At 41.4% G+C, this 72089-nt stretch overlaps 5 protein-coding genes across 5 annotated transcripts; 1 reads left to right on the top strand and 4 right to left on the bottom strand.

The window, feature by feature from the left end:
- Positions 1–17558: 17558 nt before the first annotated feature.
- Positions 17559–21593, bottom strand: LOC127761744 (probable beta-1,3-galactosyltransferase 12). Its single transcript, XM_052286074.1, has 6 exons — positions 21582–21593; positions 18975–19051; positions 18797–18879; positions 18625–18724; positions 18052–18165; positions 17559–17727 (listed from the first exon to the last, which is right to left on the bottom strand). Exons 1-6 carry the CDS (start codon positions 21591–21593, stop codon positions 17559–17561), a joined length of 555 nt encoding a protein of 184 aa, XP_052142034.1.
- A 218-nt stretch (positions 21594–21811) lies between these two features.
- LOC127761743 (ribulose bisphosphate carboxylase large chain-like) lies at positions 21812–42006 on the top strand. Its single transcript, XM_052286073.1, has 3 exons — positions 21812–22089; positions 40632–41320; positions 41690–42006. The coding sequence occupies exons 1-3, from the start codon at positions 21812–21814 to the stop codon at positions 42004–42006; spliced, it is 1284 nt and encodes a 427-aa protein (XP_052142033.1).
- A 1938-nt stretch (positions 42007–43944) lies between these two features.
- On the bottom strand, positions 43945–45142 carry LOC127762730 (photosystem II protein D1-like). The gene is given in 1 exon segment (XM_052287202.1): positions 43945–45142. A coding segment is annotated over 1 exon segment (1062 nt). The 5' UTR covers positions 45053–45142; the 3' UTR covers positions 43945–43990.
- A 954-nt stretch (positions 45143–46096) lies between these two features.
- Positions 46097–48045, bottom strand: LOC127762731 (maturase K-like). Its single transcript, XM_052287203.1, has one exon. It carries the CDS (start codon positions 47180–47182, stop codon positions 46433–46435), a length of 750 nt encoding a protein of 249 aa, XP_052143163.1. The 5' UTR covers positions 47183–48045; the 3' UTR covers positions 46097–46432.
- Positions 48046–48327: 282 nt separating this feature from the next.
- Positions 48328–56947, bottom strand: LOC127761737 (ATP synthase subunit beta, chloroplastic-like). The gene is made up of 3 exons (XM_052286067.1): positions 56716–56947; positions 49237–49998; positions 48328–49048 (listed from the first exon to the last, which is right to left on the bottom strand). Exons 1-3 carry the CDS (start codon positions 56945–56947, stop codon positions 48465–48467), a joined length of 1578 nt encoding a protein of 525 aa, XP_052142027.1. The 3' UTR covers positions 48328–48464.
- Between the last annotated feature and the right edge of the window lie 15142 nt (positions 56948–72089).

Here is a 72089-nt window from a genome sequence, read left to right as displayed (position 1 = left end):
AAATCGAACATAGCACGAAAAGGTCGAACTAAATACACTGTAGGAATTGAATCATAAGTGTATATCGATATCTTGATAGGAGTCGAATACAACTGAGTGGGAGAGAGGAAGTAGGGGGCTAAGATTCTCTTCACATGCATGTGGGTCCCGCGGGTCACACAAATCGATTTGTACACGGTATAGATCGCGTTGGACTGAACTAGTCGATGCTAGCAGCCTAACACTAAGAGGCCCTAATTAAGAGGCGTGAGTAAGGGTGAAAACGATTGGAAACGGTCGAAATCGGCAGTATCTCTTAGGAAACGATGCTCGATCAGTCGGTAATTGATTATATTTATCATTTAAGCTACTCAATATCGACATTATAATACGAAGCAGAAAGAAATTAGAATTTTTTTAAGAAAAAAATAGCAAAAAAGGGTACGGTCGGAAATGGTACCCTTTAAATGAAAACGGCGTCCGGTCGATCGGTAATTTTCATGACCGTTTTCACCTCTAGGCGTGAGTGCGTGACCTCATAGTTTTGCTAAATTTAATCATAAATTTGACTATGTTTTATTCATTTTTTTAAAAAAAACAATGGAGTTAGTATTGCATGTAGGGGTGGGCCACATTCAGGATTAAAAATCTGAAGAGGTTCAGCGAAAATCGAAGACTTTAGCGCTATACTATATTAGGACATGTATAATGATTATCAGTAAGGATTTCTTAGCTTTACTAATTAGGAATATTTGATGATATAGAAGAGAAAGAAACGAGGAGAGGCAACCATCATTGCTATGATTAACAACTGCTTAGCAATGGCTCTTAACCTATATAAAATAAAACTTTACTGTAAGAGGGTGTGAACAAATTAAGTAAAGAATAGTAATAAAAAATATTTTTTGTGAATTAATGGTTTAGAGCTTTGATATCTCCACCGTTGTAAAGGTATAGTCTCTAATCAAACATGCATTGTTTAAGAGTCTATTTAGTCTAAACATGCCTTTAGTGCGTACGATGTGGCGCCGCTGTCGCTGAGTTGTTTCTTTTGTACTTTCTATGTATGAAAGTACGAAATAAGACCTAGCGCGCCCACGTACGATGACTTTCTTTTGTCAATGAGGAGCAACTTCTTAAAAAAAAACGCGTCCATAGAAACGGAACCAACGGAAAACCCGTGATCACTCAAAGATGCGGAACATGAAATTGAAAGTCCTTTATATGTAATACTTAGAACGATTTGAGACATATATACACTGTAAAATAAATTATGTACTAGCATGTACGTTCTTTAAAAGAAAATATATAATTGTGGTGACAGTGAATATAGCATTATCGATGCTGTTTTCCCTTAAAAAAATATAGCATTATCGAAGATATTCATAATACTGCAAATTTTGAGATATACAGTGTCAACGCTGGGATTATATGGAAAGCGAGACTGTTCCGTACGTGCAAATAATTCTAGGGAGTAGCTATAGAATATTCGACAACTTTTTTTATTAAAAACTTTCAGATATAACTATTATTTCCTCCATCTCAAAATAAGTGCAGCCATGTTTTTCCGCGTCCAACTTTGACCGTTCGTCTTATTTAAAAATTTTTTTAAAAAAATTAAAAACATAAGTCACGAGTAAAGTATTATTCATTTTTTATCATCTCATAACAATAAAAATGCTAATTATAAAAAAATTTCAAATAAGACAGACGATCAAAATTAAGCGCGAAAACTCATGGCTGCACTTATTCTGGAACGGAGGTAGTATGTAATTGTAATACAGTTACATTGTAACAACTATATAACTACTACAGATCTGTAAATCAAATGTAACTTTGAAAAATTACGATGGAGCAGTTGGTTAGTTGAACGTATCGGACTGTTTTAACATTCGAAAGTTTTCAACCCTGTTAACTGTCGATATTAGGATAGCAAAACCGTAATTCTAATTAATGTTTATCTTTGCACAAGTTATCGGCGATGGTGGCTGATCAGCTGCCTATGGGTTGGGTGTGGGGCAAATTTGGCACCGGCGCGTAAATGGACGGATTATCTGTTAGAATAAATGGGCTAGGCCTGATTTTTCTATTAAATCTTAAGGGCCCATAATAAATGTTAAGGATAATAATATCACCCTGGAAATTAAAAGAGCAGTATCTCAACTTAAATAGGAAGTTATTGGAGGCTCCCTGTTGACCGGTTGAGGTGGGGATCGGAAAGCCACATGCGCACGCGCCGGGCCGGGGGGCGAGGCGTGGCGTGCGTTGCGTCTCTCTCTCTCTCTCTCCTTTTTGCAACGGACCGGATTCCAATCCCGCGAGATTGACTCTATAACGGACAACCGATTCAATGCGATTGATAGCGTCGTTACTGCGGCAACGGGCGGATTTCTCTCCTGCGCTATTAGGAAACAGAGAACCCCTTCCTCCTAGCGCCGCCTGTGCTGCTTCTGTTTTCCCCGATTCTGATCGCTTGCGCGCACGAGAGATCGGAACGAGCATAGCCTCCGGAAACCACACCTTCGCCTGAGATCTGCACCGGGTAGGCGGGTGATCAGGTTTTCGGGGAGTGCTTCCGCACGACTGCTCTTCTTCTGTTCGTCGTCGTCCGTTCGTCTGCTCCACCATGTCTGGAGTTGGCGCACCTGGAGATGGCGCACCGGGAGCGGGAGCCAGAGCTAGTGCACCGGGAGCGGGAGCTGGCGCACCGATCGACAACACCAACGGAGGCAGTTCTGCCTCACAATCCAGCGGAGGGACTTTCACAGGGTATAACTCTCTACCGCTATTTTGGTTTTTGTTATTTCTGTTAGTCGCAATGCTATTGCGTTCTATACATGATGATGATGCTTATTCTATCTTAAGCATGCTCCTGGTTATGTTTGATTTTATCACTAGATCACCTCACATTGTTCATGCCATAACTATTGTCTTAATATTTTGGATTAAAATATGCCGATATATGAATATATTTCCAACAATCCAAAAACCTGATCGGTCATTTTCCGTAGTTGGTTTTGCTGCTGCACTGAAACCACATGCTTTTGATGGTTCTAATTATAAGATATGGAAAGCACATGCACTACTGTGGTTGACAGCGATGCAATGTTTCTATGTTTCACGGGAGAAACAAAGTGAACCACCTCTCTCTCCTAAGGAAGAGGTTAAGTTCGAGGCTTCGGATTGCCTGTTCCATGGAGCATTGATCAGTGTATTCGTTGACAATATAGTGAACATGTATATGCACATGCCTTCAGGGAAGGACATGTGGGATGTACTTGAGGCCAAATTCGGAGTTTCCGACGCCGGCAGTGAGCTGTATGTCATGGAGCAGTTCTATGACTACAAGATGGTCGATGGCCGTTCTGTAGTGAAACAAGCTCATGAGATTCAGATGCTGGCTAAGGAACTTGAGAACAATAATTGTGAGTTGCCGGACAAGTTTGTGGCGGGAGGCATTATTGCCAAATTGCCACCTTCTTGGTCGGACTTTGCCACTTCTCTAAAGCACAAGAGACAAGAGTTTAGTGTTTCTGATCTCATTGGCTCTTTGGGTGTTGAGGAGAATGCGAGGGCAAAGGACAACCGGGGCAAAAAGGTCGAGGGAGGTTCTAGTGCCAATATGGTGTAGAAGAAGAACCCTCATGCATCTCACAACAACAAGAAAGTCAAGCCTGATGTCAAACCCAAGGCTACAACCAATTTTAAGAAGAAAGGCAAGGGAAAGGCAAAGGGAGACTGCTTTGTGTGTGGCAAGTCTGGGCATTGGGCCAAGGACCGTCCTGAGCGCAAAGACAAGAAGTCTGCCAACATGGTCATTAGCGAGGGCGGAGGAACATCGGGGTACGGTAAAATTTTACCTATAGTTCTCTCTGTTTTTCATTCACCTGATTGGTGGGTTGATACTGGTGCTAATATTCATGTATGTGCTGATATTTCCCTGTTTTCTTCTTATCAGGTCAGGAGAGGTTCCTCCTTGTTGATGGGAAACGAGTCACTTGCGCCTGTTCATGGTGTTGGTACGGTCGATCTGAAGTTTACTTTGGGAAAGACCGTGCAGCATGTTCCTTCAATAAAGAAGAATCTAGTTAGCGGCTCTCTACTGTGTAGAGAAGGTTTTAGACTTGTGTTTGAATCCAATAAATGTGTCGTATCTAAATATGGAACTTTTATTGGAAAAGGTTATGACAGCGGAGGTTTGTTCTGCTTTTCTTTGGATGACATGTGTAATAATAATAATGTTGTGAACCATATTAGCGAGAATGATGTGTCCAATGTGTGGCATTCACGACTCTGTCATGTGAATTTCGGTTGTATGATGCGCTTGGCTAACATGAGTTTAATCCAAAATTTACTTTGGTCAAAGGTTCCAAGTGCCATATTTGTATTCAATCGAAATAACCTCGCAAGCCTCACAAGGCATCTGAGGTGAGGGATTTGGCACCTCTAGAACTTGTTCATTCCGATCTGTGTGAAATGAACGGTGTGTTGACTAAAGGAGGAAAGAAATACTTCATGACACTGATAAATGATTGCACTAGATTCCGTTATGTGTATCTATTGAAAACAAAGGATGAAGCATTGCATTACTTTAAGATCTATAAAGCTGAAGTAGAAAACCAATTTGAAAGGAAAATCAAACGGTTAAGGTCTGATAGGGGTGGAAAGTATTTTTCCAATGAGTTTACATCCTTTTGCGAAGAGTTTGGAATTATTCATGAGAGGACGCTTCCCTATTCACCCCAATCAAATGTGGTAGTCGAAAGAAAGAACCGTACTCTAACTGAGATGGTGAATGCCATGTTAGATACTGCGGGACTTTCCAAGGAATGGTGGGGTGAGGCAGTTTTGACTGCTTGTCATGTCCTGAATAAAATTCCAGTGAAGCATAAGGAATTAACACCATTTGAGGAATGGGAAAGAAAGAAATTAAATCTCTCATACCTACGAACATGGGGCTGTTTGGCCAAGGTAAATGTACCTATAGCCAAAAAGCGTAAACTTGGACCGAATATTGTTGATTGAGTGTTCCTTGGTTATGCTATTCACAACGTGGGTTATAGATTCTTAATAGTAAACTCTGGAGTACCCGACATGCAAGTTGGTACAATTATTGAGTTCAGAGATGCTACATTCTTTGAGAATGAATTTCCCATGAAAAATACACCTAGCACTTCTAGTCAAGAAACTGTCATACCTATGAGCACTTTGCACCGATAGAACACAATGATCAAACGCCTGAGGGAAATCCTGAGGGGGATAACATTGTAGATACTCGTAAGAGTAAGAGACAAAGGGTTGCAAAATCCTTTGGAGATGACTACATTGTATACCTCGTGGATGACACTCCAAGAACCATAGAAGAGGCATATTCATCTCCTGATGCTGACTACTGGAAGGAAGCAGTACGCAGTGAGATGGACTCAATTATGTCTAATGGTACTTGGGAAATTGTTGAGCGTCTATATGGGTGCAAGCCTGTAGGATGCAAATGGGTTTTCAAGAAAAAGCTTAGGCCTGATGGTACAATTGAAAATTACAAGGCAAGACTTGTGGCCAAGGGTTATACCAAAAAAGAAGACGAGGATTTTTTCGACACCTACTCACCAATTGCCCGCTTGACCACGATTCGAGTACTACTTGCTCTGGCAGCCTCTCATGGTCTTCTCGTCCATCAGATGGACGTTAAGACAGCTTTCCTTCACGGAGAGTTGGAGGAGGAGATCTATATGGATCAACCAGACGGGTATGTACTAGAAGGTCAGGAGGGAATGGTGTGTAAATTGTTGAAATCTTTGTATAGCCTTAAGCAAGCACCTAAGCAATGGCATGAGAAGTTTGACACCACACTTACATCTGCTTGCTTTGTTGTGAACGAAGCTGACAAATGTGTGTACTATCGCTGTGGTGGGGGAGAAGGAGTGATCTTGTGTTTATATGTCGATGACATATTGATCTTTGGGACCAGCGTCAATGTGATTGAGGAAGTCAAGGACTTTCTGTCTAAGAGTTTTGAAATGAAGGATTTGGGAGAGGCTGATGTTATTGTTAATATTAAGCTACTTAGAGGAGATGAGGGTGGGATTACACTTGTGCAATCCCACTATGTGGACAAGGTTTTAAGTCGCTTTGGATACAGTGACTGCAAGCTAGCTCCTACTCCTTATGATCCTGGCGTGCTATTAAGGAAAAACCAAAGAATAGCAAGGGATCAACTAAGATACTCCCAAATCATTGGTTCATTGATGTACTTGGCTAGTGCAACATGGCCTGATATCTCATTTGCTGTAAGCAAGCTGAGCCGGTTTGTCTTAAATCCGGGAGATGATCATTGGCAGGCTCTGGAAAGAGTAATGCGCTATCTAAAGGGCACTATGAGCTATGGAATTCACTATACCGGGTACCCAAAAGTACTGGAAGGGTATAGTGACTTAAACTGGATATCTCATGCTAATGAGATAAAGGCCACAAGTGGATATGTGTTCACATTTGGAGGTGGCGCTGTTTCCTGGAAGTCTTGCAAGCAGACCATCTTAACGAGGTCAACAATGGAAGTAGAACTTACAGCACTAGATACTACGACAGTTGAGGCCGAGTGGCTTCGTGAACTCCTGATGGATTTGCCGGTGGTTGAAAAACAGTGCCAGTTATCCTAATGAAGTGTGATAATCAAACAGTGATTATTAAAGTGAACAATTCAAAGGACAACATGAAGTCATCTAGGCATATCAAAAGAAGACTGAAATCTGTCAGAAAGCAGAAAAACTCCGGAGTGATAGCATTGGACTATGTCCAAACGGCTAAAAATCTGGCAGATCAGTTTACCAAGGGGCTACCACGTAATGTGATAGACAGTGCATCGAGGGAAATGGGCTTGATACCCACCTATGGTCGCACAATAGTGGAAACCTGTCCATTGTGATCGGAGATCCTGTGAATTTGGATGGCGAAATAAACTATTGTGTGGTTGAGAGAAGAGACCCTTGAAAATGGCTCATTTTCATGATGTACTTCTCTTCTATTCTGCATGGTAGGATGGCTTATGCCTTAATGTGGTCCAAGTGGCTTTTCTAAGTAGAGATGTTGACCTGCAGAACATCTCAGAAGGAACACACCTATATGAGTTCGACTGCTAGTCACAGTCTATGAGATTTGGGCGATCTCTAGATTGTCATGAAAGGGCCTGGAGTTTGACTTATATGCTCCAAATAGAGGTGATGCAAACGGCAGCCCAGTACCAGTCAAGGATTTGAGTAAAACCTGATCATACAAGACTGACAATTCAAGGCATAGTCCATTGTTCAGTTGTGTTATGATGTAGCTCATTTCCTAGGTGGAAGTTCAATTTAACAATCTCTACCAAAACACTGGTATATCAAACAGGCACAACTTTGAGAACATTTCTTATGAGCCATGAAATTTGGTGGGGATTGTTAGAATAAATGGGCTAGGCCCGATTTTTCTATTAAATCTTAAGGGCCCATAATAAATGTTAAGGATAATAATACCACCTTGGGAATTAAAATAGGAGTATCTCAACTTAAATAGGGAGTTATTGGAGGCTCCCTGTTGACTGGTTGAGGTGGAGATCGGAAAGCCACACGTGCGCGCGCGCACGCCGAGCCGGCCGGTCGGGCCGAGGCGTGGCGTGCGTCTTTCTCTCTCTCCTTTTTGCAACAGACCGGAATCCAATCCCGCGAGATTGCCTCTGTAACGGACAACAGATTCTTGGCTTAGTTTCCAAACATTGGTTCTTTCTCCTTGTGCCGCCTATGCTGCTTCTGTTTTTCCCGGTTCTAATCGCTTGCGCGCACGAGAGATCGGAACGAGCAGGGCCTCCGGAATCACACCTTCGCCTGAGATCTGCACCGGGTAGGCGGGTGATCAGGTTTTTGGGGAGTACTTCCGCACGACTGCTCTTCTTCTGTTCGTCGTCGTCCGTTCGTCTGCATCACCATGTCTAGAGTTGGTGCACCTGGAGATGGCGCACCGGGAGCGGGAGCTGGCACACCGATCGACAACACCAACTGAGGCAGTTCTGCCTTACAATCCAGCGGAGGGACTTTCAAAGGGTATAACTCTCTACCGCTATTTCGGTTTTTGTTATTTCTGTTAGTCGCAATGCTAGTGCGTTCTATACATGATGATGATGCTTATTCTATCTTAAGCATGCTCCTGGTTATGTTTAATTTTATCACTAGATCACCTCACATTGTTCATGCCATGATTATTGTCTTAATATTTTGGATTAAAATATGCCGATATATGATTATATTTCCAACATTATCCCAGCGATTAGTTCAAATAACTTTTGTCTATAACTTATCCTATATATTCGTATAAAGTTCTTCTCCACTAATTATACTCCCTCCGTCCCATAATATAGCAACATAGTAAGAGATATGACATTTTATATTACAATGAATCTAGAAACCCTCATGTCCAGATTCAGTGCGTTCAATCCGGTACTAGGTTGCTATATTATGGGACGGAGGGAGTATTTAGCATTGGATCTATCGTGTAAATTGCATTTATTCTCATGAGCCATGACTTCATATCACCACCGTAGTTTCTAGCTTGATATTACTTATACCTAGCATCGATCTTTTACTATATCACCACCGTAATTTCTAGCTTTCTTTTTTTTTTCATAAAGCTACATTAATTATCTTATTAATATTTAATTTCTAGCATTAAATGAACTATGAAGGGGCAAATTAATTACTCCATCCGTTTCATAATGTAAGTCATTCTAGCATTTTCCACATTCATATAGATGATAGTGAATCTGGACATAAGTATGCTAGAATAACTTACATTATGAAACGGAGGGAGTACGTACTACTCCTATAAAGCATTTAAAGTCAAACCGTCTAGAAAATGGTTCATCCGCCGTGTCCATACATTAATCTTACTCCATATACGCATAATCTTCGCTGATACATCGCGGAATCATAACTACTCTCGGTAAGCATAAGTAAATTCGCGAAAAGAAAAGTATACGCATAAGTAATTTTGCCTGGCTTCCAGTGTTAACAACTCGGGAAAGGGACATAGAAGTGGATGAACTCGAGAGATGGAATCGGAAAATACAGACGATCCAACATGATCATCAAGCCGCCGCCGCCGCCGCCGCCGCCGCCAACACCACCACCGTATTTCCGTTCATGTCCTCTCCTTAATTTGTTCTTGCCCTGTTTATATTACAAACCAATAGCCTAGCGACACACGCTAGCCATTACATTGGGCAGTCACTTGGCCCATATCGGTCAAGTAACTTGCAAGCTCGGAACTTATCACGCAGTCCACGGCCCAGCTGATCTCCCGCGCCAACACGCTGCTGTAGCTTGTCCAGCTCGTTGCCGTCGCAGTGCCCATCTTCAATATATTCAGACAACAACGCCATAGTCTTGTGCGCCATCTGCCGCCTTGGCCTGACATCCACCGAAGGTCGTCAGAGCCAACACCGGCAAATGCACTTCAAATCTGGTCAGGGGCGGAGCTAGGCCTGTTCGTCTGGGTCGGACGACCCCGACGAAATTCCTAAAATCTCTACTAAAACACTATTTCGATCCATGTTTTTCTATACTATGTAATGGAGATGACCCCGACGACATTTTTAGCTGGCTTCGCCTCTGAATCTGGTCATGATCGTTATGACACAAGTTTTCCGTAGTAACGCACAGAGTTTCCTCAGGACTTGTTTGGTTAAGAGGGAATTAAAGAGGATTAGAGAGGATTGAGGGGGAATAATTCCACACCACAATAGGTGTGGAATATATAAATCCCCTTCAATCCTCCCTCATAAGGATTAACTAAAGAAGGCTTTAGTGTAAAAAAAATAACGCCATGTTTACGTAAGCTAATAGTAACTACAGTTTGTCCTATATAAATTATCTAACTTTTTATCTGGCTACTTTCTAATAATCAGAAAACTTACATGATCCAGAAAATTAATTAAAACCTAGAAGCTAAAAAGAAAATACATTTTCAGATTTTTACCGGCTGTCACTCAGAATTTTAACACTATTCCAACGAGGGGTTAAGTTCGACATAACCGAGTGATGAAGAAATTAAAGTACTGCCGTCCAAACCAAAAACATAACCGAGTAAGACGAAGAAATTAAAGTACAGCCGTCCAAACCAAAAAGTCTGCAATGGTTATATATTAGTCCTTTTAAGGGCATGTCCAATGGTTGTCAACGGTGATCTCTTATCGTTGCTAATTAGGAATACTTATTGACATGGAAGAAAGAGAAAAAAGAGAGACAAAACATCGTTGTTATGCATGACAACGGCTTAACAACGACTTTTAATCACTATAATATGGAAATATGGTTGCATGAGGGTAAAAGAATGAAAAGAATGTTAACAAAAGGAATATTTTTGAATTAATGATTAGAGCCAATGTCGTCTCAACTATTGTACAGACACGACCTCTAAATAATATTGTATTGTTTAAAAGACCATACTCATTTTTACCATTGAACATGCCCTAAGTAACTAATTCTAAATAAACCTCGATATAACTTATTTGATGAATGGATCCAGAGTACATTGCCATGATCATTAACACCGGCATGTCGGCACTAATTAAGAAGGCTGCTGTCGACTGCCGACCTCTCTTCACACTATCGACAACAAGATCATTAGCCTTTTTTTTAGAAAAAAGAGAACATCATTAGCGCCGAAAGGGTTCGATGCAATCCTAATCGTATGCTGGTGTCGGTTAATCAGCCGCAACGAAAATTTAAAATTTTCAAAGAGTTATTTTCTGGATTTTTAATTATATTATATTTTTTAAGCCTCGGCCATAGAGTATTGAGTGAAGTATTGTCACATGTTATCTATTTAATAATAGATATAAATTAAATAATTTTAAATAAACTAAATAAACAACTTATGGCAAGTTATTTAGCAATACATTACAATAGTTTTTGAGAAAATATATTTTTTAACCGTAGAGAAAATCCGTTTCAGTAGTCAGAAAAATAATATGTAAAATATGGCCTCGTTTTACTAATAATATAGTAGATATAATTTTTTTTAGGTTGCTTATACTATATTTTCTACGATTCATCAACCATGATTTAACCGATCAGGGCCACTGTACGCCGCCCTCCAAACACATCAGTGGCCATGGTTAGGGTACCACATCCAACGGGCAACGGTGTATGCAGTACGACTTATAGAAATATTAGCGTATTACCCATGTGTTGCAACAGAATTTTAATTAATAAAAATTATCATGAACCAATTATTAGTACCATTTTCTATATGCATCATCATCTAATTTCTACATATATTTTTTACTAATACGTGAATTATCTGATCCCACAATATATTTTTTCCTTTCCACAAAAGGTATAGAGTTAATGGCCATAATATACGTTTTCCTTTTTACAGAAGGTATAGAGTTGATGATAGGGTAGTTGACATGTGGGTTATCTGGTCCCACATTTCCTTTTTCTATTTCGAAAAGTTAAGGAGTTGGTGATGGGGGTGGTGACAAAATCATCTATCATCACCATACCTACCTTCTTGTTTTTTTTTTTTGAAGAATTATAGATACCATTGATTATCTGCCACAACAAGGAAGTAGGCCATTGAGGCTGTGTTTAGTTCAGCGCAAAGTTTGGATTTTGGTTAAAATTGGAGATGATGTGACTGAAAAGTTGTGTGTGTATGACAAGTTGATGTGATGGAAAAGGACTGAAGTTTGGATTTAAACACAGCCTGAGAAACATTCTTCTTCATTACATGTTTTTGAAAAACATGCTGTATTTAGTTTCCTTCAAACTTCCAACTTTTCCGTCACATTAAATGTTTGGACACATGCATGAAGTATTAAATATGGACGGAAAAAACCAATTGCACAGTTTACATGTAAATTGCGAGACGAATCTTTTGAGTCTAATTACGCCATAATTTGAAAATGTGGTGCTACAGTAAACATTTACTAATGACGGATTAATTAGGCTTAATAGATTTGTCTCGCGGTTTACATACGAAATCTGTAATTTGTTTTGTTAATAGTCTACGTTTAATACTTCAAATGTGTGTCCGTATACTTAATAAAAATTTTGAAAAGGAACTAAACGCGGCCAGAGATATAATGTCTTCATGTTTCATCAATCCACGGTACAATAGAACAATCTAAGATGAGAAGGCTTAAAACTGAAGATTGAAAAGAAGAGTACAGATGCACAATTCTACAAGACCTAATCGACTAATCACTAGTCAATACTCAATAATCACCTGCCCCTTGCTTCCTTGGAGCTTGCCTGCTGCATACACGCCGCCGTGCCGGTTGCCACACCCCACTGCCAGCCACCCTTGCCCCTTGCTACCTTGCCATCGGCACTCAATGTCTCTATCTCGCCGGAGGCCAGGGACATACAAAGGAGGCAAGGAACAACAGGAGCCCACCAACCCGGATCAGTTGGCGCTATGCACGCCGGCACGCGCACGGTCGACCGTGCGAGGTAGAAAGCAGAGTTGCGGAGAGGGAGCGTAATTCCACTTCGCTTAACGCTTCCACTTGACCTGACCTGGGCATTGGCCATCATTTTTCTTTACGGGAAAACAGTGGGGGAAGCCCCACGGTAATTTTCATTTAAAGAACAGAGCAAAATCTGTATAAGAGACCTTAATTACAAATTATTAACGTATGATTGAAGAAAAGGTCTATCAACAATTTTAAGTCTAAGTAAATATAGACTCAATTCCTCTTTCAAGAGGATCTTCCATATAGGGAGAGAAGGGCATTTGGCCGTCATTTTTTTTTGTGGTCCAGGCCTCCGGGAACCCATACAGATCATCGTGTAGATCTGCCGGTGCCCACGGGTGTCACGAGGTGACGCCAACCTTCTTGGCGATGGCTGTGATTCATTCTAATCTTCCTAAAAAGAGTTTGGTGATAGTTCAATTATAAAATATACTTCTAAGGTCGGGCGGCACGTGTGAAACCTAGACCGTGTCATAGGCATTGGGCCATAAGGTCAAGGCCCATAGGCAGCCCATACAAGTTAAGTTAGAGATAAGATTATTATTAGTTAGTTAAAGATTAGACCAATTGATATTCATTGCTTAATTGATAATAGATACAATCCCATCCGGCTGTCTTCCCGGCAGTGTTTATTCCGCCATGGCCTCGGGTATGACAACTGTGTCATCATTGTACTCTCCCCCTCTCTTCTTGCCACCACTGGAGTGTGTCGCCAGGCCTACGAGGTCACGTGGTACGTGTCGGTGAGGCCTCTACTTCTTCGTCTCGTCTTCCTCATTTCTACCTTTTGTTTGGGTGCCTATGGAGATGTCACTGTGGCAGCGACCTATCTGAGGACTATTGAGGAGGCCCAACGACAAGACAACGAGGAGTTGCTTTGTGCAGGAGGCAGTGCCAGCGTAACGGTGAGGCACAACGGGCCTCTCGAAGCACTCCTAATGGCCTAGGTTGGTCCTTGGTCAGATCCAACGTTCGCGTGGCTAGATCCTTCAGGATTTGATAGAGGCGAATGGTAGCCATGATAGGAAAAGACGGCATTATTAGGGCGAGCTAGTGCCATAGGAGGTGCAAGTGGTGAGCTACATGGGCGACAGCGATGAGGGTGGTGACTCCAGTGGTGGCTATGGTGGGCATGGCCCATGGGAGGATGTGGCAGTTGGTGGCGCACTAGGAGCGCCAGAATGGAGTGTTGGGCCAACGCGACAACGAAAGAGGCATGTGGCATGCGATAACGGTGTGGTTGGTTTATTTGGGAAAAGACGATCTTCACGCTTCGGAGTCACGCTAGAACCCCAACAACTGCTGCGGCTAGGACAACAGTGGTAGGGGTGGTGGTGTGACGGATGGTTGGCTCGATGATTACCTAGCTTTAATTTGGTGGTGTGTAGGAGCACCGGCAGTGGCAGACTCACATTCACTGGGCAGGGTGGGTTAACTGGTGTAACTACCATGCATCTGTGTCACCCCCACACCCCAAACCTCATAAGTCTTGTTTCTATCATATTAGTCATTAGCCCACTATTAAATAATTAGATAAATTAAGTATTTTAAGTAAGGATAAAAAAATTTATGAATATTCGCAACCGGATATGTATTATTTTTGTATAAGTAGTACCATTTTAACCATTTCTGAATTTGGCCATACATAAAATTTATTTTTTTTTCTATTTTTTTAGCACATATTACAGTCTACAGTAAATATATAAACAAATCCACTTTGCTCCCTAAAACTACTCTGGCGAAGCACTTAACCCCCTCCCCCCCCACCCTAAAAAAAACAATAATTTTCCATCTCGTTTTATACCCCGAACTACTGAAAGCGGTACTCCTTACTACCTAATAACATTTCTCTGTTTTTTTATCTCTCGACATATAAGTCAAATATAAGTCATATTTGCACATAAATTTGCTAGGATTGATAGATCCATTATAACCTACGTCTAAACATTTTGTTATTAATTTTATCACTATTTACATATGTTTTGAAGCACTTGTTTTGAAAATATTTTGATACTGTGATAATGGTGTGATTTATGGCTTAGCAAAGTTCTGCTTAAAATATGATTCGCATAAACAGAAACAAAAGAAGAGAAATGTTATTAAGCAGCAAAGTTAACCATTTTCAATAGTTTAAGACTAAAATGAGCAAAATATATTTTAGGGGTTAAGATCCAATGAAATGAAATGTATAGTTCGGGGGAGTGAAATGGATATTTTTAAATATGAATATTCCCAAATACCTATAAATTTATTTTTAAATAAATGATTTTGTGTTCAATCATTTTTGTCCCTAATTCCTGGCATGAGGTATCCATCATCTCTCATCTTCATGACTACGCCTGCTATGTCGCTTATCTGACTCTGATTTTTGTTCGACTACTAATCTTCGTAGTTAACTTGCTCAATGTTCATGTGGTGCGTTGCCACCTGTGCCATGAGTCGACCACTATGGTTTATGGGTTATGTGTGTTGTGTCATTATCTAATTAGGGTTAGCTCCTTGGTAGATACGGTCCCATCTGTAGCAGTTTAGGCACGTGAGGAATTGGTGAGTTACCTGGCAGCATCCCGTGGAGGTACACTAAAGACTGAGCAGTCAAGCGGAGTGGACTACTCTTCCTTCCCACTTGCCTGCAGCTGGTTTTGGAGTTGGCATGTAACATTACAGCTGATAGGCGTGTTGACAATGGATCAGGACCCTTTGCAGTCAAAGTCACGTGACTTGTCACTGGCATGTAGGCTCGATGATCCCTAGGCCTATATATCAGTGGTAGGCACAGTGCATTTGACTGCAGAGGACCTCAATACGTTGACAACAAAGCGGAAGAGATCCACATGGACGTTGTGGGTGTACGATAGGGTGCGCTAGCTCCTTCTTTTCCCACTCCACAACCAAACTGCTACAGTAGAAGCAGAGGTTGAGAGATAGCGCGCGGCGGTGGCACAAGGCGGACTTCAGGTAAGGCCTTTGGAAGGCTACGGGCCTCATCTTTTCGTTTATGTTTATACTTATCAGGCAAAATTTGAATTTTTAACATTAAATTTGGAGTTAATTTTGAGGTTTTTTTTGTCGAAATTTATTTTTCAGTCTTTGCTTTTAGATCGCTAAGAACCCGTATATAAAAGTTTTATTTACAAATTATTTTTTTTTCAAATATATCGTTTCAATACGCGAAACGATGACTCACGCAATTTTTAACGAATTTTCGACTTGGCTACTTTCTTACTTATCAGGAGCATGTTTCCTAAAATCGTCTCATTCCACGTGTCACTGAAAATCTAAGAAAAAAATATTGAGTACTACAGTTTTTTAAGATGACGTTACATATACGTAAAAAAATTCTAGCTCAAATTTCCAGATCCTCGGGTACCACAGAGCCTGACCCAGCGCATGACTTAACGTTCGTTTGGCCCATATTCCACGCAAAGAAAAAGCTCGCAAACGAACATACTCATCCATTCCACGAAAAAATCATTCTAGAATTCGATAATATATAATCATTCGTGTCCACATTTATTGCGGTACGTTATATTCCCTCCAATCTTAGTTTGTCTTTTTATATCTTAGTTTGTCTTTTATGGAGGAAGTACACCCTTCAAATTGAAATATAAAACACAACTATATTCTCTTGTGAATTTATTTATTTACCTGATAAAAATACTACCAGGTCTATAAAAAAATAAACCCTTGCTATAAATCTAAATATACATGATTTATAGTTAGAATCAGATTTTTTTAAGATAAAGAGATATATCATTCGATTTTAGGTTACTGTATTACAATTTACGACTGAGAGAGTAGGATGGAAAGTCAAAGTCGACCGCGTTTTCTCCCAAACCTGCTCCTACGCGGAAGTTTCTTGCGCGACATCGAGGAAAAGACAATGACAAAAAAAATGCTCGCTGTCGGGGAAGACTTTGACCCGCGGCAGCCAAATCACTTTCTCAATCACACTGAATCGAACTACCAGAGAACAAGCTTCAAAAAAAAAAAAAAAAAGAAAAGAAAAGAAAAGAAAAAAAAAAGAAGGACCTGACTACACAGCCAGTGGAACCAGCTACCACTTTATCTATGATAGACACTATCCACCTATACTTCAAATACAATTTTTTCTTAAACTACTCATCCGATTTACGATCCGATTACACCGTTGTGTTCGTAACAATTAAATCTTTATAACAAGATCTCACATCATTATATTTTGATAAAAAAATATAAATTACTTTTATAATATATCTAAATTACTTTTAGATTTCACTAAGTTACTTTTTAGACATATTATAAAAGTAATTTAATAAAGCCTAAAAGTAAATTTAAAGTAACTTATAAAAAAAGAAAGTAACTTTTATAATATATGTTAATTACTTTAAAACTTTATTGAACTTACTTTTATATGTTTAAGAAGTAACTTAGTGAAATCTAAAAGTAATTTAGATATATTATAAAAGTAATTTGTGATTTTTTATTAAAATATAATTATGTGAGATCTTGTTATAAAGATTTAATTGTTATGAACAGAACGGTGTAATCGGATTGTAAATTGGATGAGTAATTTAAGAAAAAAATTATTTGAAGCATAGATGGTAGGAATACTTTTTCTAATTGCTTGATCAATTAGTACTATAGTAAAGTAAGATTCTTCAAGACACATATCTGGACAATGGTTGATCTTATCTGCACAATGGTTGATAGCGTCGCTCATTATGACTAAATCGAGAGCGCTCTCGATTTAGATTTTGCGAAAAAAGAAATACTCCCCATCCACAAAATTAAGTTACACCTATTTTACATTTGAGTTTTTTCAAATAAGTTATTCATATTTGTAGTCTTTATACATTCAAAACTTAAATGAAGAGATAAATTAAATGTTTTATTAGAACCCAAAGAGTCATCTAAATACTCATTGTTTACATGCTTGTATTCAGTACTTGATGAACATCCAAGGTGATTTAGTTTCTCTTTGGTCTTGGTGTCAAATGTAATATATGTAACTTTTGTGGATGGAGGGAGTAATGGACAATTCATTTTGGTCCCATTTAAAAGCCCCATTCTGACTATTTTATCACTACGATCAGAAAACACAGTTTGCCAACATACTTGAACATTTCTTGCTGTCCCATACAGCAATGGAGGTGGGAGTGCACGCCGAATCGCACATTGCACGGTTGTCTTCATGCTTTACATTCATGGCAAGCATCCATGATCCAACAGTAACATCTTCGTAATCAAACATCCTTAAACTGAGAGTTGCATGAAGAAACAGATAATGATTACATGAAAAATACACAAAACAAACAGAAAATCAAGGATGGATTAAATTATTATTTTTTTTGTTGGTAGACTAGTCTATAATATGAATCAAATATGGAATTTCAAGTGTGGCCTGAATCTTGTATTCCTGTAAATGGAAATATACAGGATAAGGAGAAACTACACGATGTTTTGGATGCGCAGAACTGTTGCAATTTTGCTTTATTATGTTTTAAGAGACAAGAATGGTCAACTAAATTGTTCCAGTGTTTTCACTCTATATGGCATGGATAGGAAAAAGATGACTGGCCAACCTATCATTATTTGTAGCAGCTAGAGATCCAACCACCTCCGAAGAAAGAGCATATAGTAAACCAGATGCATGACTGAAGTACTCATTGCCTAATAATTCCCATGAACTTTTGTACCTGAAATAAAGCACTCGTGTCATGAAACAATAGCATGATCATTGAACAGGGAAACTGGAAATCAATTTGTCTGAGATACCAATACACGCGAGAGGTGTTGGTGTGCATTGTACAAGCGAATCTAATCACCATTAAAAAAATTAGAGGTATGTATAGAAAAGAGAAGTACTCCCTCCGTTCCGAAATATAAGCATTTCTAGATTGTTTAGCAGCGATTAAGGACAAGGGGATTCCCTTTCAGCCACCTCAGTGGTCAGATTTCGAATTTGAATTGTTTAGATTGACCTCCTAAGCACCCGATTGGATGAAAACGCTTCGATTACCATGCATTGGAATCAGTGTCCTAGAAATGTTTATATTGTGTACAAAATTTGAATCCTAGAAATGCTTATATTTGGGAACCGAGGGAATATGTAAATAAACTTAAAACCAATGTATGCATCAAAATTTTGAACTAACCACTTCATATTTGGGTCGTTGACAACTGGACCCTTTTTCATGCAACCAATGTATGTCCGCTGATGAAGCCTGTCCTTTGCAAGAAGAGCAGCGAGTATATCTGGCTTAAGAGCATGATCGAGTCATATAACAGACCTAACCATCTTTTTGTACATCAGGTCACAAACTTTACCTGGGCGCAGATAGATAGCATCATCAGCTTTGACATAGAAATCTGCCTCGAACATGTCATAAGCTGCTTTGAAAAATGCTAACCTATCACATGGGCAACAAGAGGGGGTTTTAAGATTAATCACGTGTATGTAAAAAGGTACAAACATAAGAGGAGAGAGAGTTTACATGAGGTTTACATTTTCTGTGGGGGCTTTGTATCTTCTTCAGCATTGGGTACTAGGGACCTGGTACCTGAATTAATGTTGAACGATACCTGTTGGTATTAGGCCTAGTATCAGATATTAGCTTTAGTATCAGATATCAACTCACATGTCACGTCACATGCATGCATGCATGCAACTAGCAACACAACCACGTCATATGCATGCATGTAGCTAGCAACACAGCCACGAGTAATAAGTAGAACGCTACCTGAGAGGAAGCAGGTGGTGGGGTCCCCTAGCGACGCGGAAGGGTATCTCGTTTCCACGGGATCCCGTGGTCTAGCTATCCTCTTTTTTTGGCACCGCTTAATTTACCTTTCAATTTTAGTAAGTTTATACACTTTAAGTTTATACACATCAAGTTTACACATATAAAGCTTATACACCTAAAGTTTATAAACTTAAAATTGGTAGACCTAAAGTTTATAAATCAAAAGTTTATATACCAAATTCAAAATCATCTTTAAATGTGTTTGAATTCGAATTTAAATTTAAATCGGTATGTAAACTTTTGATCTATAAATTTTAGATATGTAAAACCTAGATATATAAATTTTAGGTATATAAACTTAAAAAATACTATATGGTAAAAAAGGAAAAGCGGTGAAAAAACGATCACCCAAGGCGATTGATCGCTAATTAGCGATACACATGTCGAAAGTCCTATCACGCGAGTGATCGCCCGGGGCGATCAGGACGTGATTCCCCCCACCTCCACGTGGTTTCCTTTTTTGGTACCGCATTACTTTCCTATTTTAGTAAATTTATGCATCTAAAGTTTGTACACCTTAAGTTTACACATCTAAAATTTATACACCTAAAGTTTAGAGACCTAAAGTTTATAAGTCAAAAGTTTATATATCCGATTCAAATTTGAATTTGAATTCAAATATTTTTTATATATAGGATTTCTATACATCTAAAGTTTATACACCTAAAGTTTATAGACCCAAAGTTTATAAGTCGAAAGTTTATATACCCGATTCAAATTTAAATTTGAATTATATTCGATTCAAATTTGAACTTGAATTCAAATATTTTTTATATATAGTATTTCTATATATCTAAAGTTTATACACCTAAGGTTTATAGACCCAAAGTTTATAAGTCAAAAGTTTACATACCCGATTCAAATTTGAATTTGAATTCAAAATATTAGTTTATAGACCAAAAGTTTATAAGTCAAAAGTTTACATACCATTTTAAATTTGAATTTGAATTCAAATATTTTTCATATATAGTATTTTCTATACATAAATTTTTACAACTTTGTTTTTTTATTTTTTTTAAAATTTATGGTGTAGTAGGAAGAGAAGAAGAGGAGGAGGAAGGGATAGACTAGCATACAGGGGGTTGGGGGGTGATCGCCCGGGGCGATCACTCGCCCATTAGCATCCCCCTTAAGACGCTTTTTTTTTTATTATTCGAAACTCCTTCCTTATCAAAAACTTCCCAAGTTGGTAACAACATTCATTATGGATAAAGTTGCATATATCTCGTTGTATGTTCTCAATGGAGTTATCAACCAACTCCCAGTCACGCTTAGGGATTTTAGGAAGCTGCATGGAGATCATGCATGGTGAGGAGATTATTAGCACAACTTCTACTTTGGATATAAAATAAAACAAATCCAATGGTCGCTATACAAAATAAGTAAAATGTTTTGTTGGTCGAGTCATTATGTAGTTGTTGACGCAAAAATTGGACCAATTTTACTCTAGTGCAGGTTCTAAAAATCAGGTTCAGAAATGTGCATTTTACACCCTCGAACACTTATATTTGGGATAAGTCGATTTTACACCCTCGAACTCTTCATTTTGTCTAAAATACACCCAAAACTCTAAAACCAGATATTTCAAACCCTCCAACTTTCAATACCATTCACTTTACACCCTCGAGTGGTTTTTTAGCTGGTTTTCGCCTACGTGGCATTGATGTGGAAGTCCAGTCAACAAAAAATAAAAAAAATTAGGCACCTCTTCTTCCTCCCCCATCTCTTCTTTCCTTTCTCTCTCTATCCTTCTTCATCCCAGACCAGGAGAGCAGCGATGGTGGCATTCTTGAGCGCTGACGGAGCTCAAGCATATCCCCAGCCTTCCCTTCCGCGCCGACCGCCAGCGAACACGAGCTCAAGGTCCGCCTCTCCTGCCACTTCTAGGAGCTCCATCTTCACCAAGAAATCGATCTCGCCGGCAGAGCTCGAGCTGCTTGGGGACGTATAGTTCGGCGGAGGTGATGGGGCTTGGGGGCGAGTAATGCAAGCTCGACTAGGCGGCGGCGGATGTGGAGCTTGAGCTCGATCTCATCCTCGACCAAGCGGTGGCAGCGCTCCATAGGGATGAATCCTCCCCGCGTATGGCTGCAGTGAGGTCCGCCTCTTCCGCACGGAGCAGCAAGCTCGTGATTCTTGAGGGAGGCGACGACGACCTGTCAGAGTGGTTTATTCTGCCTCCCACACTCTTTTCAACTCCCTCCCTCATAGAGCTTGAGGCAGCCATGGAGATCTCGCCGTTCTTGAGAGAAGGGGAAGGTTGGTCGCAACCACGCCAAGGTTGGTGGTGACATTGATGCAGAGCCCACCATCTTGGCCATGCTCGGGAGAAGAGGGAGGTTGGTGTCGAGCTCGACGTGGAGCCCGCCTTCTTGGCCGAGGTCGAAGAAGAGGGGGTTGGCTGCAAGTTCGGAAAAGGGAGGTCGCCAGCAAGATCCGGCGAGGGTTGATGGATGCAGATCCGCCCCCTCCCCTCCCCCTTATTGCGGTCGAAGAAGTCGGGTGCCGGCAGCGCGGCCTCGAGTCCGCAACGAGCTTGATGGAGGAGCCGATGCTGCTGGGCCTCTACCACCACGAGTTTGTCGTCGCCGCGCTGTCTGCCATGAGCTTGCTTGGAGGCGCCCGCGCTGTCTCCGCCGCCAACTCGAGCTTGTTGGGTGGTGTTACCACCGGCGGCGACGGAAGGGTGTGGAGCTCCGAGCGGGGAGGAGGGGGCGCTCCACAGATGGAGCTCACCGGCCACTTCGGCTGCTCCAGGAATGGAGGGGAGAGTGAGGTAGAGGGAAAGGAAGAAGAAGAGTTGAATGGAACTGACAAGTGGGACCCTCCTCTTTGCTGATCTAACGTGGCATCCAACTGTACCAAAACCAGCCTAAAACCGCTAAAGGGTGTAAAATGTCCGGTTTTGATAGTTTGAGGGTGTTAGATATCTGGTTTTATAGTTCGAGGACATGTTTTAGACAAAGCAAAGAGTTGAGGGATGTAAAATGGACTTATCCCCTTATATTTATACCCTTAACCTAGCAGAATCCGACTCGAACACGATTCGATTGGCTCGGGAGTCTATCTCCTACAAACTAAGAAAACTTGTTTCTCTTATGGAAGCTCATTCAAAATGAATCTAAAACTAACCAAACTTATCGGATACACTTTCCAACCGAACCAAACCGAATCAAGCTAGAATCACGACGTCAATTCATCCCTTTCACTTGTTCGGACTAACAACAATTGCCAAATTTTGCCGTTAAAACAATAGTAGATTTGAAATATATATCATACTAGAATTTAATCTTATTATTGTTATATGGTTTAGTTAAGATGGAATTCACTATGGGAGTCCGCTTGGATATATATATTTTTAGAAAATCATCAGCTGCAGTTAGGAGTCCGATCGTCTCAAGTTAGCATGCGAGTTTTTTTTAAACAGATTTCTTATATGATTTATTATGTATTACCAAAAGTGCACGATCTTAAAAACCGGCTTAAATACGGATATGTATTTCCAAAAGCAAATGAACTTAAAAACTGACTCATACACGGATGACGTATTAAATTACCGGTAAAAACTTCTTCAATTTTTATAATAGTAGAGATAGAGATAGAGAAGATATGTAGATTAAACCAAAACATAAAATTAAACGGACTCAAACACGGATAACGAACTGCAGAAACATCTTCAATTTTTATAACCGACTATAACACGGATGACGGACCGCGAAAATATCTTCAATATTTATAATAGTAGAGACTTACCTAAAGTTATAAAGTTATAAGGGGGGCATAGATGCATCTTTTTTCTTGCATGGAGTGCATCGCCCGACCTATGTATGGGGCCTCTGACATTTTATCGTTAGGCCTTTACGCTACGTAGGTAACTGTCACGCCCGGAATTTCTATCCAAAATTCCAAACGCTTACATGTGTGTGAACCCTCGTCCAGGAATCAGCCGAGGCACACAATAACAAATTGATAATAGAGTACAATTATTACTCTAATTAATAAGCGAATAAAATGTCATTACAGAGGTAGATAGTTCCTCTCAATCAATAAAGATCTAAGCAGCGGAAAAAAAAAAGATAAACGGCGCAGACGACTCCACTCCACAGGCAGCTTGACCAGGGCTACACCTAATCCTCCACACCATCAGCATCACTGTAGAACTCCTCCTCTGATGAATGATTGCAAGGTGAGTATATGACATACTCAGCAAGCCACGCAGCAATTATGCAAGTGCACAGGATAACAAAGGATGGTATAGTAGGGTTTCATTTGCATAAACAGCATTTAATAAACATTTCAGAATTTAATAAAATAGTTAAGTAATAGTTAAACAGTATTAATCCAACGCTATACAACATACCCTGTTGCATAGGCCCAACCATTCTGAACAACCAATCCCGGCTGCACAGTTCTATCTCCAAACCAGGAATATACCATTCCAAACTAGGAGCTAACCAAATTATTACCAGTCATAGTATCTTTTATTATGATGAGAGGTGTGAGACTAATCACGAAAGACATTGTTTGACCCGCCCATAACCGCGGGCACGGCTATTCGAATAGTTTTACTCTGACCAGAGGTGTACCACTGTACCCACAAGACACAGCCCCACGACATGTCACCATGCGCCTTGATACCACCACGGTACCTCGGAAAGGAGCTGTGACAGTACCCCTCGCACAACACAATCCACCACAGCGCACCGTTCCTGGATCATAATCACCCCCTTATAAACAAGGCATGGACTCCCCAACGACCCCCGTGGGCTTATCTCCGCCACTTCTCAGTCTGGTGCCCCGCAATGAACTATGCTATACAAAAGGTAAAGCCGTTGCCCACGCTGGCTTGTGGTTGGCACGGTTAATGTTTCACAACCGAAACTCGTGAACCGGTCCTTAATTGTCATGAGCACGACCATCAAAACCATGTGCTCACAACCCACCGTTATCAGGTTTTAGTTGGCAAATTAATTAATTAACCAATCATGATTAACCATCATGAGTCTTCATTAAGCCATCATTAAATAATAGTGAGTCATAAGTTATCCCAATAGTGTGCTAAAGTTTCTAAGCATGGCTAAGCAATCACATCTAATATCTAGCTGAACCAATATATAAAGCTCAACTAGTCAATTTATAATAACCCAAGGTAATCAAGAAATAAGGTAATCAATGCAAATTGGCCATAACAAAGAAACAGGTTCACACCACCCGGTGACATTCAAAATTAAATGCACAGTTGAAATAAATAGAGAATTTAAATATAGGATCAACATGCTCAAAGGAATTGTGTTTGGGATCTGTGTGACTTGCCTTGCTGGCCTTGGAACTTTTCAAATTCTTCTCCTGCGAAAACGGACTCTCCGGAAACGTCGGAATCTAAACAGAAAAGAGCAAAACACCAAAACAGCACATAAACAAGCATGAACAGTACATGTGGATATTTCTAACATGTAGATCTCAATTTTAGAAAAATTTAGAGACTTGAACCAACTAAATCCGAGCTAAGATGAATTAGTTATGAATTTTTAAAGATTAAATCGGATTAAAACACTTATATGGATTTTAATTGAATTATGACGCAATAATGAATTATTTTTGAAAAGGAAAAGAGGATTTATTGCGTCAGCGGCTAGGGTTAGCGGTGGACCGGGTGCACGGCGACGGTTCACAAGATTGGACGGCCGAGATCGATCCATCCAAAACGAACGGCCGAGATCGACCGGTCCACGGCCGGACCACGGCGGACGGCATCGATGACGTCGGCGATGACGTCATCCCCGGCGGCGACCGAACCGCGCGAGCTCGCCGGCGAACGACGGCGTGGCGGCGCGAACGGAGAGCACCTACGGGTAGCGGACGGCACGGCGAACTCACCGGCGACCAAAGCGACGGGGGACGATGACCGGACGACGTCGGCGACGAGGAAGAAGCGGTGGCAACCTTTGGCTTGACGACGGCGACGGAGTTCCGGCGGTCGACAGCAACGACGGAGGGGCGGACGAGGACGGCGACGCGACGGCGACCACGACGGCGGCCTCCCCGAGTGACGGCGACGACTGGAGCGATGGCGGCGCACGGCTGGAGCGGCGGCGACGACGGCGGCGCGAGGACTCACGGCGCTAGGGCCCTACGGACGACGAGAGGCGAAGGCGAGGGTGGCGACGGGTAGCGGAGACACCGAGGGTCCTTTTATAGGGGCAAGAACACGGCGGCGAAGGCCCACGGCGGCCGGCGACGAGAAGGAAAGTCTAGGGTTCGGAGGAGAGAGACCGATCCGATTCGAGATCGAATCCACGGATTTCCAAAGCAATTTAGACGAGGATTCCAAAAGAGAAAAGATAGAGGAGATCGAGAAGATCATTTCCCCTCTATCGATTTCATCGGAAATGGAAAGGATCGGCCGGATTTGGAAGGAGACGGCGGCGGCGCGACGCTAGGGTTTCGGGCGGCAGCGGCGCGAGGAAGACGACGACCCTGACAGGCGGGCCCCACCTGTCAGCGGGCGGATGCGCGCGCGAGCGGCGGTTGCGGACTGGGCCGACTTGGGCCGAGGAGGAGAGAGAGGGTTTTGGGCCGACTTTCGGCCCAAAGCCAAAAGATACTTTTTAAAACTTTTTCCAATTTAAATTATTCATGAAATGCAATTCCATTTATTAAAAATACTTCCTTAGCTCAAATAAATCCCAGAAAAATCTAGGAATTATAGAATTAAGCAAAGTATTTAATAAAATTTTATCTGGCCCCATTTTATATTGGAATTTATTATTTAAAAATTAGATCTTCTCTTCTAAGCTTTTAAAATCAATTCTAATAATTCCAATTAAACAACAATTTATATATTTGAAATTTTTAGGGTGTGACAAACCTACCCACCTTAAACAGAATCTCGTCCACGAGATTCGGAAGAACTGGCGAACAGATGCGGATGAGCTGACTTCAATTCATCTTCTCGTTCCCAAGTTGATTCTTCTTCCGAGTGATTACTCCACTGAACTTTACAAAAACGGATCACTCGATTCCTGGTTCTTCTCTCATCTGTTTCCAAGATACGGATTGGTTTCTCAATATAGGTCAGATCCTCTTGGACTTCTATCTGTTCAAGATTAGCTTCTTCGGTAGGTACCCTTAAACACTTTTTCAATTGCGACACATGGAACACATTATGGACTCCTGTTAAAGATTGAGGTAACTCCAACTGATAAGCGACCTCTCCTCTTCTACTGACAATCTTGTAAGGTCCCACGAAACGCGGTGCCAATTTTCCTTTAGTGTGGAAGCGATGAACCCCTCGAAGAGGCGTGACACGAAGGTACACATAATCTCCTTCGTCAAAACTTAGATCTCTACGACGACTGTCGGCATAACTCTTATGACGAGACTGGGCCACACGCAATCTTTCTTGAATGATCTTTACCTTTTCTTCTGCTTCCCTTAGGATATCAGTCCCAAAAACCTGACGTTCTCCCGTTTGATCCCATAAAAGCGGAGTGCGGCACTTCCGACCATACAGTGCTTCGTAAGGAGCCATTTGGATACTAGCTTGATAACTGTTATTGTACGAGAATTCCGCATAAGGTAAATTCTTATCCCAACTTCCACCGAAGTCTAAAGCACAAGCTCTCAACATGTCCTCCAAAATCTGATTTACCCTTTCGGTTTGTCCGTCTGTCTGAGGATGATAAGCAGTACTGAAGTTCAGCTTAGAACCCATCTCTTCTTGAAGTTTCTTCCAAAATTTTGAAGTGAACTGACTTCCCCGATCAGACACTATTTTCTTAGGGACGCCATGCAAACACACAATCCTTGCCATATACAATTCCGCCAACCGACTTCCGGAATATGTTGTCTTTACTGGAATGAAATGAGCCACTTTGGTAAGTCTGTCGACTATCACCCAAATAGAGTCATGTCCTGATGACGTCCTGGGTAGACCGGTGATGAAATCCATACCGATTTCCTCCCACTTCCATTCAAGAATCTTCAAAGGCTGCAGCAAACCTGCGGGCTTCTGATGTTCTACCTTGACTCGCTGACAAACATCACATACTGCTACGTATTCTGCGATTTCACGCTTCATACTTGTCCACCAAAATCTTTCCTTGAGATCCTGGTACATTTTGGTACTACCAGGGTGAATGGAGTACAAAGTATCATGAGCTTCCTTCAGGATTGCATCTTTTAAATCTTTGCTGTCTGGGACGCAGATTCTCTTGCCCAACCATTCAGTTCCTTGCTCATCTTCCAAGAAACCGATAGCTTTTCCTCTTCTCATATTCTTCTTAATTTCTTGAATATCGGGGTCATTAATTTGGGCTTCTCTAACCTGATCGATTAGCGTGGGCTTTGCTTCTAAGGCTACAACAAAACCTCTACTAACAATTCCCAAATTTAATCTTTCAAAATCCTTACATAACTCCAATGGCAACTGTCGTCCTTCCGTAGCATTGCAATAGCCTTTCCTGCTAAGAGCATCTGCTACAACATTAGCCTTTCCCGGGTGATAATGAATTCCCATATCATAATCCTTAATTAATTCCAACCATCTCCGTTGTCTCATGTTCAGATCTGGCTGAGTAAAGATATACTTTAAACTCTTGTGATCGGTGTACACCTCTGTACGAGTACCGAAAAGATAATGACGCCAAATTTTCAACGCATGAACCACTGCAGCCAACTCAAGATCATGAGTAGGGTAGTTCTTCTCATGCGGGCGTAACTGACGAGATGCATAGGCAACCACCTTCCCATCTTGCATCAGAACACAACCTAAACCAAGCTTAGATGCATCGCAATACACTTGGAAACCCTTCTTTGGATCAGGTAAAATTAAAATAGGAGCTGATGTTAAGCGATTCTTCAACTCTTGAAAACTCTGCTCACATTGTTCTGACCACTTGTACTTTACATCCTTTTGAAGCAGTCGTGTCATGGGCTTAGCAATCTTGGAGAAATTCTCTATGAACCTCTGGTAATAACCTGCAAGACCCAGGAAACTGCGAATCTCTGAAACTGTCTTCGGTTGTTCCCAGTTGGTTACGGATTCCACATTACTAGGATCAACGGCAACTCCTCCGGCTGAGATGACGTGACCAAGGAACTTCACTTCAGACAACCAAAATTCACATTTGCTAAACTTGGCATACAACTGATGTTCTCGCAGCTTCTCTAGTGCAAGACGAAGATGTTCTTCATGCTCTTCTTTTGTTTGGGAGTAGATAAAAATGTCATCAATAAAGACCACCACGAACTTGTCTAGGTATTCCATAAACACCTTATTCATTAAGTTCATGAAGAAAGCGGGGGCATTGGTAAGTCCAAAAGACATAACAGTACATTCGAACAATCCATACCTAGTGGTAAAAGCCGTCTTAGGTATATCCTCTTCTTTAATCCTCAACTGGTGATACCCTGATCGAAGATCTATCTTGGAGAAAACGGTGGCACCTTTAAGCTGATCAAACAAATCATCAATTCTGGGCAGCGAGTACTTATTCTTGATAGTCACATCATTTAATGCACGATAGTCCACACACATCCTCTGGGTATGATCTTTCTTCTCCACAAAAATAACTCGAGCTCCCCATGGAGATGAACTCGGTCTGATGTATCCCTTTTGAAGCAAATCGTCGACTTGCCTTTTGACTTCTGCCAACTCATTGGCTGCCATTCTGTAAGGTCTCTTATGGATCGGAGTTGTTCCGGGTATCAGATCTATTCTGAATTCAATATCTCTCTTAGGCAGCATACCAGGTAAATCGTCCGGGAACACGTCCGGGTATTCCTGTACTACGGGAATCTCTTCCAAAGCTATTTGGTTCAGACTTGACCTTAAAGACTCAGAAGACAGTGCATGAACTGTTACAACTCGACCATCATTGCTGGTGAGAGTTACTTTTCTGTTGGCACAGTCTATCACACCTTTATACCTGACTAACCAGTCCATCCCTAGGATGACATCAAGATCTTTGGATTCTAACAAGATAAGATTGGCCAGAAATGGCACTTCTTGAATTTCTATCCTGACAGAGGGGCTACGTTGCAAAGAGAGCGCTTGATTACTCGGGGTACTAACCATCAAAGGACGTCTAAGATCTTCTACTTCCATCCCATGATTTCCCGCAAAACTCATAGATAAAAATGAATGTGTAGCACCAGAATCAAAAAGCACTGTTACAGGAACTGAGTTAATAAGGAACATACCCAAAATCACATCTGGAGCACCTTGAGCTTCTGCAGCAGCAACATGATTGACACGAGCCTTTGGCGTAGGTGCGATAAAGTTACTCTGGGTAGGGACAATCTTCGCGCGTCGGGGCTTCGGACACTTGTCAGAGTAATGTCCTGGTTCACCACAGTTGAAGCATACTCCGGGCTTGCTGCCTTGCTCCTTCTTGGCAGGCTGTTGTTGTGTTGGAGCTGCCACAGGACGTGGAGCTTGATTTCGGATGTTGTTGCCAGCATTGTTGTTGAAGAACTGACGCTGCGGACAAACAACGGACGAAGAACCTCCTTGTGGCATGGATTGGGGTCCTAAAGTAAGACGTGGCCTCTGACTATTCCCCTGTTGTGCCTTGAAGTGAGCAATCCGGCGTTTCTTCTGCTCCATGCGGTTGTACTTGTCCTCCTGACGAATAGCCTTATCCACTAACTTCTGGAAATCATGGTAATCCCCAGTCATGAGTGGGTAAGAAAGCTCATCATTAAGTCCTTCCTAGAACCTCTCCTGGCGCTCTTCATCAGTGCGCACATCTTCTGGAGCATAACGAGCCAGACGATTGAACTCGTGCAGATACTCGGTGACCGTGCGAGATCCTTGGGTGAGCGACCTAAATTCTTTCTTCTTGAGAGACACCACTCCCGATGGTATATGCGTCTTCCGAAAAGCAGCGTGAATTCAAGCCAAGTGATAGGTTCAGCAGTAGTCCTGTTAAGGCGGAAGTGATCCCACCACTCAGAGGCAGGGCCATGCAGTTGGTGTGATGCAAATGAGACCTTCTCCTGATCGGTGCACTGAAGCAAATCCAACTTCTTCTCTATGGCGTGCAGCCAATCACCAGCTTCAACAGGATTAGTGGTGCTAGAGAAAGTGGGTGGCCTCACACGAAGAAATTCTGCTAACTTGTTCTGGGGAGGTGCGTGGTTATTTCCCTGATTCTGCTGGTTCTGGAGTTGCTGCATCATCATGTTCATAAGCTGTGCCTGTTGAGCCAGGACTTGAGCAAGTGTGGGGTTCTCTCCATTGTTGTTGTTGTTGTTGTTGTTGTTGGGGCCATTCCCATTGCTGCGAGTGAGCACCATCTGGCACGGGCAAGAGCACAAGAAGAGAAACCGGGGAAAAACTACTTAGGACAGAATTAATTTTTCCACTAACTTAACTTTTATTGATCTTAACTGAGTTTCATTATTACAAAACTGAAGACTCTCTCACACCACTAAACTCACCAACTACCTAACACTCGAAAGCAAACAAACGCATGCACTTACATCCCACCACTGATGTAAACCACATGCAGGACCCACACACACAACCAAACTTAAAACAAACAAACTAACACAACGATCTAGGACAACGGCTTGACAAGGAACTCTAGGTCTTCCGGGCATCGGAGTTGATTGAAGGCTCGTTCGGCTCGTCTTCATCATCTTGAGTGGCTCCCCACTCGACCTTTGAATGGGTGCGCTTCGGTTCTTCTCCTTCATCATCACTTATATTGACGACCGGAAGATCTGCTAGGGCTGGGGTAACTTTTTTCTCCACCACACGGACCTTTGGCGCCAATTGGTAGCGAGGGACGAATAGAGCTCTCTTCCTTGCGGTAAGACGAACCCTGGCCTTCTGCGGCGGTGCTTCCCCCTTCAATGCGGCTAGTTCCTTCTCCAAACGATCCACCTTGTCTTCTAGCTTGCAAATCTTTCCACGATTCCGGTCTTCACGATCTTGAGCTGCTAGTACAACCTCCGCGCGGGTCTCATCCATAGCCCACAGCATCTCAACCAGATGCCTTGTGGTAGCATCATTCTCAATCCCCTCAGTCTCAAGGTAGCTGCTACGGTCACTTCCCTGGGGTTGGCGAGGATGGTAGCGATACTCAGTGTCAGCCAACTGATCACTGTAGCGATCGCGGAGCTCTCCTATGGCGATCCTTGCCACCTCCTGACATGCATGAATATAATTTCCTCCTCCAGCTTCGAACATCACTAATGGGATATCTTCACTATTACTGTTCAAGGTGACTTTGACTCGACACTTCTCTTCATCCCGATCATGAGGAATCTGGGCATACATAGGGGCAGTCCCAAATCCTATGGCAAAGGACATCGTACGCAACTCCTGGACAAATCCCTCAACACCAAACAAGTACTCAGGCTTGTAGTGCGGCATCTAAAGACAAGTGAAAGGAGGGAGTTAAGACGTTTGTCCAATTAAAAGCACAAGTTTTTGGATTAATTTGAATAAATTTAGAAAATCAAAGTAAAAGATAAGTAAATAAAGTAAACCAAGCTTGCAAGGTAAGTTGAAACAGTTGGAAACAGGATCACAAATTTTGCACTTTTGAACAACAGGTTTCAAAATAAAAGAAAAGTTATAAAATCAACCTGCTAAATTTATTTCATTGTAACAAGATAAAACAATGTTGTAAAACTTTTGCTGGTAAATGAGTCATTAGTACAGTAATAGATGTACGGTACTAATAACACAGGAATAATAATAAATAAATTTTTAAATGAGAACAATTAAAGGAATTATAAACTGCATGTGCCATTTGTTTGGTTTAATTAAAAGAGAAAGAGAGGAGAACAGTTCTATTTTTCCAATATTTTTAGAGGGCTTCTATGGGTAACCATTTGGCATAACCTAGGGTCAAGGTGGCTCTGATACCAACTTGTCACGCCCGGAATTTCTATCCAAAATTCCAAACGCTTACATGTGTGTAAACCCTCGTCCAGGAATCAGCCGAGGCACACAATAACAAATTGATAATAGAGTACAATTATTACTCTAATTAATAAGCGAATAAAATGTCATTACAGAGGTAGATAGTTCCTCTCAATCAATAAAGATCTAAGCAGCGGAAAAAAAAAAGATAAACGGCGCAGACGACTCCACTCCACAGGCAGCTTGACCAGGGCTACACCTAATCCTCCACACCATCAGCATCACTGTAGAACTCCTCCTCTGATGAATGATTGCAAGGTGAGTATATGACATACTCAGCAAGCCACGCAGCAATTATGCAAGTGCACAGGATAACAAAGGATGGTATAGAGGGTTTCATTTGCATAAACAGCATTTAATAAACATTTCAAAATTTAATAAAACAGTTAAGTAATAGTTAAACAGTATTAATCCAACGCTATACAACATACCCTGTTGCATAGGCCCAACCATTCTGAACAACCAATCCCAGCTGCACAGTTCTATCTCCAAACCAGGAATATACCATTCCAAACTAGGAGCTAACCAAATTATTACCAGTCATAGTATCTTTTATTATGATGAGAGGTGTGAGACTAATCACGAAAGACATTGTTTGACCCGCCCATAACCGCGGGCACGGCTATTCGAATAGTTTTACTCTGACCAGAGGTGTACCACTGTACCCACAAGACACAGCCCCACGACATGTCACCATGCGCCTTGATACCACCACGGTACCTCAGAAAGGAGCTGTGACAGTACCCCTCGCACAACACAATCCACCACAGCGCACCGTTCCTGGATCATAATCACCCCCTTATAAACAAGGCATGGACTCCCCAGTGACCCCCGTGGGCTTATCTCCGCCACTTCTCAGTCTGGTGCCCCGCAATGAACTATGCTATACAAAAGGTAAAGCCGTTGCCCACGCTGGCTTGTGGTTGGCACGGTTAATGTTTCACAACCGAAACTCGTGAACCGGTCCTTAATTGTCATGAGCACGACCATCAAAACCATGTGCTCACAGCCCACCATTATCAGGTTTTAGTTGGCAAATTAATTAATTAACCAATCATGATTAACCATCATGAGTCTTCATTAAGCCATCATTAAATAATAGTGAGTCATAAGTTATCCCAATAGTGTGCTAAAGTTTCTAAGCATGGCTAAGCAATCACATCTAATATCTAGCTGAACCAATATATAAAGCTCAACTAGTCAATTTATAATAACCCAAGGTAATCAAGAAATAAGGTAATCAATACAAATTGGCCATAACAAAGAAACAGGTTCACACCACCCGGTGACATTCAAAATTAAATGCACAGTTGAAATAAATAGAGAATTTAAATATAGGATCAACATGCTCAAAGGAATTGTGTTTGGGATCTGTGTGACTTACCTTGCTGGCCTTGGAACTCTTCAAATTCTTCTCCTGCGAAAACGGACTCTCCGGAAACGTCGGAATCTAAACAGAAAAGAGCAAAACACCAAAACAGCACATAAACAAGCATGAACAGTACATGTGGATATTTTTAACATGTAGATCTCAATTTTAGAAAAATTTAGAGACTTGAACCAACTAAATCCGAGCTAAGATGAATTAGTTATGAATTTTTAAAGATTAAATCGGATTAAAACACTTATATGGATTTTAATTGAATTATGACGCAATAATGAATTATTTTTGAAAAGGAAAAGAGGATTTATTGCGTCAGCGGCTAGGGTTAGCGGTGGACCGGGTGCACGGCGACGGTTCACAAGATTGGACGGCCGAGATCGATCCATCCAAAACGAACGGCCGAGATCGACCGGTCCACGGCCGGACCACGGCGGACGGCATCGATGACGTCGGCGATGACGTCATCCCCGGCGGCGACCGAACCGCGCGAGCTCGCCGGCGAACGACGGCGTGGCGGCGCGAACGGAGAGCACCTACGGGTAGCGGACGGCACGGCGAACTCACCGGCGACCAAAGCGACGGCGGACGATGACCGGACGACGTCGGCGACGAGGAAGAAGCGGCGGCAACCTTTGGCTTGACGACGGCGACGGAGTTCCGGCGGTCGACAGCGACGACGGAGGGGCGGACGAGGACGGCGACGCGACGGCGACCACGACGGCGGCCTCCCTGAGCGACGGCGACGACTGGAGCGACGGCGGCGCACGGCTGGAGCGGCGGCGACGACGGCGGCGCGAGGACTCACGGCGCTAGGGCCCTACGGACGACGAGAGGCGAAGGCGAGGGTGGCGACGGGTAGCGGAGACACCGAGGGTCCTTTTATAGGGGCAAGAACACGGCGGCGAAGGCCCACGGCGGCCGACGACGAGAAGGAAAGTCTAGGGTTCGGAGGAGAGAGACCGATCCGATTCGAGATCGAATCCACGGATTTCCAAAGCGATTTAGACGAGGATTCCAAAAGAGAAAAGATAGAGGAGATCGAGAAGATCATTTCCCCTCTATCGATTTCATCGGAAACGGAAAGGATCGGCCAGATTTGGAAGGAGACGGCGGCGGCGCGACGCTAGGGTTTCGGGCGGCAGCGGCGCGAGGAAGACGACGACCCTGATAGGCGGGCCCCACCTGTCAGCGGGCGGACGCGCGCGCGAGCGGCGGCTGCGGACTGGGCCGACTTGGGCCGAGGAGGAGAGAGAGGGTCTTTCGGCCCAAAGCCAAAAGAGACTTTTTAAAACTTTTTCCAATTTAAATTATTCATGAAATGCAATTCCATTTATTAAAAATACTTCCTTAGCTCAAATAAATCCCAGAAAAATTTAGGAATTATAGAATTAAGCAAAGTATTTAATAAAATTTTATCTGGCCCCATTTTATATTGGAATTTATTATTTAAAAATTAGATCTTCTCTTCTAAGTTTTTAAAATCAATTCTAATAATTCCAATTAAACAACAATTTATATATTTGAAATTTTTAGGGTGTGACAGTAACCCTCTCTTTGGGAGTCATTGTCTCGAGCTCAGTAGTAAGATTTTTTTTTCATATCCATTTTTAAGGTGTGGTTCGGCTCGCTTAGTGCAAGTTTAATAGGATAGTCCACTACTATCTCCAATTTATTTATAGCCAATCTAATAGCCAATTCATACATTAGTTGCTTACTATACTATTAATATATGATCCCACTTATCATACACACAATGCGTCTTGGAGTCCGTGCTACAGCTGGCTACAGATCTGTAGCCCGCTTCTCTTCTCTTCTCTGTCATCTTTTATCTCATTAAAATATGTTTATAGCTGGCTAATAATCTGCTATTTTACCTTCTCTTATTTGACTAGGGTTTACGTGTCAGACTTCACCCATTTGTTCTGGCTTGACATAATAAATCCTTAAAAAAATGGATGTTGAAATTGGTATAACGTATAGGTAATCTTGTCAAACAGAATGCAGCACTCGTGCACTTACCAACACCACACGTCGATCAAACTTGCGTCGAGCTTCCCCAATGGTAGAAGGCATGCATATCCTTGAAAACAATGTAGAATTGGCATTGGCCGCTCACTAAAACATCCACCGCACGTCAATGCTTATTTCTCTAAGCCCTTTGCGGCTTGCAAGCATGTACTTCATGCCATCTTTTTAGTTACCAAGGATCCTCTCCTAATTTTTAGAGGGGTAGGAATGCTTTGCCATTCTTAAACTGTTCTAGCACATCATCGATGGGCATGAAATCCTAATATTTGTCCAAGCTTATTTTTCAGGTCCTCAGCATTTTTTTTTATCATCATCAATCTTGTTCTTCCCCTTATCCTCCTCCTATCTCTGCCTGAAAATGTCCTTACCATAAACATATTTTTATCTGCATCTCTTATCTTTGTTGGCACTACGTCGCCCCATCTTCACTTGTGTCGCAGGCTGTTCTGATTGCGTCGCAGGCTCGCAACATGTTCTGGTAGTGGCACTTGCTATTCTATTGATTGGTCTGGTTGTGTAGCAGCCTGTTCTGTACGTTGTTCTGTTAGAAGGAGGTTAGTTCCAGAATTTGGCAACAACTAGGCTAACAACACCTCTCGAGCTCCAAGATTTGTACGAACTTCTCTCTGATAGTAGGGTTATTAGTATCCTTCGGTAGGCCCGGTCCTGTACATTTGCTTTGTGTTCTGCATACCCACTACTTAAAAAAATCATTTTCGCTAACGGCTAGAGGTGCCATCAGCAAACAAAGGCCAATGAAAATAATGCATTTTCACGGCGGCCACCCGGCCACCAGTGAAAATCAAGTTTCGCAAGTGGGCATGCTGAGACAACCACTAGCAAAACTACCATTTTCGCTGGCGGCAAGCTAAAGAGGACCGCCAGTGAAAAATATTATTTGGGATAAAAAATAATTTGAAAATCAGCGCCACCGGCTGCCACAACGCCTCCCGTGCCACCGCCGAGCCCAGCCACCGTGGGTCCCCGATGCCGGATCCGTTGCCCGGGCGAGTCCCCAACGCCGAGCCCAACCGTCGCCTGCGCCGTTGTCGCTGAGCCTGTATGTCGTTGTCACCGCCGAGCTCGGTCCCTGTCGCTGGATCCGTTGCTCATGGGAGTCCCCGCCACCGAATTCGTAGCCTCCACCATCGTCGTCACCGAACCCAACGCCGTCACGGGATCCATCGCCTACACCGTTGTCGCCGAGCCCGGCCGCCGTTGTCACTGCCGAGCTCGGTCCTCGCCGCTAGATCCGTTGCTCACAAGAGTCCCTGCCACCGGATCCATCGCCTGCGTCGTCGTCGCCACCGAGCCCAACCATCTCCGTGGGATCCGTTGCTTGCGCCGTTGTCGTTGAGCCTGTCTGCCGTCGTCACCTCCGAGCTCGGTCCCCGCCGCCGGATCTTTTGCTCACGGGAGTCCCCGCCACCAGATCCATTGCCTGCGTCGTCGTTGTTGTTGCCGAGCCCAACCGCCGCCGCGGGATCCGTCGCCCACACCGTCATCGTCGCCGAGCTCAGTCGCCACCGTTGGATCCATCGCCCGCGGGAGTCCGCACTGCCGGATTCGTCGCCCGCACCATGCCCACCGCCGAGCCCAGTGGGAGCGAGGAGATGGGTGTGTCGTCGGTGGGGAGGGAGCATAGAAGAATCTGGAGAGGAGAGGAGAGAAGAGAATTATGAGAAGTGTGCAAGCGATGGGTGGGTGGGTGTTTTTTTTTAAAAAAATATGGCGGTTGTTTTTTCAAGGTGGTTCTCTTTAGTGCCTATCAATTAAGAGGTCCGTTTGTAAAAATACTAGTGAAAAATAATTTTCGCTAGTGGTTGGTAACCGGAATACTTCTTAATTATTTTCAGAAGCATATGTTCATCAAACCCACTAGTAAAAATAATTGGGTAATGCTATGAAAAATGAGTTTTGTAGTAGTGACCAGAGCACCCCTAGTCACACGAAGTTCACCCAGAACCCCTGGTTGATCAAGAACTCGTGTTTTTCCATGTCTACCAGGGTTCATCCCTACGACACTTATATTTAGGAAAGGATGAATTTCCGTCTATCATAATCCCTCTGTGCACAAATATAAAGGTTCCTTTGAAATGAAGGATTGACAAATGATTTGTTTTAATTCAATTTCTTAGGATTTGTTTTCCTATTGTTACTTTGATTCCTAGCAAGAAGATAAATTTTTTTTCATAGAATTGCATTCTTATGGTTAACTCCATGAGAAAATAAGCACGTGATCGCCTATTGGATTTTTTTTTCATAGAATTGCATTCTTACGGTCAACTCCATGAGAAAATAAGCAAGTGGTCACGTATTGGAGACTTTCCTTTAGTATAATTTTTCATATGGTGTGATCAAAAGGGAAGTCTTTCTATTTCCTACACTTTTAGTTATGTAGGACCGGAAAAATAACTATTCCTCAATTTGTTGTGTTTGTCGTGTCCTTTGTTTCAAAAGGCCTAAGGGATTTGGGGTCCTCTCTAAGAGATTAAGTATAAAAGAAAAGAATTGGATGCCCCCTCTTTAAATGAGGTGTGGTGGTGGTGGTGGTGGGAAAGTGGTTGAGGATAACATGATAAGAAATTAAAATAAAATGTGATTGATGGGAAAGTAATACTCTAGAATTACTTATATTTTTATTTATGGAAAACGAAGAGAATCAAAATCCCAAACGGAGGGAACAGTGCTGCATCTTTTACATTTTAGCTCTTTTAGAATTAATTTAATAAAATAACTTATCCTAAAAATTTATTTACTTTGTTTTCGTTGGAACCAACCGAACCCGATTGAAGTTATAGACTTGATAAAGGTGCTTTCCATTACGACTAATTATTATTTCAATGATTGAAGATGTATCCGACAACAACGTGATGCACATGATTAAAATATACAGGCCTAGTTTATATAGATCCACCAGCACACATATATATCATATATATAGTTGTAACACTTTACCTCAGAGTATTCCTGGGGTATCATATCTAAGAATGAGATTCTATCCAAGAACAACAACCGATGATAGAATAGGCTAGAGCGGAATCCTATGGATTTAACTAGCTAACTTAAGTTAAAAGTAACATTCTATCGAATGCTTCGGACACTGGCCCTCCACTGATCTGCTGGGCTGAGTCTGGCCTTAAGCTATATAATGTACCCCAAACGTGAAGGGATACAAAGGACGAACATGGCCATCACCATATGCCGCTTACCTCATTTTCCATGGAACACACTACAAACAAAGTAAACTGCTAATCTAGACACAACGTCTACTTTGTTGTGTGTTGTGAGTGAAGTCCATTTCCTCCTTTTATAGAGCCCAATAACGGTTGATAGGTCGGTGCTTAAGTCGGTAACTGTCAGGGTTACGGATACCACATACCTAATAGTAGTTGACTAAACTCGGCAAGGCCCACCATATACCATGTCTTATACCGAATCAAACCTCGTATATAGAAGGAATTCCGTATAAGAAAGGACAAATAGAGTTCTATATGGAAACGACAAGTACTACCCAGATTGTATCTATATTGGTCTCCCTAGTTTTACTTGGACAAGGGGTTATCTATGGGTATAAATACAAGCCCCTCTAAGAGGAGAGGGGACACACCCCTAACCGTCATTGGCATCCAACCAGGGAGCTCCCCGTGGTGGGTGGAGGCAAGGGGCGCCACGGCCTGTTTTCGGCCGAACTGGTGGTTGGTTCGAACTTTTAGCCCACCTCCCCGCACTTCTTCGACTAGGAGGCTCCCTGGTGGGCCCCTCAATATGTTGTACCTTAGTTGGGCTCAATTCTAGGTTGTTTTGCTTGACATGTGGGGCCTCCAATCTATGTAAGTGTGTCCGATTATCCGGATGTGTATTTTATCGTATGACGGGTGGTTTTCGTACACAATTCACCTGCATACTAATATTCATCAAGAGTAGAAATGATTAGTAATACTCACTATCTGTAAGTTTGGTATTCCAATTTATATTAATTCATTTTCTTTTACGCAAGAATTGATGGTTACATTCGTTACTTAACAACCGTCACCAAAGTGCTCAACTGCTCATAAGAGTACGGTACGCGTGTGTATTTATAGAATAAGTGTGCGTATATTATGAGTATCTACGTTTTACCTTATTTCAAAATAATATTGCTGCTGCCTGGAACGAAAGAAATTAAACGACCGACCCAGGAACCGAACACTAAAAGCGTAAAAATAAACCCAGGAACCGACAAATAGGATGCTCCAAGCCAGATTCGAACCTCGAACCCAGATTAGATCTAAAATCATTAAGATATGAAAATAATTGCAGAAATACTTACAGTATATCAGAACCAAGGGAGTAAGCTTTTAAATGGGACCAAAATGAATTGCCCATTACTCCCTCCATCCACAAAAGTTACATATATTACATTTGACACCAAGACCAAAGAGAAATTAAATCACCTTGAATGTTCATCAAGTAATGAATACAAGCATGTAAACAATGAGTATAATGACTCTTTGGGTTCTAATAAAACATTTAATTTATCTCTTCATTTAAGTTTTGAATGCATAAAGACTACAAATATGAACAACTTATTTGAAAAAACTCAAATGTAAAATAGGTGTAACTTAATTTTGTGGATGGGGAGTATTTCTTTTTTCGCAAAATCTAAATCGAGAGCGCTCTCGATTTAGTCATAATGAGTGACGCTATCAGCCATTGTGCAGATAAGATCAGCCATTGTCCAAATATGTGTCTTGAAGAATCTTACTTTACTATAGTACTAATTGATCAAGCAATTAGAAAAAGTATTCCTACCATCTATGCTTCAAATAATTTTTTTCTTAAATTACTCATCTAATTTACAATCCGATTACACCGTTGTGTTCATAACAATTAAATCTTTACAACAAGATCTCACATGATTATATTTTAATAAAAAATCACAAATTACTTTTATAATATATCTAAATTACTTTTAGATTTCACTAAGTTACTTCTTAAACATATTATAAAAGTAATTTAATAAAGCCTAAAAGTAACATATTATAAGACTTACTACACCCCGGAGTACGAAACCAAGGACACTGATATCTTGGCAGCATTCCGAGTAACTCCTCAGCTGGGGGTTCCGCCCGAAGAAGCAGGGGCTGCAGTAGCTGCCGAATCTTCTACTGGTACATGGACAATTGTTTGGACTGATGGACTTACCAGTCTTGATCGTTACAAAGGCCGATGCTATCACATCGAGCCCATTGTTGGGGAGGATAATCAATATATCTCTTATGTAGCTTATCCATTAGACCTATTTGAAGAGGGTTCTGTTACTAACATGTTTACTTCCATTGTGGGTAACGTATTTGGTTTCAAAGCCCTACACGCTCTACGTCTGGAGGATCTGCGAATTCCCCCTACTTATTCAAAAACTTTCCAAGGTCCGCCTCATGGTATCCAAGTTGAAAGGGATAAGTTGAACAAATACGGTCGTCCTTTATTGGGATGTACTATTAAACCAAAATTGGGATTATCTGCAAAAAATTATGGTAGAGCATGTTATGAGTGTCTACGCGGTGGACTTGATTTTACCAAAGATGATGAAAACGTAAACTCACAACCATTTATGTGTTGGAGGGACCGTTTTGTCTTTTGTGCCGAAGCTATTTATAAATCACAGTCCGAAACCGGTGAAATTAAGGGGCATTACTTGAATGCGACTGCAGGTACATGCGAAGAAATGATTAAAAGAGCTGTATTTGCGAGGAAATTAGGGGTTCCTATTGTAATGCATGACTACTTAACCGGGGGATTCACCGCAAATACTAGTTTGGCTCATTATTGCCGCGACAACGGCCTACTTCTTCACATTCACCGAGCAATGCATGCAGTTATTGATAGACAGAAAAATCATGTATTAGCTAAAGCATTGCGTATGTCTGGGGGAGATCATATCCACGCTGGTACAGTAGTAGGTAAGTTAGAAGGGGAATGCGAAATGACTTTAGGTTTTATTGATTTATTGCGCGATGATTTTATTGAAAAAGATCGTGCTCGCGGTATCTTTTTCACTCATGACTGGGTATCCATGCTAGGTGTTATACCGGTGGCTTCAGGGGGTATTCATGTTTGGCATATGCCAGCTCTGACCAAAATCTTTGGAGATGATTCTGTATTGCAATTTGGTGGAGGAACTTTAGGACATCCTTGGGGTAATGCACCTGGTGCAGCAGCTAATCGGGTGGCTTTAGAAGCCTGTGTACAAGCTCGTAACGAAGGGCGCGATCTTGCTCATGAAGGTAATGAAATTATCCGATCAGCTTGCAAATGGAGTCCTGAACTAGCCGCAGCTTGTGAAATATGGAAAGCGATCAAATTCGAGTTCGAGCCGGTAGATAAATTAGATAGCTAGACTAAGTGGATAAAATTAGATTGAAAAAAGGTCTAAATAAAAAAGAAGAGAAATAGAAAGATCAAAAATCAGTTACGAAAATGCAGTAATTCTTCTTTTTTCTTCTAATTGATTGCAATTAAACTCGGCTCAATCTGAAAAAAGATTGAGCCGAGTTTAAATAGATTTTGATACGATCATGAGACTTGACAAATCGGGATTCCTCTATTCTATATATTTAGAAGATATAAAGGTATAATACAATAAATAAACAAATATAGTATTATCATATGATAATGGAATCAAATGCGCAGTATTTACAGAAAAAGTTTTCATTTATTGGGAAAGAATCAATGACATACAATGCATTACAGACGTATGATCATTACCCTTTAACCGGGTTATTCTATTCCACTTCTAGATAGAGAAAAAAACTAAAGGAGAATGAATGAAAAAAGACAGAGTTTGGAAGTTAGACCCCTTTCTAAGACTCTCTTTCAAAAAAGAGGACATTTTGGAACTTTTAACAGGCACAATCGTGAGTCAACAAGTGACTCGAAATGCTCGTAAGAAAAGAGAATTGATTTTCAAAATGGTAGAACTAGATGACGAAGTTTTCTATAACCTTGATGAAGAGGTAGTTTTAGTTTACGACTCCGATCAAGAGTGAGAAGTCTTTCATTTCAGATTGGACTGCTATAGAATCTGGACCCATCGTAGAGACGTTCAAAAGGCTCCTAATGATAAGAATCATACTTTCGTGGAACTCCATGAGGCTATGGGCTTCAACGCGGTAGACGTTTTGTTCCAAATTTTTCTGGAGCAAACCTCCGACCCAACGATACAATGAATTTTTTCTATTCACAAAGAAAAAAGATTCGGAATCGCAATGCTACTATAATATGTTACACATATTATATTATTTAAGAATCTACTTCAACCGATATGCCCTTAGGCACGGCCATACATAACATAGAAATCACACGTGGAAGGGGTGGGCAATTAGCTAGAGCAGCAGGTGCTGTAGCGAAACTGATTGCAAAAGAAGGTAAATCGGCCACTTTAAGATTACCATCTGGGGAGGTCCGTTTGGTATCCCAAAACTGCTTAGCAACAGTCGGACAAGTGGGTAATGTTGGGGTGAACCAAAAAAGTTTGGGTAGAGCCGGGTCTAAATGTTGGCTAGGTAAACGCCCCGTAGTAAGAGGGGTAGTTATGAACCCTGTGGACCACCCCCATGGGGGCGGTGAAGGGAAAGCCCCCATTGGTAGAAAAAAACCCACAACCCCTTGGGGTTATCCTGCGCTTGGAAGAAGAACTAGGAAAAGGAAAAAATATAGTGATAGTTTTATTCTTCGTCGCCGTAAGTAAATACGTAACTAGGAATATGGAAAATTGCATTTTTGGAATTTGCAATAATGGGATGGGCGAACGACGGGAATTGAACCCACGCATGGTGGATTCACAATCCACTGCCTTGATCCACTTGGCTACATCCGCCCCTTATCCAGCTAAAGGATTTTCTCTTTTTTCCATTCATCATTATTCTATTTATTCTGACCTCCATCCTTCAATCGAGATATTGGACATCGAATGCCACTCTTTAAAATGGAAAAAAAGGAGTAATCAGCTGTGACACGAAAAAAAACGAATCCTTTTGTAGCTCATCATTTATTGGCAAAAATAGAAAAAGGTCAATATGAAGGAGGAGAAAGAAACAATAGTAACGTGGTCCCGGGCATCTAGCATTCTACCCGCAATGGTTGGCCATACAATTGCGATTCATAATGGAAAGGAACATATACCTATTTACATAACAAATCCTATGGTAGGTCGCAAATTGGGGGAATTCGTACCAACTCGGCATTTCACGAGTTATGAAAGTGCAAGAAAGGATACTAAATCTCGTCGTTAACTGAATTCAGAATAGAAAGATTCAAAATAAACAAAAAAGAAATACCAGCTTTCCTTTCTTCAAAAATTGCTATATGTTAGCAGAAAAGCCTTATCCATTAAGAGATGGAACTTCAAGAGCAGCTAGGTCTAGAGGGAAGTTGTGAGCATTACGTTCGTGCATTACTTCCATACCAAGATTAGCACGGTTGATGATATCAGCCCAAGTATTAATAACGCGACCTTGGCTATCAACTACAGATTGGTTGAAATTGAATCCGTTTAGATTGAAAGCCATAGTACTAATACCTAAAGCAGTGAACCAAATCCCTACTATAGGCCAAGCAGCCAAGAAGAAGTGTAAAGAACGAGAGTTGTTAAAACTAGCATATTGGAAGATTAATCGGCCAAAATAACCATGAGCGGCCACAATATTATAAGTCTCTTCTTCTTGACCAAATCTGTAACCCTCATTAGCATATTCGTTTTCAGTGGTTTCCCTGATCAAACTAGAGGTTACCAAGGAACCATGCATAGCACTGAATAGGGAACCACCGAATACACCAGCTACACCTAACATGTGAAATGGATGCATAAGGATGTTATGCTCTGCCTGGAATACAATCATAAAGTTGAAAGTACCAGATATTCCTAAAGGCATACCATCAGAGAAACTTCCTTGACCAATAGGGTAAATCAAGAAAACAGCAGTAGCAGCTACAACAGGAGCTGAATATGCAACAGCAATTCAAGAACGCATACCCAGACGGAAACTCAGTTCCCACGCACGACCCATATAACAAGCTACACCAAGTAAGAAGTGTAGAACAATTAGCTCATAAGGACCGCCATTGTATAACCACTCATCAACAGATGCAGCTTCCCAAATTGGGTAAATGTGCAATCCGATCACCGCAGAAGTAGGAATAATGGCACCAGAGATAATATTGTTTCCGTAAAGTAAAGAACTAGAAACAGGCTCACGAATACCATCAATATCTACTGGAGGGGCAGCGATGAAGGTGATAATAAATACAGAAGTTGCGGTCAATAAGGTAGGGATCATCAAAACACCGAACCATCCGATGTAAAGACGGTTTTCGGTGCTAGTTATCCAGTTGCAGAAGAGACCCCACAGGCTTGTACTTTCGCGTCTCTCTAAAATTGCAGTCATGGTAAGATCTTGGTTTATTCAAATTGCAAGGACTCCCAAGCACACGTATTAACTAGAAAGATAATAGAATGCTTGTTATTTAACAGTATAATATAGACTATATACCAATGTCAACCAAGCCAGCCCCGACAGTTGTATATCCATACAACAAAATTTACCAAACCAAAAAATTTTGTAAATGAAGTGAGTGAAAAATCAAAACTCAGATTGCTCCTTTCTAGTTTCCATATGGGTTGCCCGGGACTCGAACCCGGAACTAGTCGGATGGAGTAGATAATTATTCCTTGTTACAATAGAGAAAAAACCTCTCCCCAAATCGTGCTTGCATTTTTCATTGCACACGACTTTCCCTATGTAGAAATAGGCTATTTCTATTCCGAAGAGGAAGTCTACTAATTTTTTTAGTAGTAAGTTGATTCACTTACTATTTATTATAGTACAGAGAACATTTCAGAATGGAAACAGTGAATGTTTTACCTTGATCATTTATCAATCATTTCTAGTTTATTAGTTTTGTTTAATGATTAATTAAGAGGATTCACCAGATCATTGATACGGAGAATATCCAAATACCAAATACACTCACTGTGCGATCCACGGAAAGAAAAGTAAGTTGTTTTGGCGAACATCAAAGAAAAAACTTGCTCTTCTTCCATAAAAAATTCTTCTAAAAATACCGAACCCAACCATTGCATAAAAGCTCGTACCGTGCTTTTATGTTTACGAGCTAAAGTTCTAGCGCATGAAAGTCGAAGTATATACTTTAGTCGATACAAAGTCTTCTTTTTTGAAGATCCACATATCCGACCAAACCGATCAAGAATATCCCAATCCGATAAATCGGTCCAAATTGGTTTACTAATAGGATGCCCCGTTCCAGTACAAAATTAGGCTTTTGCAAAAGATCCAATGATAGGAGCAACAGGGACTTTGGTATCGAATTTTTTCATTTGAGTATCTATTAGAAATGAATTCTCCAGCATTTGATTCCTTACTAACAAATAATTTATTGGTACACTTGAAAAGTACCCCAGAAAATTGAAGCAAGAGTTTGCTAATTGGTTTAGATGGATCCTTTGCGGTTGAGTCCAAAAAGAGAAAGAATATTGCCACAAACGGACAAGGTAACATTTCCATTTCTTCTTCAAAAGAAGAGTTCCTTTTGATGCAAGAATTGCCTTTCCTTGATATCGAACATAATGCATAAGGGGATCCATAACGAACCACATGGTTTTCCGAAAAAAAAGCAGGGTACATTAACCCAAAATGTTCCATCTTACTAGAAAAGATGATTCGTTCCAGAAAGGTTCCGGAAGAAGTTAATCGCAAGCAAGAAGATTGTTTACGAAGAAACAACAAGAAAAATTCATATTCTGATACTTAAGAGTTATATAGGAACCGAAATAGTATTTTATTTTCTTTTTTCAAAATAAAAATGGATTTCATTGAAGTAATGAAACTATTCCAATTCGAGTAGTAGTTGAGAAAGAATCGCAATAAATGCAAGGATGGAACATCTTGGATCCGGTATTGAAGGAGTTGAAGCAAGATATCCAAATGGATAGGATAGGGTATTTCTATATGTGCTAGATAATGTAAGTGCAAAAATTTGTCTTCTAAAAAAGGAAATATTGAATGAATAGATCGTAAATTCTGAAACTTTGGTATTTCTTTTTCTTCCGGACAAGACTGTTCTCGTAGCGAGAATGGGATTTCTACAACGATCGCAAACCCCTCAGATAGAATCTGAGAATAAAACTCAGAATAAAAAAAATTGTTGTAATCCAATAATCGATCTTGGTTAGGATGATTAACCAAATTAATCCAAAAATTCTGCTGATACATTCGAATCATTAACCGTTTCACAAGTAGTGAACTAAATTTCTTGTTATTAGAACCAATAATTTCGACAAGTTCGGAACCATTTAATCCATAATCATGGGCAAACACATAGATGTACTCCTGAAAGAGTAGTGGGTAGACGAAATATTGTCTAGGAAATTTAAGTTTTTCTGAATAACCCTTGAATTTTTCCATTTGTATTTCTACTTGAATCAGAGAGAGAGAAATATTTCTCGGTTTATCAAATGGTGATACATAGTACAATATGGTCAGAACAGGGTGTTGCATTTTTTAATGCAAACCCCTGGGGAAGAAAAGGAGTCTAATCCACGGATCTTTTTCCGCTCCTTTTCTATCCAATTTGTTTATGTTTGTTCTAATTACAAAAGAGAACAAATCCTTTATTTTTGCAGGCCAATTGCTCTTTTGACTTTGGGATACAGTCTCTTTATCAATATACTGCTTCTTTTACACATTCAATCCATAACATCCTTTTCAATCCAAAATCAAGAATAATTAGGATTTCGAAAAAAAAAAGAAAAAATCAAAGGTCTACTCATAGGAAAACCAGCTTTTCCCTACATCAGGCACTAATCTATTTTTAACGTCTAATTAGATCAGGGAGTTCTTCCAATTAAGAAGTTAAGCTCGTTGCTTTTTGTTTTACCAGAATTGGAGCCAGGCTCTATCCATTTATTCATTAGACCCAGAAAATCAGAATTTTTTTATTCCATTCCAAAAATCCAAAATAAGAAATTGATTTTATTACGACATGCTATTTTTTCCATTCATTACCCTTGAGGATCAGTCACAGTCTTATAGACTCTACCAAGAGTCTGGACGAATTTTTTGCTTCATCCAAATGTGTAAAAGATCATAGTCGCACTTAAAAGCCGAGTACTCTACCATTGAGTTAGCAACCCAGATAAACTAGGATCTTAGATACGATCGAAATCCAAAAATCAATGGAATTACACCGCACACCCCTGTCAAAATCTTAAAATAGCAAGACATTAAAAGAAAGATTTTATCACCATTGAAAACACTCAGATACCAAAAGGAACGGGTCTGGTTAAATTTCACTAAGGTTAAAAGTGGCACCAATCACGATCGTAAAATTGTCATTTTTTTAGCATTTCTACTAAAATAAATAAATAAATCTTGTATAAGAGTACATACAAGAGGGACAACCCTACCATTTGAGCAAAGTGTAGGCAAAAAACCTAATAGGGAGTGAGGATAAAGAGACTTATCCATCTACAAATTCTAGATGTTCAATGGACCTTTGTCAATGGAAATACAATGGTAAGAAAAAAATTAGATAGAAAAACTCAAAAAAATAAAGGCTTATGTTGGATTGGCACGACATAAATCCAGTCAAAAATAGGATTAAGAAAGAGGCAAATTATTTCTAAATAGTTAGACAACAAGGGACCCATATCTACAGCTGTGTTAATGGGGGCGTGGTTTGGTAATACGCCAATTTGGCCACTATTAGTAGATAAAATGATTTCTTTCACTTCACAATCCCAAATAATTTGCTTAGGATTCAGTACATAAAGATTTAATTTCATTTCTTCAATTTGTTCTCCTCTTCTAAGTTTATAGCTTTCGTGCTAGCTTCATCGATGTTACCCACCAAATAAAAAGCCTGTTCGGGTAGGCCGTCTAATTCTCCGGAAAGGATTAGTTGAAATCCCCTAATAGTTTTTGCAAGACCAACATACTTTCCTGGAGAACCGGTAAAAACTTCTACCACAAAAAATGGTTGTGATAAGAAGCGCTCAATTTTTCGTGCTCTTGCTACAATTAAACGATCCTCCTCCGATAATTCATCCAACCCAAGAATTGTGATAATGTCCTGAAGTTCTTTGTAATGTTGTAAAGTTTGCTTAACTCTTTGCGTAGTTTCATAGTGTTCGTTGCCAACGATCCGAGGTTGTAACATAGTTGAGGTTGAATCTAAAGGATCTACTGCAGGATAAATCCCTTTGGAAGCTAATCCTCTGGAAAGTACGGTAGTAGCATCCAAATGTGCAAATGTTGTAGCAGGAGCAGGGTCGGTCAAATCGTCCGCAGGTACATAAACCGCTTGGATCGAAGTTATAGATCCCTTTTTAGTAGAAGTAATTCTTTCTTGCAAAGAACCCATTTCTGTACTAAGAGTACTGCAGGATAAATCCCTTTGGAAGCTAATCCTCTGGAAAGTACGGTAGTAGCATCCAAATGTGCAAATGTTGTAGCAGGAGCAGGGTCGGTCAAATCGTCCGCAGGTACATAAACCGCTTGGATCGAAGTTATAGATCCCTTTTTAGTAGAAGTAATTCTTTCTTGCAAAGAACCCATTTCTGTACTAAGAGTAGGTTGATAACCCACTGCAGAGGGCATTCTCCCTAATAAGGTAGATACCTCCGATCCTGCTTGAACAAAACGAAAGATATTATCGATGAATAGAAGCACGTCTTGCTTATTAACATCTCGGAAATATTCTGCCATAGTTAGGGCAGTCAAACCAACTCTCATACGAGCTCCTGGCGGTTCATTCATTTGGCCATAGACTAGAGCTACCTTTGATTCCTCAAGATTTTTTTCATTAATTACTCCAGATTCCTTCATTTCCATATAAAGATCATTTCCTTCACAAGTCTGTTCCCCTACTCCGCCAAATACGGATACGCCCCCATGAGCTTTAGCAATATTGTTGATTAATTCCATGATGAGTACTGTTGTACCTACTCCAGCTCCCCCAAATAGTCCGATTTTTCCTCCATGCCGATAAGGAGCTAAAAGATCCACCACCTTAATACCAGTTTCAAAGATGGATAATTTCGTATCTAACTCGATAAAGGCGGGCGCGGATCTATGAATAGGGAATGTTGCACTAGTATCTACAGGACCCAAATTGTCAACAGGCTCCCTAAGAACATTGAAAATTCGTCCAAGAGTAGCTCCACCGACAGGGACACTGAGAGCAGCTCCCGTGTCAATCACTTCCATTCCTCTCATCAACCCATCTGTAGCACTCATAGCTACAGCTCTAACTCGATTATTTCCTAATAATTGTTGTACCTCACAAGTTACATTAGTTATAGTATAACCCCCGGCTGAGGAGTTACTCGGAATGCTGCCAAGATATCAGTGTCCTTGGTTTCGTACTCCGGGGTGTAGTAAGTTTTATAATATTACTTTTAGGCTTTATTAAATTACTTTTATAATATGTTTAAGAAGTAACTTAGTGAAATCTAAAAATAATTTAGATATATTATAAAAGTAATTTATGATTTTTTATTAAAATATAATCATGTGAGATCTTGTTGTAAAGATTTAATTGTTAAGAACACAACGGTGTAATCGGATTGTAAATTGGATGAGTAATTTAAGAAAAAAATTATTTGAAGCATAGATGGTAGGAATACTTTTTCTAATTGCTTGATCAATTAGTACTATAGTAAAGTAAGATTCTTCAAGACACATATCTAGACAATGGCTGATCTTATCTGCACAATGGCTGATAGCGTCGCTCATTATGACTAAATCGAGAGCGCTCTCGATTTAGATTTTGCGAAAAAAGAAATACTCCCCATCCACAAAATTAAGTTACACCTATTTTACATTTGAGTTTTTTCAAATAAGTTGTTCATATTTATAGTCTTTATGCATTCAAAACTTAAATGAAGAGATAAATTAAATGTTTTATTAGAACCCAAAGAGTCATCATACTCATTGTTTACATGCTTGTATTCAGTACTTGATGAACATCCAAGGTGATTTAATTACTCTTTGGTCTTGGTGTCAAATGTAATATATGTAACTTTTGTGGATGGAGGGAGTAATGAGCAATTCATTTTGGTCCCATTTAAAAGCTTACTCCCTCGGTTCTGATATACTGTAAGTATTTCTGCAATTATTTTCATATTTTAATGATTTTAGATCTAATCTGGGTTCGAGGTTCGAATCTGGCTTGGAGCATCCTATTTGTCGGTTCCTGGGTTTATTTTTACGCTTTTAGTGTTCGGTTCCTGGGTCGGTCGTTTAATTTCTTTCGTTCCAGGCAGCAGCAATATTATTTTGAAATAAGGTAAAACGTAGATACTCATAATATACGCACACTCATTCTATAAATACACACGCGTACCGTACTCTTATGAGCAGTTGAGCACTTTGGTGACGGTTGTTAAGTAACGAATGTAACCATCAATTCTTGCGTAAAAGAAAATGAATTAATATAAATTGGAATACCAAACTTACAGATAGTGAGTATTACTAATCATTTCTACTCTTGATGAATATTAGTATGCAGGTGAATTGTGTACGAAAACCACCCGTCATACGATAAAATACACATCCGGATAATCGGACACACTTACATAGATTGGAGGCCCCACATGTCAAGCAAAACAACCTAGAATTGAGCCCAACTAAGGTACAACATATTGAGGGGCCCACCAGGGAGCCTCCTAGTCGAAGAAGTGCGGGGAGGTGGGCTAAAAGTTCGAACCAACCACCAGTTCGGCCGAAAACAGGCCGTGGCGCCCCTTGCCTCCACCCACCACGGGGAGCTCCCTGGTTGGATGCCAATGACGGTTAGGGGTGTGTCCCCTCTCCTCTTAGAGGGGCTTGTATTTATACCCATAGATAACCCCTTGTCCAAGTAAAACTAGGGAGACCAATATGGATACAATCTGGGTAGTACTTGTCGTTTCCATATAGAACTCTATTTGTCCTTTCTTATACGGAATTCCTTCTATATATGAGGTTTGATTCGGTATAAGACATGGTATATGGTGGGCCTTGCCGAGTTTAGTCAACTACTATTAGGTATGTGGTATCCGTAACCCTGACAGTTACCGACTTAAGCACCGACCTATCAACCGTTATTGGGCTCTATAAAAGGAGGAAATGGACTTCACTCACAACACACAACAAAGTAGACGTTGTGTCTAGATTAGCAGTTTACTTTGTTTGTAGTGTGTTCCATGGAAAATGAGGTAAGCGGCATATGGTGATGGCCATGTTCGTCCTTTGTATCCCTTCACGTTTGGGGTACATTATATAGCTTAAGGCCAGACTCAGCCCAGCAGATCAGTGGAGGGCCAGTGTCCGAAGCATTCGATAGAATGTTACTTTTAACTTAAGTTAGCTAGTTAAATCCATAGGATTCCGCTCTAGCCTATTCTATCATCGGTTGTTGTTCTTGGATAGAATCTCATTCTTAGATATGATACCCCAGGAATACTCTGAGGTAAAGTGTTACAACTATATATATGATATATATGTGTGCTGGTGGATCTATATAAACTAGGCCTGTATATTTTAATCATGTGCATCACGTTGTTGTCGGATACATCTTCAATCATTGAAATAATAATTAGTCGTAATGGAAAGCACCTTTATCAAGTCTATAACTTCAATCGGGTTCGGTTGGTTCCAACGAAAACAAAGTAAATAAATTTTTAGGATAAGTTATTTTATTAAATTAATTCTAAAAGAGCTAAAATGTAAAAGATGCAGCACTGTTCCCTCCGTTTGGGATTTTGATTCTCTTCGTTTTCCATAAATAAAAATATAAGTAATTCTAGAGTATTACTTTCCCATCAATCACATTTTATTTTAATTTCTTATCATGTTATCCTCAACCACTTTCCCACCACCACCACCACCACACCTCATTTAAAGAGGGGGCATCCAATTCTTTTCTTTTATACTTAATCTCTTAGAGAGGACCCCAAATCCCTTAGGCCTTTTGAAACAAAGGACACGACAAACACAACAAATTGAGGAATAGTTATTTTTCCGGTCCTACATAACTAAAAGTGTAGGAAATAGAAAGACTTCCCTTTTGATCACACCATATGAAAAATTATACTAAAGGAAAGTCTCCAATACGTGACCACTTGCTTATTTTCTCATGGAGTTGACCGTAAGAATGCAATTCTATGAAAAAAAAAATCCAATAGGCGATCACGTGCTTATTTTCTCATGGAGTTAACCATAAGAATGCAATTCTATGAAAAAAAATTTATCTTCTTGCTAGGAATCAAAGTAACAATAGGAAAACAAATCCTAAGAAATTGAATTAAAACAAATCATTTGTCAATCCTTCATTTCAAAGGAACCTTTATATTTGTGCACAGAGGGATTATGATAGACGGAAATTCATCCTTTCCTAAATATAAGTGTCGTAGGGATGAACCCTGGTAGACATGGAAAAACACGAGTTCTTGATCAACCAGGGGTTCTGGGTGAACTTCGTGTGACTAGGGGTGCTCTGGTCACTACTACAAAACTCATTTTTCATAGCATTACCCAATTATTTTTACTAGTGGGTTTGATGAACATATGCTTCTGAAAATAATTAAGAAGTATTCCGGTTACCAACCACTAGCGAAAATTATTTTTCACTAGTATTTTTACAAACGGACCTCTTAATTGATAGGCACTAAAGAGAACCACCTTGAAAAAACAACCGCCATATTTTTTTAAAAAAAACACCCACCCACCCATCGCTTGCACACTTCTCATAATTCTCTTCTCTCCTCTCCTCTCCAGATTCTTCTATGCTCCCTCCCCACCGACGACACACCCATCTCCTCGCTCCCACTGGGCTCGGCGGTGGGCATGGTGCGGGCGACGAATCCGGCAGTGCGGACTCCCGCGGGCGATGGATCCAACGGTGGCGACTGAGCTCGGCGACGATGACGGTGTGGGCGACGGATCCCGCGGCGGCGGTTGGGCTCGGCAACAACAACGACGACGCAGGCAATGGATCTGGTGGCGGGGACTCCCGTGAGCAAAAGATCCGGCGGCGGGGACCGAGCTCGGAGGTGACGACGGCAGACAGGCTCAACGACAACGGCGCAAGCAACGGATCCCACGGAGATGGTTGGGCTCGGTGGCGACGACGACGCAGGCGATGGATCCGGTGGCAGGGACTCTTGTGAGCAACGGATCTAGCGGCGAGGACCGAGCTCGGCAGTGACAACGGCGGCCGGGCTCGGCGACAACGGTGTAGGCGATGGATCCCGTGACGGCGTTGGGTTCGGTGACGACGATGGTGGAGGCTACGAATTCGGTGGCGGGGACTCCCATGAGCAACGGATCCAGCGACAGGGACCGAGCTCGGCGGTGACAACGACATACAGGCTCAGCGACAACGGCGCAGGCGACGGTTGGGCTCGGCGTTGGGGACTCGCCCGGGCAACGGATCCGGCATCGGGGACCCACGGTGGCTGGGCTCGGCGGTGGCACGGGAGGCGTTGTGGCAGCCGGTGGCGCTGATTTTCAAATTATTTTTTATCCCAAATAATATTTTTCACTGGCGGTCCTCTTTAGCTTGCCGCCAGCGAAAATGGTAGTTTTGCTAGTGGTTGTCTCAGCATGCCCACTTGCGAAACTTGATTTTCACTGGTGGCCGGGTGGCCGCCGTGAAAATGCATTATTTTCATTGGCCTTTGTTTGCTGATGGCACCTCTAGCCGTTAGCGAAAATGATTTTTTTAAGTAGTGGGTATGCAGAACACAAAGCAAATGTACAGGACCGGGCCTACCGAAGGATACTAATAACCCTACTATCAGAGAGAAGTTCGTACAAATCTTGGAGCTCGAGAGGTGTTGTTAGCCTAGTTGTTGCCAAATTCTGGAACTAACCTCCTTCTAACAGAACAACGTACAGAACAGGCTGCTACACAACCAGACCAATCAATAGAATAGCAAGTGCCACTACCAGAACATGTTGCGAGCCTGCGACGCAATCAGAACAGCCTGCGACACAAGTGAAGATGGGGCGACGTAGTGCCAACAAAGATAAGAGATGCAGATAAAAATATGTTTATGGTAAGGACATTTTCAGGCAGAGATAGGAGGAGGATAAGGGGAAGAACAAGATTGATGATGATAAAAAAAAATGCTGAGGACCTGAAAAATAAGCTTGGACAAATATTAGGATTTCATGCCCATCGATGATGTGCTAGAACAGTTTAAGAATGGCAAAGCATTCCTACCCCTCTAAAAATTAGGAGAGGATCCTTGGTAACTAAAAAGATGGCATGAAGTACATGCTTGCAAGCCGCAAAGGGCTTAGAGAAATAAGCATTGACGTGCGGTGGATGTTTTAGTGAGCGGCCAATGCCAATTCTACATTGTTTTCAAGGATATGCATGCCTTCTACCATTGGGGAAGCTCGACGCAAGTTTGATCGACGTGTGGTGTTGGTAAGTGCACGAGTGCTGCATTCTGTTTGACAAGATTACCTATACGTTATACCAATTTCAACATCCATTTTTTTAAGGATTTATTATGTCAAGCCAGAACAAATGGGTGAAGTCTGACACGTAAACCCTAGTCAAATAAGAGAAGGTAAAATAGCAGATTATTAGCCAGCTATAAACATATTTTAATGAGATAAAAGATGACAGAGAAGAGAAGAGAAGCGGGCTACAGATCTGTAGCCAGCTGTAGCACGGACTCCAAGACGCATTGTGTGTATGATAAGTGGGATCATATATTAATAGTATAGTAAGCAACTAATGTATGAATTGGCTATTAGATTGGCTATAAATAAATTGGAGATAGTAGTGGACTATCCTATTAAACTTGCACTAAGCGAGCCGAACCACACCTTAAAAATGGATATGAAAAAAAAATCTTACTACTGAGCTCGAGACAATGACTCCCAAAGAGAGGGTTACCTACGTAGCGTAAAGGCCTAACGATAAAATGTCAGAGGCCCCATACATAGGTCGGGCGATGCACTCCATGCAAGAAAAAAGATGCATCTATGCCCCCCTTATAACTTTATAACTTTAGGTAAGTCTCTACTATTATAAATATTGAAGATATTTTCGCGGTCCGTCATCCGTATTTGAGTCGGTTATAAAAATTGAAGATGTTTCTGCAGTTCGTTATCCGTGTTTGAGTCCGTTTAATTTTATGTTTTGGTTTAATCTACATATCTTCTCTATCTCTATCTCTACTATTATAAAAATTGAAGATGTTTTTACCGGTAATTTAATACGTCATCCGTGTATGAGTCAGTTTTTAAGTTCATTTGCTTTTGGAAATACATATCCGTATTTAAGCCGGTTTTTAAGATCGTGCACTTTTGGTAATACATAATAAATCATATAAGAAATCTGTTTAAAAAAAACTTGCATGCTAACTTGAGACGATCGGACTCCTAACTGCAGCTGATGATTTTCTAAAAATATATATATCCAAGCGGACTCCCATAGTGAATTCCATCTTAACTAAACCATATAACAATAATAAGATTAAAATAGACTTCACCCGTTGCAACACACGAACATTTTTTTCTAGTATGATATATATTTCAAATCTACTATTGTTTTAACGGCAAAATTTGGCAATTGTTGTTAGTCAGAACAAGTGAAAGGGATGAATTGACGCCGTGATTCTAGCTTGATTCGGTTTGGTTCGGTTGGAAAGTGTATCCAATAAGTTTGGTTAGTTTTAGATTCATTTTGAATGAGCTTCCATAAGAGAAACAAGTTTTCTTAGTTTATAGGAGATAGACTCTCCAGCCAATCGAATCGTGTTCGAGTCGGATTCTGCTAGGTTAAGGGTATAAATATAAGGGGATAAGTCCATTTTACATCCCTCAACTCTTTGCTTTGTCTAAAACATATCCTCGAACTATAAAACCAGATATCTAACACCCTCAAACTATCAAAACCGGACATTTTACACCCTTTAGCGGTTTTAGGCTGGTTTTGGTACAGTTGGATGCCACGTTAGATCAGCAAAGAGGAGGGTCCCACTTGTCAGTTCCATTCAACTCTTCTTCTTCCTTCCCCTCTACCTCACTCTCCCCTCCATTCCTGGAGCAGCCGAAGTGGTCGGTGAGCTCCATCTGTGGAGCGCCCCCTCCTCCCCGCTCGGAGCTCCACGCCCTTCCGTCGCCGCCGGCGGTAACACCACCCAACAAGCTCGAGTTGGCGGCGGAGACAGCGCGGGCGCCTCCAAGCAAGCTCATGGCAGACAGCGCGGCGACGACAAACTCGTGGTGGTAGAGGCCCAGCAGCGTCGGCTCCTCCATCAAGCTCGTTGCGGACTCGAGGCCGCGCTGCCGGCACCCGACTTCTTCGACTGCAACAAGGGGGAGGGGAGGGGGCGGATCTGTGTCGCGTCCCAAATCGACCCTAAAATACATCCTCTAAATTATGCCTAGAATAATTAAAATGCTTGTGAAAGCCTTCAAAAATTAAAATGTGCAAAGTTAAAAGTCAAATAGGGCTTGGAGGATTTTTGTATATTTCCTAAAAGCCTAAAATGTGTAAATAAATTTTAGTGGAATTTTCAGAGCACAAATAATAATTATTAAGAAATAAACAAAGTTAAAAAGGTTTTATAAAAAGAAAACCCTAAAAATCACCCTCTCCCCTCTAATGGGCCGAATTCGGCCCATCTCCCTCCCCCTCTCTCCTCTCCCCCGCGGCCCACTCGGCCCTCCCCGCGCGCGCGCCGCTGACGGGCGGGCCCACCCGCCACCCTCGCTGACGGGTGGGGCCCACCCGTCATCCCCTTCCTCCCACCGCTCCCGCCGCCCCGCCCGCGCCAAGCGCCGCCGCCGCCGCCAATTCCGCCGTATCCCGCCATCCCCGCGTGCATTAAAGTGGGGGGGATTATTCCCCGGGATCCCCTCCCCCTTTTCCCCCATTTTTCCCTCCCTCTCTCCCTCGGATTCGTTTGGAAACCCCTCCCCTGACCTCGCCGGCGCCATTAATAGCGGCCGGGTCTCCCGCGCCCATTTCCCCCTCCTCCGGCCGCCCTCTCTCACTCCCAACCCTATATAAACCCTCCCCGAGCTCCCCACCACCGTTTCCGCCACTCACCGCCCTCTCTCCTCGCCGGAATCGAGCTCGCGCCGTCGTTCTCTCTCTCCACCGTCGCCGCCGAGCTCTGGTCCGCCGCCGTCGTCGCCCCGGACCACCTCCCACCTCGGCACCGCCTCCTTCGGCTTCGCCGCGCCGACGTGGCCGCCTCCGGGCGCGCCTAGCGGCTGCCGCGTGGGGCCCGGCCGTCAGCCGCCCGCGCCCTCGGGTGCGGCTGATGCGTGGGGCCCACGGCGCCGGCCGGTGTGAGCCGGGTGCACCCGGTCCACCGTGGACCGTGAGGCTGCCGCGTGGGTCCCACTCCCGTGGACCCGGTCCGCGCGCCCTCTCCCCCGGCTGACGCAATAAATATATTTTTAAATTAAAATTTAAATGAAGAAATTCGTAAATATTCATTTAAAGAGCATATAAACTTCAAATGGCCATAACTTGGCCATTTGAACTCGGAATTGGACCGTTCAAGTCTCTAATTTTTCCTTAAAAAGTCAAGAACCCATTTTTGTGCTTTGTTTCTGCTTGTTATATGGAGTTTATTAGAGTAAAAGCCCTTTTCTTTTCCGTTGGTCGTGTAGACGCTGCAGCTTCGGAAGATCCGCTCTTCGTGGAGGTTGAAGCCGATGTTTGGGAAAGCGAGCAAGGCAAGTCACATCATTCTTTGAACATATTGGATCCCACTTTGTGAAATTACTTTGATTTAAATTATTGCATTATCGCTTTATTTAAATTCCCGCGTTATCACTGTTTTATTTAGCCATGCCTATTTACCTTTGTTATGACCTTATTATTGTTGTTATTGTTATTATTACCTTGTTCACCCTAGAATAAACAAAACCCCAACTAGTGGGCACTCTATTCATGGTTCCACTAGTAAGAATTTAGGTAGATGCTTCGCTGATTAATTAGGCAACATTAGGTGGTTTTATAACTCTAGACTTTGGGAATATTCATATCACCTGGACATATTGGAATGGTTGGATTATTGTGGAATTGGATGCACACCTCCCCCTCTATTCAAAACCCCCAAAATGGTTTTAGGCTGGGCTCGGGGTGCATGGTTTTGATAGTAGCACCTCGGCCACATAAGGACCGGTCTTCGGGCCTCTGTTGCAAAGCACTACCGTACTTCCACATGTCTAGTGGGTAAGGCTTAGTTTGTGGCTCAGTCTGGTTATAAACAAAAGTACACGGATGGAGATGGACGAAGTCGGGGGTCGATGGACATCTCTAGGACAAATGAAGGCTACACGGGCTGCGGCCCGGTAGTCGAGATGTCATAGCACAGGGCTGGTGTCCTGCTGCTAGGGGCTCAATTCTGCCTGCCTGTCGGGGGGTTCCGGCCATAGGTGGGTTGGGTCGGTACTCTTGTCTATGGCTAGGATGGGTTGGAAACTATGTCATGTCTTCCGTCCATATGCCGTGGTGGTATGTGGCACGTGGTTGCACGTGAGGAAGACGTGTCTTGTGGGTAAAGATGTACACCTCTGATCAGAGTAAAACCTATTCGAATAGCCACGCCCTCGGTTATGGGCAAGCCTAGCAATGTACCCAAGTTAGTGTTTTTAATTCTTAAAACCTGCTTAATAACTAAAATGTGGAATGGTTGGCCTGGGTTGGCTTGGGACGAGCTGGGACCCAGGGTCGGGTTGCCAGTTCGGTCTGAATCATCGTAGGCCTTAGGTTAAGGCAGGTTCGTGTGGGTTCACGGCCTTGTTTAATAATATTAAATAGTTCTAGGATCGTGTTTTAAATTTAGCTTTGAGCAACTAAGGGTCTTTTAAATGCTGTTTATTGCAAAACCTAACCCCTATACTATAACTCCATTGTACTCCTTTGCATTTATGCTGCTCTTGTGGGTGTGTCTTGTTGAGTACGGTGGTTGTACTCAGTCTTGCTCAATTTTTCCCAAACCCAGAAGAGGAGCCCCTGGTTGATGAAGGCTTTGGTGTCTAGCTCATGCCTGCCGTCAAGCGCCTGTGGTCGTCGCCTTAGTCTTCCGCTGTTTTTCGTTGTCTTTGAGTGTGCTGGGCCGTCGCTGCCCATGTAATAATTAACTATTTACGCTTCCGCTTATTAAACTCTGAATTGTATCAACTTTTGGTGTACCTTGCCTCCTGGGACAAGGAATAATACACGCACGTAAGGAACGCCCGTTGGGTTATTTCCGGTCGTGACAATCTGCATCCATCAACCCTCGCCGGATCTTGCTGGCGACCTCCCTTTTCCGAACTTGCAGCCAACCCCCTCTTCTTCGACCTCGGCCAAGAAGGCGGGCTCCATGTCGAGCTCGACACCAACCTCCCTCTTCTCCCGAGCATGGCCAAGATGGTGGGCTCTGCATCAATGTCACCACCAACCTTGGCGTGGTTGCGACCAACCTTCCCCTTCTCTCAAGAACAGCGAGATCTCCATGGCTGCCTCAAGCTCTATGAGGGAGGGAGTTGAAAAGAGTGTGGGAGGCAGAATAAACCACTCTGACAGGTCGTCGTCGCCTCCCTCAAGAATCACGAGCTTGCTGCTCCGCGCGGAAGAGGCGGACCTCACTGCAGCCACACGCGGGGAGGATTCATCCCTATGGAGCGCTGCCACCGCTTGGTCGAGGATGAGATCGAGCTCAAGCTCCACATCCGCCGCCGCCTAGTCGAGCTTGCATTACTCGCCCCCAAGCCCCGTCACCTCCGCCGAACTATACGTCCCCAAGCAGCTCGAGCTCTGCCGGCGAGATCGATTTCTTGGTGAAGATGGAGCTCCTAGAAGTGGCAGGAGAGGCGGACCTTGAGCTCGTGTTCGCTGGCGGTCGGCGCGGAAGGGAAGGCTGGGGATATGCTTGAGCTCCGTCGGCGCTCAAGAATGCCACCGTCGCTGCTCTCCTGGTCTGGGATGAAGAAGGATAGAGAGAGAAAGGAAAGAAGAGATGGGGGAGGAAGAAGAGGTGCCTAATTTTTTTTATTTTTTGCTGACTGGACTTCCACATCAATGCCACGTAGGCGAAAACCAGCTGAAAAACCACTCGAGGGTGTAAAGTGAATGGTATTGAAAGTTGGAGGGTTTGAAATATCCGGTTTTAGAGTTTTGGGTGTATTTTAGACAAAATGAAGAGTTCGAGGGTGTTAAATGGACTTATCCCAAATATAAGTGTTCTCAAGTCTTATATTTTATCAACAGATCAATAAACTGCTCTCGGTGCCTCGCAAACCTTTTCAGCGAGTTCTTTGTTTTTGAGTTGGGCTGCATCGGTTTCGATATCGAGAAAGTAAGTTTCATCAACTTCGCTTGTATCAGCATGGTTAGTACTTTCTCGGTCAAGTCTGATATTCTAATTAGGGTTTTACCAGTGTTTCCTATCTAATATATCGGCTCTTTTTTCAATTGCTTTACTTACTTACTTAGACTCAGTATATCAATCACTTTATATAGAAGTTATCGGCTCGTCTAGATCTATTAAGCTTTTCATTAATCTTTTATTGTCTTGGCTAGATCCGGTCTACTAGATTATGAACTACTAGATAGATTTCTTTAAGCCTGATGATTTTTGCTTAAAGTGTTATTGGAGTTTTAGCCGATGAGTTATCATTTTATTATTTTCTAATTACTACACCAGCTAATGTTCAAATCAGTATAATTGCCTATCAGAATGATATTTCTTAGTTCTAATCTTATACTGTCTAAGTTCAGTCTAATCTATCAAGATTGTTTCTAATAAAGGAGTTATACATGATTATATATTATTTGTTTCCAGCCGCTGATAGTATATTTTCTGCATTTATTTCATATATTCAAACTCACTCCATCTGTTATATACCCATTGGCCCGAATTATATCGTCATCGGCTAGGTATACGATTTTATAGCCATTAACCCGAATTACTTGTTTCTATCTTGTTGAGATCAAACTAACTAGCACATTTCTGAACCTGATTTTTAGAACCTGCACTAGAGTAAAATTGGTCCAGTTTTTGCGTCAACAACTACATAATGACTCGACCAACAAAACATTTTACTTATTTTGTATAGCGACCATTGGATTTGTTTTATTTTATATCCAAAGTAGAAGTTGTGCTAATAATCTCCTCACCATGCATGATCTCCATGCAGCTTCCTAAAATCCCTAAGCGTGACTGGGAGTTGGTTGATAACTCCATTGAGAACATACAACGAGATATATGCAACTTTATCCATAATGAATGTTGTTACCAACTTGGGAAGTTTTTGATAAGGAAGGAGTTTCGAATAATAAAAAAAAAGCGTCTTAAGGGGGATGCTAATGGGCGAGTGATCGCCCCGGGCGATCACCCCCCAACCCCCTGTATCCTAGTCTATCCCTTCCTCCTCCTCTTCTTCTCTTCCTACTACACCATAAATTTTAAAAAAATAAAAAAACAAAGTTGTAAAAATTTATGTATAGAAAATACTATATATGAAAAATATTTGAATTCAAATTAAAATTTCAAATGGTATGTAAACTTTTGACTTATAAACTTTTGGTCTATAAACTAATATTTTGAATTCAAATTCAAATTTGAATCAGGTATGTAAACTTTTGACTTATAAACTTTGGGTCTATAAACCTTAGGTGTATAAACTTTAGATATATAGAAATACTATATATAAAAAATATTTGAATTCAAGTTCAAATTTGAATCGGATATAATTCAAATTTAAATTTGAATCGGGTATATAAACTTTCGACTTATAAACTTTGGGTCTATAAACTTTAGGTGTATAAACTTTAGATGTATAGAAATCCTATATATAAAAAATATTTGAATTCAAATTCAAATTTGAATCGGATATATAAACTTTTGACTTATAAACTTTAGGTCTCTAAACTTTAGGTGTATAAACTTTAGATGTGTAAACTTAAGGTGTACAAACTTTAGATGCATAAATTTACTAAAATAGGAAAGTAATGTGGTACCAAAAAAGGAAACCACGTGGAGGTGGGGGGAATCACGTCCTGATCGCCCCGGGCGATCACTCGCGTGATAGGACTTTCGACATGCGTATCGCTAATTAGTGATCAATCGCCTGGGGTGATCGTTTTTTTCACCGCTTTTCCTTTTTTACCATATAGTATTTTTTAAGTTTATATACCTAAAATTTATATATCTAGGTTTTACATATCTAAAATTTATAGATCAAAAGTTTACATACCGATTTAAATTTAAATTCGAATTCAAACACATTTAAAGATGATTTTGAATTTGGTATATAAACTTTTGATTTATAAACTTTAGGTCTACCAATTTTAAGTTTATAAACTTTAGGTGTATAAGCTTTATATGTGTAAACTTGATGTGTATAAACTTAAAGTGTATAAACTTACTAAAATTGAAAGGTAAATTAAGCGGTGCCAAAAAAAAGAGGATAGCTAGACCACGGGATCCCGTGGGAATGACATACCCTTCCGCGTCGCTAGGGGACCCCACCACCTGCTTCCTCTCAGGTAGCGTTCTACTTATTACTCCTGGCTGTGTTGCTAGCTACATGCATGCATATGACGTGGCTGTGTTGCTAGTTGCATGCATGCATGCATGTGACGTGGCATGTGAGTTGATATCTAATACTAAAGCTAATATCTGATACCAGGCCTGATACCAACAGGTATCGTTCAACATCAATTCAGGTACCAGGTACCTAGTACCTGATACTCAGCTGGTATTAGGTATATGATACCTCATGTACCCTGATACCTAGTACTAGGTATGGTACCTATAGGTATCAGACCAATCTAGGTACCAGGTACTTGATACCCAAATACCCGATACCCAGTCCCAGATCTGATACATATGGGAATCATGCTGATATAGGTACCAAGTATCTCGATGGTACCTATGATATCAGTTGTAACAATCTGGGTTGTTCGATACCCAGTATCGATGATAATACATGTAGGTACCGGTGATGATACTTGTGAGGTATCGGTGAAGATACATATAGGTACCAATTGATGATACATGTTAGGTATCGGTGATGATACATGGGTACCAATGATGATACCTGTCTGGTATTAGTGATGATACCTGTGAGGTACCGATGATGATACATGTAGGTACCGGTAATGATACATGGGTACCATTGACGATACCTATCTGGTACTAGTGATGATACCTATCAGGTATTGGTGATGATACATGGGTACTAGTGATGATACTTGTGAGATATCAGTTACGATATATGTAGGTATAAGATCCAAGGAACCATTTTTTGCACTATATTTTTTAGTTATAATACATATTAGGTATGAGGGATTATATTTCTGTACTAGTGATCTAATAAGTGTATTCACTATTGATGATTAATTACTGCATGGAACTGATCGACCTCTTTGCCAAAGTCATGTGGGCACCGTACATGCATGAGCAAAACATCAAGCATGTACGCACATGCACGTGGGCCCATAAGCTGCATGGATGGATGAGAAAAAAGGATAGGGCATGCATGTGGGTCCTTGCCTTTTGTATAGAGCTGGGTTGATCTCTACATGTAAGCCATTGCATGTATATAGGTTATCCCGTTGAACGGAATCCTGTTTCCTAGTTTTTCTGCCAAAAAAAAATACAGGGTGAGGCAGGAGGACCGATCGCCTGGGGCGATCGATAGAGCGTTAGCAGTTTCGGGGCTGTTTGGTTGGTGCCCTGGCCACCATGCGTGGAGATTTTACATGCCTGACAGGCATGTGAGAAGTTGATGAACTTGCCTGGTCAGGCATCCTGCGACTTCACTTGTTTGGTTGGTCACCATGGCCTGGGAGGAAAAGCTGCAATTAGGCTCTAGGTAATTAGAGCTAATTCATGTTTTGACGCCAAAGAAACAAATCTTAGCATGATTGCATCGCCCTCCAACCAAAATCCATCAGTACAACCGAACTTTCTAAAAAAAATAATCATTCGGATGCATCAAGAAGGGGAAAAAAAGGATGGGAAAGCACGAAATCCCCAAATCCATATAATCCAGCAAAACCTTCAAATCTTCAATTATTTCTCCAATCTGCATGCAAAGCAAGATCCAGTGAAGCAACAGACTACGGGATCCCCAATGGTGGTTCATGCGATGTTGGGTCTAGCAAGGCGGCGTCGGCTTCGTCCGGCGGCAATGGTGTCGACTTCATTGACGGTGACGATGGCGACTTCAAGCAGCTGCAGTGGCTTCCTGTAGCGTCGCAGTGGTGGCGGCGTCTACTTCACGCGGCTGCCGTGGCGTAGCTGCAGCAGTGGTGGCCACGCCACCGCGCGGTGGCGTTCGTTGCAGCAGCTGCGTGCGAACGGTTTAAAGGGGATTATATGGTAACTAACGCATCGCTGCTGCGCCTGAGGCTCAGGCGACACATTTTGGTCGCCTGACTCAAGCTAATACCGTGCCAGGAGCGCACCAGGCCAGGCGAGGGAGGACGACTCTCAGGTGGCAACCAAACAACTTCAGATTATACTTAGGCTTGTCCCAGGCTAGGCAAGTTGCTCTCAGGGTAGCAACCAAACTTGCCCTTCGTGTCGCACATGCGCGGTCCTGTCTAGTTGTGCGGGGAAACAGGCATGCCATGTGGCCCCAGGCCAGATTGTTGCGCACAAGCCGGCCGTGCTGTGGAGTTTGGGCATGATTTTTTATAATTTGGTCCTTTTAAAAAACATATTCTAAAAAACACCTTAAAAAGCTTATCCTAAATATGTTCTTTTTTGTCAACGGAGTTACTGGTGCCGTCCACCTGCTACTGTGGCACAACATGGCAGCCCGGTGCTGATGTGGCAGGGGGAGCGCACCAATGATGTTGGCGCCGCACCCTCCCCACCCATGGCGCCACGCACTAGTGTAGAGGAGAGAGAGGTGCAGTCTTTTTTTATTTTTTTTATATTTCTTTCACACTTAGGAGCACAGAGAAATCAACTATAGAAAAATTTAGTTCAAATCACTGTTGCACAGACCCTTTGTAGCCCCAGTTTACAACCCCTATAGTCCCAGGTAGCAAACCAGAGCTACAAATCCAGGACTAAAGATCGCTATTTTTTTTCCGGTTCAAATATCTTTAGTCCCAAACACCAATCGATCGGGATTAAAGATTTTTTTTTCTTTTCCTTTTTCATTGTTTTTTCTGGTTGAATATTGATTTCAAACCAAACTCAACAATAAAATCGTCCTCATTCACAAAATCATCCACAAATTCAACAACAAAATCATCCACATTCACATCACAAAATTATCTACAAATTTACATCACAAAATCATTCACAAAAACATATAAAATCACCCTCAAATTTACAACACAAAATCTACACAGATATTTACAACACAAAATCCTCCATGACGGCCGTGCCCGTTGCCCTTCGCAGCCTTGGCTGCCGCCCTCCGCAGCCTCGGTCACGCCTCTGCCCGCAACCTCGGGCACCACCCTCCGTGACGGCTGCGCCGGGCGCTTCCGCCGGCCGCCGCATCCCGCAGAGGGGAGGGCGTCGCAGCCCATGACCCGCTGCCGCCGCCACCTACCGCCCACCGGCTACAGCCGTTGGAGAGGGGAGGGGAGGGGAGGGGAGGGGAGAGAGGAGTGGGGAGGGCTCGGGAGAGGAGGGTAGGATAGGGGAGGAGGAGAAGAAGAAGATAAGAAGACAAGGTTGAGGGAGAGAAAGAGAGAGACTTTTTTGGCCCTCTACTTGTGCGCAAATCTCTCTCTCCCTCCCACGGGTGTGATTTTTCCTCTCTCCCACCCGCGTGTTTTTTTTAATGTTTAGTCCCGGTTGGTATAGACAACTAGGACTAGATTTTTCCTCTCTCCCACCCACGCGCTTTTTTTTTAATGTGGTTGGTATAAACAACTAGGACTAAAGTACTGATCTTTAGTACATGTTGTTGACACCAACCGGGACTAAAGATAATAGGGTGCCTGCCACAGCCTCACAATAAATAAAACCGGGACTAAAGATGATTTTAACAACAACCGGGACTAAAGATCATCTAGTCCCCATTTGGGTTTTAAACCGGGATGAAAAAGGATGTTTAGTCCCGGTTCCTATTTAAACTGGGACTAATGTGGTTTTGGCCAACCCAGCATAGATGGTTTCTCCAGTAGTGAATGGACGAAATATGTGACCCGTAGAATTTTAGAAAGGTCTATCGAAAAACTTCTCATCTCGAAAACACAATCTTGCAACCGGAATTTCAGGATTCTGATTTCACCAAACCCGGCAAAGCGAAGCAGAATTGGATGTAACTTTTTCTATAGATGTTAGTGGATATATAATTTGTCTGATTCCGAGTTCTTATGAGAAAGTTATGCCTATTTTATAAAAGAACATTCGAATGTAACAAAAAAAACTCAATAAACCCTAACTTTTTATAGGATGTAAAAAACGATGTAAAAGAAAGGCGCCAGCATCATTGGCGCACTCCCCTACCAGATCAGTATCTAGCCTCCGCGTTGCGTCACAGTGGCAGGTGCCGGCGCTAGAGATGCTGGCGCCGTCCCGTTGAACCATGGCGTCAGCAACTTTGGTAGCCAAAAAAATCATTTTTAATATAAGTTTTTTATGGGTCTATTTGTAGATTGAATTTTTAAAAATACTAATTGTAAAAAATCCATGGAGTTTGAGAGGGGTGTGGGGTTATTTTCAAGACCATTACTCTATACCGTTTTGTTACAGTATGACGTTTTCTAGGTATTATGATTTATGAATCGACGTTTATTTATTAGCTTACGGCTAGTGGATTCAGTAGATGATTTTTTTTATAGAACTTTGACGTTTTCAATTTCTAGTTGCGCGCATCATCAAAATTTTTCATTTGCCCTCTCCTCTCGAACTAAAGTATTTTACTAACATGGGAATACTAGTGGTGTGATGGTTGAATTAGGGTGCATAACTTTATTCAGCAGGGTTTAAATTTTGGTGTCCACGAATATTGCAACGTGTAATATGTAAGTGGATTTTCAGCAGGAATTTAGCAAGATCGTGATGTGTCTACCGTGTAATTGAAACAAAATACTCCCTTTGTTCTGAATTAGATGTCGTTTTGACTTTTTGTTTACAACGTTAAACCATTCATCTTACTTAGAAAATTAGTACAAATATAAAAATAATAATTCATACTTAAAAGTATTTCCAATAATAAAACAAGTCACAAACAAAATAATAATAATTTCATAATCTTTTGAAAAAAAGAATAGTCAAACATTACCAGAAAAACTTAAAACCATAAGTTTTTTTAAAAAAACTTAAAATTATAAGTATTTTTGTATGGAGGTAGTAAAATATTTTACGAACAAAAGGGTCTTGAAGCAAGTCGTCGAAATTTAAATAGGGGGTTGTTGTCTCTACTTCACCAGTCAATCTGACGATCTCCAAGATTGTCATGTAAGCGCGTGTCAGCTTGTTTTCAACGCTTCAATAGTTCTTTTTTCTTCTGCGTGTTCCTGAAGAAGTCTTGGGGGATGCTGACGGGCAACTGATCGCGCGTGGACGCGGGCGCGCAGTCAGTTTCAGCCCTCTCCACTGTACACTGTACTCCCCTTTATACTAGTATGTATAACTATTTTAAACACATATATGTAAATATATTTCGAATATATACATACCAAGTCACTTTTGATGAAAAAAAAATATACGCATATAAACTTTGTATACGTACGTATGCCAACTTTATATACGTCATATGCAAAGTTTGTATATGACGTATACGAAATTTTTGTACATATAGACTAAAGAATCGAAAGATATGTATATATTGAAAAAGGAAGAAAACCGAGGGAAAACAGAAAAAACGAAAAGAAGGGAAAAAAAAGAAAACCGCGAAAAAAATGGGAAAAAACAGCCACGTGCCGCGCCCTCCCGCAGGCCCCTCTCCGCACGTGTCACGTGGCAGTCCCCAACTTTCCCAACTCCCCTCGCTCGTTTTCCACGCGCACTTTTTTCAAACTGCTAAACGGTGTGTTTTTTGAAAAAAATTATATACAAAAATTGCTTTAAAAATTATATTAATCTATCTTTAAAAAAACTAATACTTAATTAATCACGTGCTAATGAACCGTTGTTTTGCGTGCGCTAAAGATTCGTTCCCAACACTAAGAAACTAACAATGCCTTTAATTTTGGACCGAGGTTGTGTTAATTTGCATGCCTCGGTCTTTTCAACAATGTTAATTTTGGATAGGACAATAGAGGTGAAAAGGCAACTGTTATATAAAAGTGTTAGTTCGATGCATGCCATTATTAATTTGTCAGTTTTAAAAAATTAGCATTATAATTTTTATAATTGGAACCATACTACTATAACTATTCTCAAATTAAAACCATGCCATGTTATACGACTTTCAGTCTAATATTATTTTTATATGGACCAACATACCCCTATCTTCTTCCTTCTTCCTCTCTCCCTTCAGTTCATCTTCTGTCTCCGTCTCTTCCTCCATCGATGCAGCAGGTGGAGTCCCAGAAGAGGGGCAGCGAGAGAGGAGCGGCAGCGGTAGGGTCAGGGCGTGCGCCAGCCCCGCCACTGAGGCTAGGCCAGTCCACGCCGCCGTTCCTCCTCCTATGTCGTTTCTGCTATTGTTGCCGTAGCTCGTAGCTGGATCTGCTTGATGCAGCGCAGCTCGGTGTCATCGCCAGGTCAGCTCTCCGCCGCGCCAAGCCGCTGTAGGATCCGTCATCTCCGAGACCTTGCTGCCGCTGCGACGAGAGCGCCGTGTACTGGTCAGTCGCTAGAGGAGAGAAGGACGCGGACAGGGTAGAGCGACGAGCGTCGCCAAATCCTAGTCCCTCTCCATCATCGCCGGATCCATGCCCCTCTCCTGCCTCGTTGTTGGATCCGCGCCTCCTGCGCCCATTTGCTTGGACGCAGTCGGATCCGCACGCCCGATCTGTCGAAAACCGCCGCCGGAGAGAGAAGCGCTAACCGAGTCCGGAGCAACGCCCGACGCCGGCGAGAGGGATGCCGAGCTCCGTCACTAGGGAGAGCTCCTGCTTGCCGAGAGTGAGAGAAAGAGAGCGCGCGTTGTTCTACCAAGGAAAACAACAAGGTTGAAGATGAGGGTATTTACGACAAATGTATGTAAAATACACTCCCTGTTTCTAAATATTTGACACCGTTGACCTTTTTAAATATGTTTGGCCGTTCGTTTTATTAAAAAAAATTTAAGTAATTATTAATTTTTTCCTACCATTTGATTCATTGTTAAATATACTTATATGTATACATATAGTTTTACATATTTCACGAAAGTTTTTGAACTAGACGAACGATTAAACATGTGCTAAAAAGTCAACGGTGTCAAATATTTAGAAACGGAGGGAGTATATATCAATGTTATCATTATAATTACAAATGAACAACAGTGGTATCGTTCCAATTAATTGAATTATAATGACAAATTTCAAAAGGCATGAATTCAATTAAACCAAAAGTAGAGGTATATTTGCTAGTCTCTTCGGGTAATAATGCTTGTTATTTTGGATAAAGTTGAAATCAAAACTTTAAATCTTTAATTATAAATAATTTTTAAAATATTTGTCTTAGAGATATAGAGACCATCTCTACTCCATCCGTCCCAAATATAAGAGATTTTGAACGGATATGATATTTTCTAGTACAATAAATCTGAGCAGTACTAGAAAATGTCTGATTCGTCCAAACTCCGTTATATTTTGAGACGGATAAAGTATATATTAGACTTAAAAATTATTTCAATATAATAATAATAATAATAATAATAATAATAATAATAATAATAATAATAATAATAATAGAAAATAGTGGTGAAAGTTATTTTTAACATAGTTTATTGTCTAAAACAATAACTATTATCATTCTATAGGCAAGATCGATGACTTAACAGCCCAGGTCAAACCGGAGCTTCGAGTACAAAGCATAAGGGCATTTCCAACCCGGAAATCCTCAGCGATCACCCCCCTCCCCTCTCCTATAGTATATACTCCTCCCTCCTCTCCCCCCTTCCTCCTCCCCTTCTTCTCTTTCTACTACAGTACACCACACAAAATTTTTTAAAAAACAAAAGTTAGAAAAATTTATTTATAGAAATACTATATAAAAAAAATTTGAATTCAAATTCAAATTTGAATTGGGCATGTAAACTTTTGGATCTATAAACTTTAGGTGTATAAACTTTAGATGTATAGAAATACTATATATATATAATATTTGAATTCAAATTTGAATCGGGTATATAAACTTTAGGTCTATAAATTTAGGTGTATAAACTTTAGATGTATAGAAATAAATACCATATATGAAAAATATTTGAATTCAAATTTGAATCGGATATTTGAATTCAAATTCAAATTTAAATCGGATATAATTCAAATTTAAATTTGAATCGGATATATAAACTTTTGACTTATAAACTTTAGGTCTATAAACTTTAGGTGTATAAACTTTAGGTGCATAGAAATACTATATATAAAAAAATATTTGAATTTAAATTCAAATTTGAATCGGATATATAAACTTTTGACTTATAAACTTTGGGTCTCCAAACTTCAGATGTGTAAACTTGAGATGTATAAATTTACTAAAATAGGAAAGTAATACAGTACCAAAAAAGGAAACGAAGGAGGGAGGGGGGAGGCTGATCGCTACCCCCATTAGCGGGCGATCAATCGCCCATTAGGGCTCCCCTTTCTAACCCAATAACATTAAATAAGCTGCCACCTAGGATGAAAAATGATGTGGCAAGTGAATAAATGAGGAAAGAAAAGGAAACCCTGTCTTGCATGAGACATAGTTTCTACACAACATCCAAAACATCATGTGAGATAAGTAGCATTAAATTAAAGTATGTAATAGTGATGTTTGCATTGGAAGAGTAGTGTCTAGTACTAATTTCTTGATGATGTAGAGTTTATAAAAACTATGTCTAGTGTTTTGGGTTGAGAATGGCCTAAGAACATAATAAACCATTTTGTTTAGCGAGTATTCGGATCCGCAATGCTGACAACTTGTCACCGATAGATCAGTTGACTACCTCGTCGTTATACACTGTCGAATTCAACTAACAACAATCGGCTTGTTAGCCGATCGGCTCTTTGATAGTGCATTTATATATCTTTTCAATTGCGGAATCAAACTAAATGGCACATCCAAATCTCATTAATAATTTAGGATCTATATTGGAGCTAAACAGATCTCACAGTCCTTACGTGTTTTTCACGACAGCCTCAGCAACTGACTGACAAGTGGAGTAGGGTATCAAAAGTCTTCATCCCAGCTGTCCATGACCATGGATCCGCCTGTCAGCCACCAAGCTGGTAGAAGAGTCTTGTGAGGTACTTCCTCCGTCCAAAAAAAGACAAACCCTAGATTTTTGTGTCCAATGTTTGACCATCCGTCTTATTTGAAAAAATTATGAAAAAAAT

The sequence above is a fragment of the Oryza glaberrima genome, chromosome 2 (assembly GCF_000147395.1).
Source record: "Oryza glaberrima chromosome 2, OglaRS2, whole genome shotgun sequence".
Classification (NCBI taxonomy): Eukaryota; Viridiplantae; Streptophyta; class Magnoliopsida; order Poales; family Poaceae; genus Oryza; species Oryza glaberrima.
Note: the sequence above shows the minus strand (reverse complement) of the source record. Positions and strands in the feature narration are given on the sequence as shown.

Bases quoted from the DNA above. Each gene is read 5' to 3' on its own strand.
- LOC127761744 (XM_052286074.1), bottom strand. The intron at 18,880-18,974 runs GTAAACCTCATG...CCCATGTGATAG, and splicing joins ACAAAGCCCCCACAGAAAAT to GTTAGCATTTTTCAAAGCAG. The intron at 17,728-18,051 runs GTTGGCCAGTCA...TGCAACTCTCAG, and splicing joins GCTGCTACAAATAATGATAG to TTTAAGGATGTTTGATTACG.
- LOC127761743 (XM_052286073.1), top strand. From the start codon at position 21,812: ATGGAGGAGCCGATGCTGCTGGGCCTCTACCACCACGAGTTTGTCGTC. The intron at 22,090-40,631 runs GTGGGACCCTCC...AATTTAATAAAG, and splicing joins GAGTTGAATGGAACTGACAA to CCTAAAAGTAACATATTATA. The intron at 41,321-41,689 runs GTACATGCGAAG...TATCCATGCTAG, and splicing joins TTACTTGAATGCGACTGCAG to GTGTTATACCGGTGGCTTCA.
- LOC127762731 (XM_052287203.1), bottom strand. From the start codon at position 47,182: ATGCAACACCCTGTTCTGACCATATTGTACTATGTATCACCATTTGAT.
- LOC127761737 (XM_052286067.1), bottom strand. From the start codon at position 56,947: ATGGAGGAGCCGACGCTGCTGGGCCTCTACCACCACGAGTTTGTCGTC. The intron at 49,999-56,715 runs GTGAGGTAGAGG...GTAACTCCTCAG, and splicing joins CTCCAGGAATGGAGGGGAGA to CCGGGGGTTATACTATAACT. The intron at 49,049-49,236 runs GTTCTTTGCAAG...CTCTTAGTACAG, and splicing joins TACTCTTAGTACAGAAATGG to AAATGGGTTCTTTGCAAGAA.